The 72,089-nt window shown below is 44.0% G+C and overlaps 2 protein-coding genes across 3 annotated transcripts; both read left to right on the top strand.

Moving 5' to 3' along the window:
- Positions 1-31,963: 31,963 nt before the first annotated feature.
- Positions 31,964-39,866, top strand: STX16 (syntaxin 16; the record flags this gene model as incomplete). Of its 2 annotated transcripts, XM_079543566.1 has the most annotated exons (9): positions 31,964-32,098; positions 34,092-34,103; positions 34,936-35,043; positions 36,190-36,330; positions 36,833-36,995; positions 37,930-38,021; positions 38,251-38,394; positions 38,909-38,989; positions 39,762-39,866. In XM_079543566.1, the coding sequence occupies 9 exons, from the start codon at positions 31,964-31,966 to the stop codon at positions 39,864-39,866; spliced, it is 981 nt and encodes a 326-aa protein (XP_079399692.1). The 2 variants fall into 2 exon arrangements, with proteins under 2 accessions (XP_079399692.1, XP_079399693.1); XM_079543567.1 differs by lacking the exon at positions 34,092-34,103.
- Positions 39,867-44,207: 4,341 nt separating this feature from the next.
- Positions 44,208-57,114, top strand: NPEPL1 (aminopeptidase like 1; the record flags this gene model as incomplete). The annotated part of the gene is made up of 12 exons (XM_079543341.1): positions 44,208-44,357; positions 45,406-45,591; positions 46,708-46,878; positions 49,224-49,313; positions 49,953-50,034; positions 50,227-50,369; positions 50,903-50,980; positions 53,266-53,366; positions 53,713-53,836; positions 55,324-55,500; positions 56,072-56,182; positions 56,956-57,114. 12 exons carry the CDS (start codon positions 44,208-44,210, stop codon positions 57,112-57,114), a joined length of 1,572 nt encoding a protein of 523 aa, XP_079399467.1.
- Positions 57,115-72,089: the final 14,975 nt, after the last annotated feature.

Here is a 72,089-nt window from a genome sequence, read left to right as displayed (position 1 = left end):
GCGAGCCCCTGAGATGATGACGGCACAGAACTTGGGCCAGCCAGATCAGAGGGTGAGGAGAATGCTTCACATAGGAAACTTGGACCCGGGGGTTGGGTTTCTGTGCTTTTTCTTCCTTGCAAAGGTTTTATAGTTTGCTAGGGCTCTCAAGACAAGTTCAGCCACGGGTCAGTTGCAACCCAACGTTTCTGCTCTCTTAACACCATATTCCACAGTAATTTCAGTCCCACACACAGCCCTTGCTGTTTGAGGTCTGGGATAGTGGAGGACGTTTATTGGTTCACTGAAAAATCCTGCAGAACCAAACAGACTCAAACCAACAACCTTGAAAATCACTGGCTCTCCTGTTGGCTCCGGAAGGACAGAGCTGGCAGGGAGTGTCCAAAGGAATCTCCCTTCTTTCCTCTGCAGCCATTGAGCCCAGATTACTGCACTGAGGTCCTTCCTCACCGCTTGCCTGCCCTGCCCCCTCCCTCATCCCAGGCAGCAGCCTGCAGCTGTACCTCACCTCTGGGAAGCCTTCTCTGTTGTCTTGCCTCAAACTCTCTAGCTGTAGTTTAAGCCTTTGCTTTTTGCTCAATCCTCTCAGGCACAGAGGAAGGCTTTATATGAAAATAGTTCATAAATCGATAGAAGGCAAGATGGAGCCACTCTGCTTCCATAGTTACATATTTATGTTTAGCCAGAAATTTAGAGGATTTATTAGCTTCCTCAGTGTGGTTCGAATAAACCACACAGAAGAGCAATAACTTTCTACGGAGTGCTGTAGGGAAAAGCTGTTTCGTGCAATATGAAGTGGTGACTTCAGGACACCTGTTAAACCTGGTTGTTTTGCCATTGCATCCATCAGAGGCTGGATGTCATCCAGTGACTGGCAGCTTTCATCTTCTCATCTTTGTTAGCATCCATCACTCATCCATCCTGAGAGCATCTCAGTGTTTCCTAGATGGGTGCATGAAACAATTGTGAAGCCTCCAGTAGATCTTGCTGAGCTGTGGACTCTTCACCTCCCGTAGGGGAAAAGATCTCCTTAAAGCAAGGTTTGTGTCATGCTTGTTTGATGTCTGATCTTGACTTCAAGTAGAGAAGAAAGAGATGAGAGTGTAATTCTCTCACAATGTAAATACAACTTTGAAGGAAGAGAGAGAGAAATACAGACCCTGGAAGAGGTGGATACTCATGTAGAGCACTGACAGCCTCGGCCCCGTCCATCCATCACCCCAGGCACAGACCAAAAGTCAGTTCATCACAAAAGTTTATTCATGTCAAACAGTTCTAGCTCCCAGCAGGAATTATGGGACCCGCACTGAGCAGAGAAGAGTTGAATCATCTGAACTTATCTCACAGAGGTTTCAGAAAGTTCACATTTCAGAGCCCCGATGCATTTTACAGCTTACTTGAAGGGAAAGGGCTGAAACATCCAATATATTTCCCATAGGCTGACAATCTAGTAAACACTCCTGCGGGATAATGGTGATCCTTGGAACAATGGAAACATTTTAGTTAGAAACTGTAGAAGTTACAAGGCAAAGATTTATGTGCTGTGGGGTAAATAAATATTCAGTTCCCATTAATGTTAATGGGAGTTAAGTGGCTAATTCCCCACACATTATGCTGAAGATTTACTTCTCTGTGTTTTATAGAATAAATGAATTTATAGTCTTCCTGGAGGTTAGACCTGAGAAAAACAAAGAGCTCAGAGTTTACTCTGTTTTTATGAGGTCATTTTTTTTTTGAAGGGAGGTTTATTCCCTGAACAGAAGGAAAGGTTAGAAGAGCACTGAGTTAGAGTAATCCCCCCCACAGGATGCCAGGGAGATTTGTGGCAAGGCATTTCATCCAACTCACAGACAGGGAGGCACAAAAAGATCCACATAAAATGTCTTAATAACAGAAGCCGGAAATTTGTAACAATAATAAAGGGTGACATTTATACAGAGCCTTTCATCCACACATCTACAAGCTGGATTTTGCAGTCAGAGGCACTCACAAAATACTCGTGCTTGTGATTTCACATGAAAAGGGCAAAATGCATCAAGTAGTCTGACTTCAGACTTACCAAAACACAGCCAACGTGGGGGTAGCTGTTTAATGCCTCTGGAAGGTAGTGAAGCATGCTTCTGCTTAAAACTAGAGTATTCTCATTAACTTCAACAGATTTTTAGTGGATTATACTTTAAAAAAAAAAAAAAGCCTATGTACTTTAATGAAACTAATACTTTTGCCAGCACTTAGCAGTCATGTCCTGCATCTGTATGCAAAAATCCTACTCAATTTGCTCTTTTTCTCATGTTCCTGTTTCTAAGGTGATCCCATAAATTTTCACTGATGGATAAGAAAACATTTAAAATCAGTTTTATCACACAGAAGCCATAAGAATCCTTTGCACACGTGAACAGTATGCCACAGCTTCTGCATTTGGGAAAGACCAAACATTAGGTCTGAGCAATTCTCTTCCTCTGCTAAGGATTCATTTATGCTGAAACTGAGATTAGACATCATGTATGGGATAACGCTTTTTTTCACTCTGACTCCAGCTTTAAAGAGGGGGAGAAAATTTCTTAGCATTGTTTTCAGTGGGGCACAGCGATCTGCTACAGATAAGAAATAGTCTTTTTTTCTTTATTCAAATGTTAAGCTTTCCCAGGCAAATAATGTTTTCCCCAGCTGGTCGTTCATTCACCCATAGCTCCATGCAAGCAAGTTCTTTGCAAGAGCAAGGTCAATCTCACCATTTCATTGTGACCAGATATTGCTTTTGCAGTGCGTATATTGTTTCTCGTTTTGGGCAACAACACGTTCACTCAAAGCTTTTGATGGTACTGCATACTCATATTTCATTAGGACTGATCTCCCTTGGATCACTTAATGTTTGTCAGAGCCAGCAGCTGGGATGATACTGTAAGATCAAGTGAGCACCCACACCCCAACTCCTGCAGTTCCATGGTGCCAGCCCTGGGCCACAGCTCTTTTCTGCATTCCTTACTTCTTCCAGCCTCGGTTAAACCTTCTCAAAGCTGTGGTTACTTCTGGGTTTACCTGGAAGTTGCACAGTGAGGAGGCACACATAATGAAGCTGTGTTCCAGGCGTGTTTGGTTGGCCTGGCACAAACAGCACACATCCAGCCCCTGGAGAGTTCAGGGCTGAGGTGTGGAGAGGGGATGGCACATGGATGGAGGCAGGTGGCAGCAGGAAGCACTGATGGGTAACCTGGCTGATCACCAAACGTGGGCACAAGTTGTAAATTCACTTTCCCTTTTGGGCTACAAGTGCCCAGAAGGGGATAATGGCTGGAAGGGGACTGCAGCACAGTCATGCAAGAGGACCAACAGAATAAGAAAGGTGCTGATACCTCATGTGCAGCAGTGTAAACATACTCCACAGCCAGAACAGCTCGAGTCTGTGCTGGACTTCCCACAAGGAGAGCAGATCTGGAGGGATGAAGGCAGCAGAGAGAGGGAATGTGATTCCCTTGTATATTTGAAATGTTATTTACTATCTAGTAAACCCATTTTATAGCAAACCTGCAATTTATTTTCAAACACTTCTATTGACACCCAGTGTGTATCAGTCATTTTCTGATTATGGAAGCTTTCGCAGTGATTTCCAGGCAGTTTTAAGAAGCTGCCAAAGAATTCAGTGTGGCAATGGTTTGAGCTTTATTGCTGCTTTTCACAGAAAGGCTGAAAAACAAATAACAGAGAAGAAAAAATATGGGCTTCAACGACCTGAGGTGCATTAGGCCCCAGATCTTTAAAAAAAAATAAAAAATAAAAAATCCACCCAACTTTGTGGCATTATACAGTTCAGGTAATCTGCTCACAACCTTCTGCCAGTGGATCATAAGATTCCATTGCCTCTCTGGGGTTTTTATTGCCTCATGAAGAAGAGTAATAAATAAATGTCATGTCGTTATTGAAAGGCACCTACAGGATATAGAACAAATATTAATTGTGTTTCAAGTAATCTGGTCAAGTAGTATGCGAGCATCCTAGAGAGATGATGGACAGCTAGCAAAAGAAATCTCTCCATTGAAAAGAGATAACTGGCTCAACACACTTGTTTTTGCTGGCTCCACGTGAATAGAATTGTGCCTGCACAGATTACTTTCACATTCTCTTCTTCTCCATGGGGGGAATACCTTGTCTTTTAAGGCCATTCAGTTGTGTTGATAATTTTTATTCTTTACACTAGGCTGTTGGCCAAGGCAAATGTTTGTGTTGTTTTAAAAACTTGAAGTGTATCACTGTGGGAAATTTAAAATATACAGATAACTTCAGAAAGCATTTTTGGAAAAAAATTGTGATAATATCCCATGCTATTTCACTTTTCTTCTATTAGTTTTACATGGAGCAGTGTTCAGTGCCATCACAGATTGTTTTCCTGTCCTCCTCCCTTCTCATTCCAAATATATGAAAATACTGATATGATACTAATTGGACTCAACCACCAACATTTCTGTAGCAACAGAAGTTAGAAAGCAAGAAGCTAAAATAGAACGTTATCTTTGAAGGAATGTTTAAAATATGTAGCTGAAATAAGAAAAACACTTTTGATGTGAGTATATATTAAATATTAGCACTAAACAGGACTCAAAGTGGTAACAGAAGTACATGCAAAGTTTAATTGAAAATGACAAAATTAAATAAGACACAGCCCCTGTGTTCACATGGAGAACATTTGTCTCAGTCAAATGCTACCAGCGCTGCATACCAGCTCTGTGCTGTGTGCTGCAGAGCAGGGAGGGATTCAAATGAAGGAGATTGGAAGTTTGGCTGGGGAAGCCTGCCTCAGACTCTAAGTAAAACAAAGTCAGAGAGCTGAAAATAGGGCTGCTAGGCACCAACTGAGAGAGCTGGGGGAAGGAAGAGCAGGAAGGTGTCCATTAGCTCCTGCAGATCCTCACACCCTGCCTGCAGCACCCAACCCCAGGAAGAGCTGAGCAGGAACCACACTGTGGGTCCATTCATCAGGTGGCTGTCAAGACACCCGGATGCCCTCTTGGCGTATGCTGCATGGACCCAAATCTGTCTACCAGCTTGTTCTCATGAATCACCGTAACCTCAGAGCTGCCTTCCTTTTCCAAGACACACACGCACACGCAGGCACAAGTCCCCATAGGTTTGTTGTTTTAGGAGCAGATGACATTAAAGCAGCAGTGAGTTGTATAATGTATCTTTAATAAGCATGTGCTTTCTATTTGTCACTGCTTAAACTATACTTTTATACACAAAGCTCAGGAGTCTTGCTGAAATCTGCAAAATATTAACTGCAGAAAAGATGAAGGGAGTTCGAACGCTCCCTGGGCTGGAGAGAGCAGCTGGTGGGGTGGCTGGCTGGGAAGAAGTCATTTTGATGGAATTGAAGGAAATAGTAATCAGGATTGTAGTGAGAACGCTCTTCCTCTAGTTAATGTATTTTCTTAAACAAAGAGCAGGAAGTTGTAACAGAAGGTGCCTCTGTGCTCCTCTGAGGTCTTTGGGCAATCAGCTCAGCACAGATGGGGGCAAATGGGAAATGCCTGCCTTATGCACACAGCCACGGGCGTGCTCCCTGCAGTCCCTCCTTTTCCCACTCCAGGGATTCTTTTCCTCTTCCGTATGCCTCCTTAATGGATGGCCTGTGGGTGGAATAAAAAGAGAAATGTCAGCATTTCCCCTTCTCACCGGGCACCTTCCCCCAGCCCTCAGCTGGCTGCAGGAGCTCTGTAGCAGTAACCAGCACCAGCCAAGGTCACGCATGCTAAGTGCCAACGACCAGAAACTTTAAATAAAGTGCTGCTGAAGTAACTGTGCAAATATCTTTCTCACAATAATCTGCTTGCTGTCTTTCATGTGTTTGCTAATGAGCTTTACCTCCTGTGGAAATTCAATGGGCTCTAGCTGTACAATTTTCCAGCATTTGAAAAATCTTAGTTTTGCTGGAAGGGGAGCTGGTGTTTGTTTTTCTGTGGTGAGTTTTGTTTTTATTGCTCTAACTGCAGCTTCAGAAAATGAAATATCTGTCAAAACAAATCAGGAAGAGGAATGCTCAAAACTTACATTTTTGGCACCGTGCCTCAACATTAAGTGTTCATCTCATTTTTTTTTTGAATGCTGAACATGGTTAAAATGAACCTCAAGATTAAAAATTAGAAGATATCCCATTAATTATATCTCACTAGCAGTGAACCTCTGAAGGATTATTCTGATGTCAAAGCCCGAGGGCTTCTCTACTTTGGTATTGCTGCTCCAGCACTTCTGAACACATTCCATCCCCTCAGCTCACTAATGGTGGAGAGAAGGGTAATCCCAGTCTTGAAAACAAGTGCTATTGGTGATATGAATCACATCACTGGTGCCAATGCCAGCTGCGTTTACCATTGGGAAGGATAACACCAGTTCCCATGGGGATATGTAGGCAAGAAATAAAAGCATGAAAAATGTTTAAGGGTCCAGATCCCAACAGAGTTCCAACACATTTCTGAAAATGCTTATGATGGAAGTAGTTTCTCAGCAAGATCTGTGAATGTGAATAACAGCAATCACCAATCAAAGAAGAGTTGTGCAAAGAGAGGTGTGCTCTGGCTCGTGTGTCACCAGGCAGCGCACGCCAATGGCAGTGGGCGAATTCAGAGTCCAGGGCTGAACAGGTGGCTTCAGAGAAACGCGGATAAAAGCTTTTCTAAACAAAAAATAAATAGAAAGCACAGACAGGCTACCACATTTAATATTTTCCATATGCAGCTGCAGAATCACAAAATCCAGAGATTAATAAGGGGGAAATTATTCCATGTCAACACCAGTGAAAGTTTTAGAGCTCAAAATACTCTTGAGTCTGAGTTCAGCCATGAGGATATTCCCTCAGTGAAGAGCCATGATTCTCAGGTAATAAAATAATGGGAAGAATAATGCCTTGCACTTCCACAGTCCTGCACGGGAAGTGGCAAATAAGGACAGTGGTTGCATCTGTGTAGAAACAAACCCCAGGCCAGGCTCGAAGCCAGCTCTGCTGATCTTCTGTTGCTGCAGCAGCCTGAGCCAGCTCTGGGTTGAGCCACCTGGCACATCACGAAGGGGAGAACTTGGTGTGCTCGCTACACGTTTCAGCACTCCTACAGCATACGTGGGGCCCAGAGCTCTTTCTGCAAAACTCTGTCCTTCCTTCTGCCCCATCTGCCTGTGGGATGGTGCCGTGCAATTGATGCTGGCCAGACAAGATTAGCAGAGATCTTTTCTAGAGGGTGACAACATCATCTGCATCCCAGGGCAGATGGGATTTCTCTTTGTTTCAGGCTGAATTTAATCCGCATGCAACAAAATGAATGCAAGGTTTGGGGAGTTAGGAGACATCCCAACCTTCAAGAACAGCCCAGGACAAACACCTAAATTCTGTGGTAGCCACAGGGACCCCTTCTGTCTAGATTTATAGGGCAGGCCTCTACTCTGGACAGGTTCTGGCATTCAGCAGCACAAAGGAAGGGAGCAGTTGACACGAGGGGCTGCACGTCACTATTCTCAAGCTCATCATGCAGGCAAAAGGCTCTGCTGGGACACGCTGAGAAGAAGAGGTGGTCAGAGGGAGGCTCTACTGACCACGTCTTTCTTCTGGCTGAGCAGTGACACCCCTGAGGTGGCTCAGTCACCCTACAGGTCAAACAGTGATAAAAGCAAAGCAATGATAGCTGCTTAGTGCTTCCCCTCCTCCCTACACTGTGCTGAGCAAACGGTTGGACTGATAAAGAATGTTTGATCTAAGAAGAAGTGTCTTTAGTTTGTGGCATTTTTTGCTTTCAAGTCCCATTAATGAGATTTCACATGCCTTTAGATGGTGTTTCATTGTGATTTTTACATGTTTAATACCGTTGTTAATCAGTATATATGCATGGATCTGATATGATTAATTCCTATCTTTGCTTCTGTGGATTTTATTAATTTTAGCATAAAATTAGATTTTAAAAAGTCATCATTAAATTTCTGAAACAGTCCTCAGAGAGTCACCCTGTGAATGCAAGAAGCTTCGAGCCCTTTTATCCCTTTATAAGGAGTGCTGTAAGGTCTTTTGTTTTATTCATGAAACGTCACGTTGTCTAATATCGCAGCACTCCATCACGTAACACATTCAGTTCTGTAGTAGTAAATCCCTTTATGTTTCTACATTGTATTCCAATTTGCTATATTAACGCTGTAAGTAACATACTGTGACAACTGAAACTTCCAGAAGAACATACAAGTTCCATTCCAGACACCCACTGTCATTTCCAGTAATGGCTATCCAGTCTGCATGTATGTTTCTAGCAGACTATAACAGTATGACTGTTAAAGTACCAGTGGTACTTGTGAAACCACAAATACGCAGGTAATCTTCTGTGAACAGTAAAACATTCCCAAGAACTTTGACTTTTCCTCTTCAGATCTTAATTTCTTGCTATTCTCTAAAAAGGCATAACCATAACAACAATAATCTTAATGATATAATAATAAGCCCATGTCAGAGTAGCTGTTAAATGTCTTCCAATCATACAATGCTGCACGACTGGATTTCTGAACGTGGCAGAACAACTCATTGTGCCAGCACAGTCTGGAAAGACCCAAGAATTTGATGACTAAGCCATATCATCAACAGGCAACTTTGGGTACAGCTCTCAAAAATCTCAGAGCTCCTCACTTCTGGCAGCACACAGCTGCCACCAGGTCCACAGGGCTTCGCTACACCCCTGCCATGAGCCACTTCCATCAATTTCCTTTGGACATTGACGTTTCCAACATGTAATTATCTGTTCAGGTGTGTTGGGGCAGGTGGCAGGATGGTATGCAGGGCTCAGTTCTCAGCTGGCATTGCAGCAACGTATGGCGTGGTTGCAAGGCCACGAAGGTGCCCAAGGTAAATGATCAGGGGTTATGTCCCAGCGACTCAGGGTTTAACATTCCTTTTGTGTCAGAATGGTGTTCCTAGCAAGCCAACACTCACAGATGAAGAACAACCACCTCCACAGAACCCAGCTTAGCCCTCAGCTTCGCCATGCTGTACACTTGGCTTGTTTCCCTGAAGCTGAACAGAAGCTGGGCTGAAAGAGTTTCCAGCATGACTTAGGGCTGCCTTGAGGCTGGCACAGCAGAGTCCTGCTGCAACCAGTTGTTGGCCTGGCTGCTGATTGTGGCAGTGCCCATTTGTGACACCCAGGCCAGCACTGCTCCACTCTGCTTGCGCAGGACAGGACAATCCTCAGTGGCTCTGCCTCGGTTGCTTTCTGCTGCCTCAGCAGAGAAAGAAACCTACTAGCTGGACCAAAGTCCAAGGATTTAGCCTATAAATCTCAGGGCTTTGATTAATTCCTTTCCTTTTTCTTCTTTTTTTTTTTCTTTTCCTTTGCAGATGTTAACATTTTCCAAGCAGTTATATGCTATGTTGGTGAAGTGCAAAGAAAATAGAAACCACGTCTGAAATTATACAAAGGATAAAGTAGAATAGCATGCATTAGAGTAGTGCAGCAGCCAAGATTAGATAAGGGGCATATGCCTGGTGCTGGATCTGAGAAATGAGCAGGAATGCAAATGACATTTTTAGCATGCGTTTCTGACATTGCGTCTCTTTGACTCAGAGGGGAAATATGTTGTGCTTTAATACTAACATTTTATTCCTCGATCCATCAAGTGCAAACATATTGGAAGAGGCAGGATAATGCCATTTTACCAACTGTACAATTTTCTTCTTGCTGGAAACAGATTTATTGTGTTCTCCATCAAAACTGATAGCATCCAGTACACACCCACCTACCACTCACTGATTCTCTCATCTGACACCTCTGTATAAGCAGACAATGATTTGAGAAATGAAATCGCTTTGCATTATAGTGGATGCTAAGCTTTGAGGCTGTTCCTTGGGACACGTATAGCACAGAAATACACCAGGCATCTGAAACCTGCTTCTTTTCTTTTTAAAACTTAACAACTCAGGAATACAATGATAGTTGTGATGATGGAATGACATATTAAATGTGCTTAAGTTATTTGCTCAGAAAAGTTGTATTGTGGAGGTACTAAATACAGTTTGAGAACTCATTCATCAGAGGTTTTTCTTGTTTGTTAGCTGGAGTTGTCAGTACAGCTCAGAGAAAGGTGGAGTCCTTACTGAGACCTGGGATTCCCAGCCCCAATTGCATTTGAATGAGCCATTTCACTGTAAATGTTATGGACCTGTCCATCAAACTAAGAACATTAGTAAAGTCCTGAGACCACGGCAGCTGTGGGTACTCTTGAAGGCTCTTTAGGACTGGAGGAGGCACGCTGCAGGTGCCAGCTCCATCCCTTTGAGTCACCCCACAGAGGAGCCCATCCGTCTGTGGGAGTATGCGAGATAGACTGTCTATTTTAGGGACTCGTGTTAAAGCTCAGCAGAGAATCCTCCTATGCTTACAGGCGTTTCTTGTTCAAACAACAGCTGAACTGTCAATTTCTGCAATTATTTCTGCATCGTTTCCAGACATACAGCCTCGGTTGGTTTGAAAATTCAAATGAGATGTGCAGATAAACACATACAGATAGACATCTATCCCAGCTGTGCAATGACAGAATAACACTCTGTCAACCCTGTGGCGCCGTTCTTAGCCCATTCCACTCTAAATTCTCATTTTCACAGCTGTATTATTCATTCTGCAAGAGAAGAAATGACTGCCATGGCACAAGGAGTCCTTTAACCTCACCTGTGTGGTGCTCATCTGGTGCTGTTTTGATAGCAAAGTCCTTGGATTGGAGCACATGAGCTCCTCTATCTTCCCAGCAAAGGGAATCACAACACATTTTTACGAGGCTGCATGCTCCCACATACTGAGAGAAATCATGGTGCTGCTCTCATGTGTGTCTTATAAAAGAAATTCTTTTGTCAAATGAACTCCACAAATTATAGCCTGAGGCATACGAAAGATCCAGATCCCAACTCAGATTTCAATGCAAACACACTGTGTTCAAAGATCTTGGAACTAAAGATGATTATACCCTACTGCAGTGATCACTGCTTCTTTAAAAATACATCAAGCTGGTTAGAATCTTTTCACTGAAAAAAATTTCCAAAGCAAAAATGGAAGTTGGATCAAATGCAGCATTAGGAAGAAGTTATTTTTTAAATTATTAAAAAAAATATCAAACGTAGTTCTGATTTTTGTATTAAATATATTTCCAATGGAAGCAGAACTAACATTTACGTTTTGTTACCTTTAGAAATCTCCCAGCAAAAAGTTCAAGTGGAAAAAAATGTAAGCAAAAATGAAGCTTCTAAATTTGTGACAATAGGATTCGCTCCTACTTATCAAAGCACAAGTTTCAGACACCAGCCTAACCTTTAAAAGTACAGGCCCAAAATAATGCCACCTCTGTGTCATACTGCATGCATACTGCTGACACTGACTGGTGACACACACACTTAATGCCTGCACACACGAGTTACATAAATGACTGCTATCACAAACAGTGCATGTGTATGATAAATTAGGTGGATTAACCTCAAACCCACTTGTAAGCACAAAATTACCGGGATGCATTTTGAAGATAGTTTCAGGTTTTCATTATTCCTGTGGTATTAATCCCTCTCTGCTTCCCTCATTATTACCAAATTAAGTTAAAACAGACTCAGCTGGTAACTAATATAAATAATTTATTTCAATTCTGAGATGAATCAGTATATGACCTGAATTTTTGTAGCTCAATTTTCTTCAGTTAGAAGATGCACAGAAATTCAATGTCCATTTCCGAATCCCTTAAAAAATTGAACCCCAGAGATCACATTTTCCAAACCTGCCAGGCCTGTCTCTTCCAATTAGTGATGGGGTGCACCAAAACAGATTGCTGTCTATTTTACAAAGTGTTTCTTGAAGTTTGGCTTGTATGACTGCCATTGGCTTCCACAGCTGTTGCCACAAAAACTCCAAATCATCATAAAAGTCTAGATATCTGTACAACAGAACAAAGGCAGGAGCTGCAAATAACACGCTGAGAAATGAATATGCCTAAGCAGGCATGCCACCACTGCTATGTACCAAAGACTGCTCCTCCATCCTGAGCTCCATCCAAGAGAAATGGCAGTTGCAAGTTCCTGTGCCATTTAATCCTCAGCTTGGAGCTCAGCAGCGGAATTAGCAACAGTGCTTTTTGAATCTATTTAGCAGAGCTGAGTGCAATGAGTCATTTTGCAGGAGAAGTCAAAAGCTGATCGGCTGAGAACAGCTTTTGATCACATTCCCTTCTGTGAACTTCCACTGGCCGTGTTCCACCTGCACACCTTGGTGTCCCTGCAGGGTAGCGACCAATGGAAGCTGGTAACATCTACAAGAACAACACGCCATTGCAGATTCACTTGCTTGAATCTATTTGTAAATGAGTTTTGTTTAAAAATGTCCAGCTGCTGAAACTTGGCAAGAGGGCTGCTCCACAACACCAGCAGTAACTCAGCTGTCACTCTGGATACAGAGCTTTTACACAGTGTGACATTTCCACTGATGGATGATGTACCCAACCATGATGTCTATGTAATAAATGCATATGAGTGAGTAAGCACATATCATTCCCAAACAAAAATAATGCCTAGAGGACAAGAAATCAACAAACACGTTAGGGAAGTGAAAGGTCACCGGGGAGGAGTGGTTTTTTTCATTAACCCTTTAAGTACTGATAAGCTTAAAAATGTAGTCACATTGTCAGTGTATGGAGAGCTAAAGGTCTTCCACTGTCTTCTTTCTTTCCACCCAAAGCAGCATCTAACACCAGTGTAAGCCAGGATTTGTGATACTGCAAAATGTCATATGTCTTCTTCCAAGAATCTCAGAAAACACTGCCCACACTGGTCAAGATCTGAAAGATTCTTCCCATTGGTTTTCAGCATCAGTTTCTGTCACTGAGCCATCATGCACAGCAGGGATGTAGCAGTGTTACACCTCTGTTAGTTCCTGCACAATTTGATTCAGCTAGTGTCTACTGGCCTTATGGAAATAACCCACAAAAGGCAAGTATACGCTCTACTGGGCAAAACCTTGCTCAGTGCATGCATGGCATCACTCATGACCCTGGCCTGCCCAAGTCCCTTAGGGTTTGTTCTACCTTCACAGCACAGCTGCCTGTGTGCTATCTGCTAAGCCTTCATTTGGACGCTACTGCTGGGGAACTCTGATGTCCTTTTTAATTGGGTTACAAGGAAAAGTTTCACATATAGCCGGTGCCCATGTCTTCAGCTTCAATGCCCCAGGGCCTCAAATGGTGAATTATTTCTTTTTCTTCACAGATGCATATCTTTCTCACAATGTTTCTTCCTGAAGATCATGTAGTGAAGCCTGGCTTTCCTAAATTCCCAATCACTGCAGATCTCCTTTCCTTTCTGTTTATTCTGCATGCCATTTCAATGGTTTCTGAGTGAGTGGCAAGTTCTCTCCTTTCTCTCTGCCTTCCTCTTCCTCATCCTGCTCGGAGAGGCAGGAAGGGAGCAGCAGGACGACAGCAAGGTGAGCACAGAGCTCCTTAAGGCATAGGAGCAGTGCTTTCTGCAGTGTGCTAAGCCCCAGAAAGCTCTCTCCAGCCATCGGGTGGTCCAGGATCCAAAATCTGAGTCTCACTGAAAGGGAGAAACAGGCTTTCTCTGTTCTAGTTCAACACCATTTGGTATTTTCTCTTACAGGCTGTTCTCTCCACCTCACTGCACAGAGAAAACACCCCAGAGTATCCTGTTCAGAGCCACTTCCTTACCCTACATCCCAGTGGATGCAGCTTCTGAAAGGAAGCAGAGTCGGCAAGGATGGAGTGCTTTTGGGAATCATTCCCAGCATATGGAGACTGCAGTCTGCAGCAAGCAAGGGCAGCTCCCTCAGCTAGTGGAAAATGGGCTTCACCTCCATGCGGTCTCCCTGTGGTTTGCTTCCCTTGCGATATTATTTTTGAGTAGCAGGCAGGAGCTTGGTGTCTCTTGCTCTGTTTAGTACATCCAATAACCAAACCTGGCCCACTTCTGGGTGGTCCTCGCGCAATACCAGAAAACCACACAAGGCCATGTGATTTAATAGTCCTAGGAAACAGAGAAATTGCTTTGACAGATACCTCAAAATCAGTTTTTGAAGAAATGGGATGTTTCAACCAATATGTCCGTTCCACTTGTGTTTTTTCCCCTGTTTCTTTTTCTCTTTCTGTGCCCTTTGTTCTTCATTCTGATAAACCAGCCTGGAAAACGTAGATCACTGATGTGTTGATGCCTTGGTCTTAGGAGGGGGAATGTTACACAAAACGCCTTCCAGGTTAAAGAATTCAGATCCCAGTCTCTAGGCAGACTGGATCACTTCAGGATCAAGAAGAAGAAGGGATACAAAGAGCCAGCCATGAAAGCACAGATGTAAGCATGATTTCCTTGTAGTTTCCTGTGTACTTTGTGGCTAGAGCTAGCACTGACTCCAGTGCCTGCACGTTCCTGGGCAGCTCACCTGCCCTTTCTGCCAGCAGCTGCCCAGGCATCAACAGCTGCAATCCCAACTCGGAGCCCAGCCCTCACTTCCCCAGTACTGCTCACTGCTCTTCTGTCCCAGTTCCCACATCTTCCTGTCCTCCAGATCTGCTATTCAGATGTATCATCCATAGCAGCTGAGCTGGTGGAATGAGCGACACGAAAGAGAGGGAAATAACCCACGTTCTTCTGGACCAAGCACAACGTGGAACCAGGAGCAGAGGCTGCTTGCAAGTCAACTCTGCTGCTCTGTTCTTCAGTCCCTGGCAGAAGCGGGGCACCAGCAGCTCATTCCCAAACCACGCTGAAGTCAGAAGGAAAATAATTTTATCTCAATCCCCAACACAGTCCTTGCCAGCCATCAGTGATGTGAACTTAACTGACATTTCTCCATTCACAACTTTTTTCAATTGTATTGCAGATATACACAGTAATTTCTGGAGAGGATAGGAACCCAAGTCTCTTCAGAAGGAAAGAACAGGCTGGCCAGAGACTCTGTAGTAAATTCCTGTTCTGCTAGCAATCAAATTAATAACCATTTGGAGTTTAAAAGCTCTTCTTTCCTAAGGGTCTGATCCAAATCATGTTACATCAGATGGACTCTACTTTGTTCCAGTTGCTTGTAATTGAGCATCTTTGCTCTTATTTGTCACTCCTCTGATGTAATTAATTGCTGTCAGATTAAAAATATTCACGCTGACATTAATATTAATCATTCTTGTCTCTTTTCATAAACACAGGCCCTCACTCAGTTTTGCACAGCAAACACAGCCAAAAACGCGACAAAGGAGAATTTCATGATCAGAAGTTGGCTGATAAGGAACAAAGCATGGCAACACAACCAACGCAATGTGATTTTCCCCTTCCTTCGCTTCCAATCGCTGCAATTCAGGTGAAATCTGTCTTGAGACAATGGGATCCCATGAAGGGACAGGAAGGAGGCAGTGCTGAAGGGGATTGGCGTCCTCCTTTTCCTCCAGGCACGGGTACACATGTGGATGTTCTGCTCCCTGGATGCCATGCCATTTCCTTATGGTAGGGTAACCCACTTGCTAAGCTGCACTTTCAAAGGTGCTCAGGTTTAAACAAGCGCGCCCTGATCCTCCTGAAGCCTCCATCCCAGTGTGACCTGGCAGGTCGTGATCCTGCTGGCTTTCCTTTGCTATGTTACTTTCTCACAGATCTGCCGCTGCTCTCCCAGAAAGTAAATAACGTGAACAAGACTGCTCTCTTTGTATTCAACTAATGAGGGAAGTGGACCAGGTGGGGACTCAGGAGATCTGAGTTCTGTTCCCCGCACTGCCACAGGCTTCCTGTGTGACTGTAGCTTCCCACACAGCTTTTCAACATTCACCCGAACAGAAAGGAGAAAAGAGAGCAAGCATGATTTCAAACAGCAAGCCCATGGTGCCAGAACACTGGTCATCAAAGGAGCTGGCCCCCAGCTGCTGGATGAGAGCATCAGTGACACCACCAACACGCTGCTGCCTGCATGTGGCTATGTGCAATCGGGTCACAGCCTGACTCCGTCCCTACTTCCTTCCAGCTGGAAAACTCCACTGCAGTATTCCTTCAATGGTTTAATGTCTGTTTCCTCACGTTGCACAGGACACAGCCTGTCGGAGCACAGGGAAGCCAAGGACAAGCAGCAACTGAGGGGGCATCACCATGAACACAGAGAGAGGTTTGTGTAGCTGCAAAGGCAAAAGGTCAGATCCTTTATTTAAAAAGTCTGTAAACAATTTAAGTAGGCCACGAACACGGGAGGTATGAGCGCAGCCATTAATATTTAGAGGAGTGTAAGAAGGAAGACAGAGAGATGAAAGCTGAACACCTTTTTGAACCTCAGCCAAAGCTTTATCAACCATATAACTAGGAGAACATATCCTGCACAGCGAGACACGTATTCACCCTGTTTCGTTACATTCTGTTCTGTCCTCGGTCATGATGGATCCTGCTGAGAGTCATGTTTAACAGATCCTTCCTGGAGCGGCTCAAGCAACAACAAGAAAAAAAATATTGTGAAAGTCACACCCCATTGAAACTGCATCCTAAAGGGACCTGGCGAGTGCAGTAATTACCAGAATGCCTCTGAAAACCAGGGTCACACTTGGCTCAGAGAGGGCTGTGCATATTAAAATGTAAAAGGACTCTAAGCAGACACAAGAAAAGTGGAAATTAGGGACCAAAGTGTAGGCACAAGAGCTATTAATCATTCCTGATAAGGAGCCATTAGACTGCATTTAGATGGGAGCAGAACCCAGGGAAACCTGCCTTTCTAAGCTTACAAATGCGGTGTAATCCCCAACCATTCCAGATAATGGAAAACCGCATTAACTTGGTAACGCTTTCCTCCTGGCTCTCATATGCTGACACTATTCCAAGCCTCTCTGCTACTTTGTTTGCACCCTCTTGGGTCTCCAGATCCTGATTCCCATCCTCTGGAGCCCACGCAGAATGCCTCCGTACACAAAATCAGAATCCAGCCCCTTGTTATTTCAGCCAGAACAAGATTTCTGGCTTGTTTTAGCCATTTGGATGGCCTTGACGTGCTTTGACTTGCCTGCATCAAAAATGTAAACAGCAGTGCTGAGTATAACAATTAACATTGTGTCTCTGCAGATGTTTGTTTCCCTTGAAGGAACTTGGAATTTGAGTGGGGAAAAGCAGGGTAGGCAGCAAAGTGAGGCTAATGCAGTCTGGGGCAAACTTCCCAAGTGCAGTTTTATAAACAGCTCAAGCTGCTCCCCTTCCTATCAGTGATGTTACTCCTAACCCTACAGTGGACTGCGGCATTGCTATCCATCATCTGCCAGCTGCTATTCTTTCTCTGCTGCGTGGCAGGAGGCACATGGTGTGTGAAGGCGGCTGGAGTCTTCAAGTACTTCAGCTTCATGTGAATGGAAGCCAATAAGCTTCAGATTTCCTGGATTTTTCATACAAGTTATCTCACCCAAGCCTGCACATAATGCCATCCAACAGTTGTAGGTTATAATTTTCAAACAGTAAGATAACCTTCATCGTCAAGTAAAGGAAAAAATGCCATTAGCAGATAGAGAGGTGATTTAACTCAATCTAGCCATTTGCTCACAAGTCTGAATTTATGTCATCAGCTGTGATGAAATGAGTGTTTTCTTCGATAGATATGGACAACTAACACAGTGCAGAGCTCAGCAATCTTCAAAGGACTTTGAGTTCTAAATTCTCTGGCTAAAGTCAAACATTTGTCTTTCTTATCACTTGCACTCAAAGGATGTGTTTTTGCAGTACTACACAGGGTTCATTTGCCAGCAGAAGAGGCCAAAAGGTGAGGTCCGAGAGCTGAGTGCTGCTGCACTTACACGACAGTGACCCATCTGCTGCCCTGGAGTTCCTCTGGGTTTCCAGTGAAGGACTTGACAGCAGGCCATCACACCCTGCTAGCACATTTCTTGTATCACTATTGCAAGCACTCTGCAGATCTGGCACTTTCCAGCTGAGACATTTCAGAGAGCTCTAAGCTGAGGTAATCAAACAGCTCGCAAAGAGGCCACTGAGCAATGATTAGCAGTAGGATACTTACTCTGATTGTCCTGTCTAAAAATGTGTTAAGTTCAAGTAATACTGAATGCAGAGTTGTTCTGGGTCTGAACCTACTTTCTCTGCAAATTACACACCTTTGGAACAGGAGAGTAGTAGGCTTTGGGAACAAGATATGTTCTGTAACAGGTCATCTGCCTTTTCTCATTCTCTTCTCAAATGACAACACCTTGGGTGCTCTTGTATTCTCCTTTAAACTGTTTCTGGGCCAACTCTGCGTGATTCTTTAGAGTGCTGCTCTCATCTCTCAACAGGCCATGAAAATCAAAGAAAATTGCAATTGCTTTGGAAGCAGATGCCTTGTGAAAAATCCTCTGCCTGTTTAGCAGCATGGCAGATTCGTTCCTCCAGAAGTGAAAAGGTTTTAACTTAGTGGGGTCACACAGTCAGAAATTGTCTAATTGAATTCTCACCTAAGGGTCTCTGCGTAAGTCTGATGTGATTCTACAGAACAGAGAAGTACCTTCAGGCAGAATATGAGGGTATCTCTCATTATTTGAAGATAGTGGTTTCACTGCTGTTAAGATTACATACAGCAAATATTTCTGCATCAGTTTTCCATTCCTGCAGCCTCCCCTGGGACTCACAGAGAAAGCACAAGAAGAATGATTGTGGACACCAAGCTGTTTCAGGCACAGGAAAGGCTGAAGGTGACTGACTGATCTGTGCAATGCACAACTACAAATCCTAAGCTGGTGGTGTGCCACTTTTCTACAAAGATAAACAAAACATGCTTCTAGTCTGTAATTTTCCACAATGCCCTGAACTCTGCAGGTGACAGCCTGGTCAACAGAACAGAGCCAGCTCTGTGTACATGCACTGATGGGAATTTAATACCCAATTGTGACAGATGAGGAGATTTTTCAAAGCTGTGTACTGGAGCATTTGAAATGTTTCTTACCTGAGGCAACCTGATGATAATTACTCCTATTCTTCACAGCTGCAAACACCTTCAGAATGAAGGCAAAGTTCCAGCTGAGCCTGGTGTACAAACACCAGCTCCACCTCTAAGGAATGCAAAGAATTCAGTGAACCTACTCACGCGTCTTGTTGTACAAAAATGAGTTATTTGTCAAGTACACAGCTTTGGACAAGTGTGTCACATTTTTTTCAATACCTGGCCAAAGACACCACTTAAACCAGTAAGATTCACCAGGTTAGCATGGGTAGGTCATACCAGTGTCTGGGCAGCCTGACATTAAAAATAGCAGCACATTTTGTGTCACAAGCAACTTGGTGGCTCACGTGACTTGCGAGCTGGCTTGAAATGCACGGATCAGCTGAGAACACTCAAGCAAGGCTGGCTAGAAGGATTCAGCCCAGAAGAAGCTGAAGAAAAGCACCTCTAGCACAGCATGCTTAGCCATCAGTAACACTTGTGCACGATTTGAAAGAAAATTAAAAGTAGCTGTAATTCCAGTCTCTGCACTCCCTGTCTTCAAAGAGCTTCCAAAGGCAGCTTGAATTCTTTACCCTTTTGCTAGCATGCTCTGAGTGACATCAGACGCCATTTTTGGCACTGTATGTTATCATCACATCCTGGAACAGCAGCCCACACCCAGCCGCGTGTTGGAGGCAGCAGTGGAAGGCAGCTGCAGCACGATCTGACACACACCAGGGGAGTTTGCACAGCCCCAGTTGCAGCTCCACTGCACAGCGGATGTCAGCCCTACACACTAACTATAGACTTGCTGAAACATTATCATACATGAAGGACTAATTAGGTGTGCTGGGCCATTAGCCATCTCTGAACATTGACTGATGAAAAACATAATTAATGGCAGCTTTCATAAACAGAATACAGAATGTAGAATTAAATTAAAAGGAAAACAGCTGTTGCTAATGGAAATAAGGACCATTTCTTGATTAAAATATCTGCTTGTCTTTCTGTGGGAATTTTTCCAGAACGATGGGATGGAAGAGTGTAAGGAGATCTGGGAGCAGAGAATCTGCAAAGCTTCCTGCTGAACAAAACATGGCTTCTATAGCTGATGAGTCACTTTTTGGAGTTTTGGGTATGAAAAGGAGGTATACAATTGCTTTGTTCATCTCACTGCCAGTCTGAATAGCATTACAAACCTCGGAGATCAACCCCGACACAAAAGAATCCAGTTCAGCTTTAACGTGGGGTTGTATTTCATATTACATGAACCCACAGATCTAGGAGGGTCTCAATTTCAAAAGGCATTTGCTAGTACTGCTAAGTACCAGTGCTGAGCTCTGAGTCAGAACACAACACCTGCACAAATCTCACTTAGGCACACGTATTGATTCTGACACCAAGCTGCAGTAATGGATACACAGCTGAGAGCATCTATCAGAGGAGATTTCCACCCTGAGAGAGCCACTACAGACTCAGTAGAGGTTTTCTGACATAAATGAAAGGGGCTGAAGGATGTAAAAATGTCAGATTCAAGATTTTTCAGGTCATGAGACCATTCCTCGATGCTGGGCTGGCTCTGATTCTCCCTGACAATCAGTACAGCAGGACGAACCTACAGCGCAGAAGAGAACATCCAGATTTTAATATTTCTTAAGGACAGCAAGTCCTGTGACTGTGTGATTTGCTCTGTTCGGTATCTGACTCCTAACCATGGGTGAGCTATGAGATATACGAAAAGATTTCAGCCATTTCATTTCATAAAAGCTTGCTTTTCCCTTGTCCATCTGTTTCCCTCCCTGGTGACCCCCCAGCCCCTCGCTGGCAGGACAGTGGAAGAAGCTGAAATACTGAAACGTCCTTGGCTCTGTGCAGCACTGCTCAGCAACAACTAAAACATGGGTGTGTTATCAGTGCTGCTTTTCTCCTAAAGCCAAAACATAGCATCATACCCAACACTATGAAGAAAGTCATAGCCTGCTGACAAGGAAATGCGTGCTCCATGCCACCTGTGCCTTGAGGAAAGATGGCGTATGAAAGGCTACATTCAGGCTCTGTTATCAGATCCAAAGTGGAAACTAGAGAGGAAGGTCTGAAAGATGAGCCAGCCACGAATACCTGTTGCTTTCACCTTTGATCCATGTGGCACTTTGATGTGGTATTTCAATCCTTCAGACAAGGTAACTTCTCCAGCTCTGCAGCTCACAGTGAGGCGATGGATTTAAACGAGGTGCACAGCTCTCACTGTGGCACTGCCAGCCAGCAGCAGAACCCAGCCCCAGCTCCCTTCCGTCCCCGCAGAGTCTGGAGGGAAATTCCCTCAAACAAATACAAAAGCACTTGATGTACATTTAATGGCATTTCAGGGAAAGGAAGCATGAAACCACACAAGTTATCCATCTCCATAAAACTGTTGTATCAGTGGCCCAGAGTACAATTCCATAGCCTGAGGAGGTCTGATCTTCCTTGGGAGATATAAATGCATGACCTTATGTGCAGAATGGGTACTGTTTAAGAGCCTAGATAGAGAGAGAGCATTTGGGAAAGATCAGCATGAAATATTTATTTTTAATGATGTGCACACTGTTGCTCCTTTGAAGAAGGATAATATGTGCAACAAATGCTGCAGCACATTCTTCAGGTGATCTGGAGGCCTTGACCTACTGGTGAGGTGCAGGTTCAAGACTTTATGCCTATCACAGATTCGCCAAAGGCTTTTCTTATTTCTTCTTGGGATTGTCTCACCTCCTTGTGCCATGGTTTACCCACCTTCAAAATGGAAACTTAGTTAACGTCAGGGGGAATCATCTGGGCAATGGGCAGGGTTGGGGCCCTGGCTCTGAGCTCCCTCATGTTTGCCCCTTTCTACAGTAAACAGTAGTACAGGGTTTATTATTCTCCCATAAGAATTATCCCTACCTCTTCCTACACTCTTTTTGGCCATTTACACCCAGCCTATCGTCAGTGTGGCAGCATGCAGAAGTTCACGAAAAGCATCATTCTACTGAATCACAGCCTTCCCAAATGGCTGCTGTCAACACATGCTGATTGGGAAGCAACATGGAAACACAGCCTTTCTCTCGGGAACTCAGGTGAAGGGGCCCTGCAGAGTGGGAAAGGTGGTGGCACCAGGGCTGATCCCTGCTCCTCCCCGGGAGCTGCTGTCACAGCTCAGCAGCTATTGCAGAAATCACAACTCACAGGCATGCGGCTGCGTTCACCGCACTAAATTAAATCACCAGCACGAGGCATTATGGCCTGCTGGGAATTACAGAGGTCAAGGAACTGGCAGACATTTGTGCCTCCCTCCCTTTCTGCTATGAACATAGAGGCTTACACCTTCTCCACCCCAGAGAGATTTGGCAGTTTGTCCATCCGCATCCTAAACAGCTCACTCGAGGTCATGCAGGAGACATGTGCTGGAACAGACCGTCGTGCAGCTGCTGAGTTTGGCCAGGCAGATACTCTCCATGAAACCAACCATCCCCTCTGGGAAGGGGCTGGCCCTGAGCGTGAGCCACAGACCCCTCAGTGCCCCTTGAGGGCAGGCACCCATCAGGACACCATGCGAGCAGCTGCCACCTGCCTTACTAGAGCACTATTTTGTTGCTGCCTTTGTAAAACACCAATGAAAAATCTGTCAGAAAGAGTAGAAAGAAAGATATTAGTCTAAACAAGCACCACTTCAAGTGCCCATGAAGGAAATCCTGTACAAGAGGCAGAGCTGGAGCTATTCTTACTTGCTGTCTCACATGCAGGCTTTAATTGCACATTGTTCATTAATCCTCTCTTGGATTGCTCTTCAGAGCAAACAGATCTGTTTCTAAGTGCTTGTGTTACATAAACAAGCAGAAACCCTCCTAGGTGCATATGTGTGCACACCCACTCAATGGAATATTGTAGATTTGTCTGAAAATCTTATTTCCCTGTTCAAGTCCTGTGCTAGAACAGGCAGAAATGAGTATTAAATGTATGCTTTTGTTGGGCTTTTTTTTTTAATCTGTTTTTATAAAATCTATGTGGGAACCCAAAGAAAATTGCCTAATTCCTGGTGAGTTAGAGACACTCACATACATGGCACTAGAGAAGAAAGGATGCTTGCATAACTGCTCTGAGATGCATGAGGCATCATACCAAGGTGTTGGTCACCACAGTCCCTGCAGGAGGAACATTATTCCATCCACTCAGCAGTCATTTCAATGCTGTGCTACCCTACATGCTTGCTCAACTGTTGGGCCATGTGAAGGTTGGATATGTAATTATGGGTATAAAATTATTAATGCTCACTGCACTGATATGATTTCACAGTTTCTTTATAGGCAGCGTCATTCTAGCACTGGGGCCATGAAGTCGGGAAGAAACCATGAGCAGAGCTGCAGGAGAGGGCAAACCCTCATTGCCCTGGGTGTTGGACTTGGTAACACTGCTGTTGTCTGATTAATTAGAGAGAAATCATCTGGAAACAGAAATGAATCAAAGGAAGGCAGGTCCGTACAGAAAGGTTCACAGCTCCTGGGCCACATGGTCAGAAGAACACATGCCAGCTCCATCGCTGGTTCAACAGGAAAGCAGGCAGGCGATGATCCTGGGGGAGGAGGAAGGGATACAGGGCAGTCCCTGCTGCTGGGAGGCATTTCATGCTGGGTCTGGAGCCAGACTGACTATTGGCCAAAGTCGACACTGATACAGCATTGCCAAGAGCAGCTCAGCGTTCTTCACCTCCCTTGAGCTTCACCAGGGGCTGAGCTGGCCGTGCTGTGCCAAGCCCAGCTCTCCAGCTGCGATAGGGCCCGATGGCAGCAGACAGAACAGCCTCGAGGGCACTTGCCAACCTGACATGTTTGAGTTCAAGACCTGCAGATGGTTCTGGCCTGCATGCTACATTTTCCCATTTCCCTAAACCCAAGCAAAGCAAGTCAAGCGTGCCTCACCACAGAGCCTGGGAGACCGCGGGCAGGAAAGGATCAAATTTTCCAGCTTTGCTTCAAGCGTGTCACCACATCAGCAGACAACTCCTGTGCCTAATGCCAGTGTATTGGGTGTCACCTCATATTTCACGTGATACAATGCAGCTCAGTGATGTCAGTCCCCTCTCCTGCCGGCTGACCGGTATTTATGGAGATAGCAGTTACCAGGAAGTCAGGATTTGGGGCACACAAGGGCTGGTGGTGGCACAGAGCCCTCACTACTGGTGGGTGGGATTCCTTTATATTCTCCTGAACCCCTGCCAGGCCACTCAGCACATCTCCAGCCACAAGAAGTTTGCAGCTGTTTTGGTTCAAAGCACCAGAGGAGGGGAAGAGGTGGGGGAGACCCTATCAGCTCTTCCCAGAGAATGTAGTTCAGCTCCTCACACCTCATCTCTGGTCAGGAAACCGAGATGCGGATAGGCAAAGCTGCTGAGCCTTCTTAGACTGAATACCTCAAGAAAACACATGGAGCCAAATTACGTCCTGTTAACCTCACCCAGACCACCATCATCCACAGTTAGGCTGCAGGGAAAGCAGGTCAGCAGTTGGACCATCACCTCGGTTCTGTAACTGATGTTGAAATGTCTCTAACACGTTCCATCCACAGTGATGGGGAAAGGCAGTGCTGTTAGCTGGGAAACTGAAGCACTAAGGATTACCCAGATTCAGGCACCCTAAATCCTACTGCAGTCTTTGCTCTGTATTTCCTGGTGACTGAATCTTTCCAATGGGGATGCATGAAGGGGGATGGAAGGGGAATGGGGGGGTGGAGCAAGGCGATGGAGTGGACACCCCCACGTTAGGAAAAGGAGGTGGCTGTGTCAGGATAACCATCGGCTGGACTGGCACAGGCTGCATCCAGCCCTCTTAGATAGAACAATTCAGATATGGGTCTGTCTTTTCTCCACAGACTCTAGTACACAACAACAGATGTTCCTGAGGCTAGAGAAGATGTGGCCACCTCTGTAGAACACAGCCAAGAGGCACTGGACTGTCTTTCCAGAGATGAAATCAGGATAGCAGTTAGCAGAGCCAGGCCATGCAGCCTGCAGATCACAAAACCTCCCAACCCAGCCAGCACATGGCAGCACCAAGGAGGGAGATCAGAATAGCCCCCAGCCAAACTGACCACTGCTGTCACCATTCACAGTGTCTGGACGATCCTCTCCCAGCAATGGGGATGAGCGAGGAGCTCAGGGCACAGACAGTGCTCACTGCCTCTGCAGACCAGCTGGAGCCCACAAGCAGCAGCTGAAGGCTCCTGGCCTAAAACCAGTCACTGGGAATTGCTGGGAAGGACATCACTGAGAGACAAAGGAGCTGTCTGGGCTGAGTGAGTTATCCAAAGTCAGACATCCGTGTCTTCAGAGGGATCAGGCAAGGATGGCCTGGAGAAAAACTTAGTTTCAAAGGAGCATCACACTGCCTTGCCTCAGTTTCTTCATTTATAGACTCAAAACAGTACAAGATGCTTACCCATGAGGCCTCAACTCATGGAGTGGAAATGGACAGATTTGGAGGTATATGCATTTCTAGAGACACAGACACACTAATTCTTTTATGTGAGGAAGAAAAGAGAAACAAATTGAACCATTTTGTCATGGAGCTGCTGTTCTGCTGTTACTCGCAACCCATTTGTTTTGATTTCCGATGTATGGCTTGCCCTTCTTTTTTACTACAATGCTATTTAGGGCAGAAAGGGGATTTCATCATCTCCCCATAGCCATTCTCAGCTGCAGTTCTGACCTCCCCCCTGACCTTGCTCCACTTGGTCAAATAAACCTCGTTTTTTTCTTCTTTTGCTTGGTCTAGTTTCCTTCCTTGCACTCTTACATCATCTTGGTACTTATCTCAGATTCTAGCATTTCCCAGTTTTAAGTACCTCTGAGAATAGCAATAAACACCATGTAAGGCAGTATCTTGGCATAATACGTCAGCTGCAGGCAGCAATCCGAGGTCAGAAACCGGCGTGGAAATCTATGATTCCTTCGTTAGAGGATATCCATTTGCTCGCCAAAGGTATTTACAGTTCCTGATTCTACAGGAAGATGCAGGCCAAAAAAAAAAAAAAAAGTGAAGACTGGCTAAGTAGGAAACTGCTCTTATGTACCCTCTGCTGCTCCCAGATGGCATTGAAATTAGTAGGGTCATTCCTTCCCCTCTTGTTTCAGAATGATTTACGATTAAATGCTACCCATCACAAGCAGAGTCAGATTACTTCTGTGCAAGATAATACTCATTATACAGGCTTTCTGACTAGATTATTTTCTGATTATTTTTATATTTTAATGTGCAAAACCTATTCATGTCTTTATTAGCCTGACTTGTTTCCTACGTTTATGAAGAAGATCTTTCGTTGATAACTGTTGTTATTGCTGGAATGAAAGTCAGATCATGATCTACTGTAATATATCTTTCTGAATTGCCTTCTCTAATTTTATTAGTTGGGAAAAAAAATCACCCAACTTAAAGAGATAAAAACTTGTGGAAGTGGAACATTGCCACTAATTAGGATAACAAGAACATAGGTATGAGTTGCTGGCAATGCTGGAGTCTAAGCTGCTTTTTCTAACACAAACACAGATGTTCTTTTCTGGAACAGTCTCCCTTTTTCTGAAATTCTGCTGCTCATTGACACTTAGCTCCTTATCAGTGATTCCCTTGGGAAAACTGCTGACCAGGACACAGTAGCTCCAGATTCAGGTCCTGGGTTTCCTATAAATAATCTGTGAAGCTTTGTTCAAGCCAGCATTGCCCTCTGAGTTGGTGTTTCCATCTGTAAAATGGTAGTAGTGATAAATCCTGAGTTTTGTTGCCAGTTCTTACATTATAGCATGTCTGAGGGGACCTGCTCACTGTATCTCTTTATGGCTTGGTTCCTCACCTCTAAAATATGAATAGTAATACTTCCCTTGCTACTTATTATGAGTGTAACTTACTTGTGTGTGCACAAGTAATTTATTTTGAAGCACAATGGGCTTCTGCCACAACATGGAAATGTATTATTTCCCTCTTCTCTTACTGCAGACATGGCACTGCTAGAATCTCAAAGCTGGAGTTGCAGTCTGGCTCAAGCAAACCACCTTCAGCACTTTAGCACCTCTGCTTCTCAAGGCAAGCTGCTACAGCAGCAGGTAAAGCCACTGACTTGCACTAATGTCCATGGGGAGCACTGGCAGAGCGTATGTACCACCCAAATTTCTGTGGTCAAGCAAACAGCTAGGGGACAGAAGCTTCTTACCTCCATGCTGCTGTGTCTGCAGATGGACATCTCACCATATAACTGCTGTATGCCTGCTGTATATCCAACCCCAAAACTTTTGCTCAGCTAAGCCATTCTCCCAGGACATCTAGGAGCGCCACCTTGATCGAAAATGTTTGGATATATATCTTACAAGAAAGAGCCCAGTGGTAAATTTTGTCATTAGATACATCAGTTTAAGATGTTATCTTCACGTGACTCCTGGAGAGATGGTTAGGATAATCAAAAATACAGATGCCTATAAAGAGCAATCCTTTATCTTTGCTACAGAGCTGACCTGACACTGTAGTGACACTGAACATTTAATACAGTGCCCAACCAAGGAAAGGAATTTTGCACAATATTAGATGACAGAGTTGCTCCATTATATAAGTACCACAGCGTTATTGGCCTGTCACAAGGCTGGGGTGGCAGCTCGTAGGCTGTAACTCTCACACCTGCCTTTGAACAAGGTTCCCTCTATTATTACATATGGGATATTACTGCCTGCAAGCAGTAATTTTTGCTGCTGAATTTTGAATACAAATTTCCTCCCATCCCTCCAAACAGACACAGCAGTCTTCACTGACTGCCCAGATTGAAATAAGTCCTGACCCCACCTGGACCAATTACTTTTAGCAGCAGGGGTTTAGTTCTGGTACCTTTGCAGAATCCTTTCTACCATTTTTTCATGTGCAGATGAGGAAACTCAGTTCGAGGAACTTGAACTTGAGGAAACATTTCAGTGTATGGCAAAGGAGAGAGCTCATTTAGAGACATAAATTTCCTTCCCCTCATAATTAAATATTCATTCCTTCAGGTCTCTGAATGGCCCCCAAGTTCTCTTTTTCAGATCTTCTCCATTTCCTTATATCCTTCATTCTATTGTTAAATTTTCAAGTCAAGTTAGATCAAGGTGAAAAGACAGTTTGTTCAACTGTACATTTCCAGGAGGAGTACATAATGTGAACAGCCTGAATGCAGAGAAAATAGCAGTTCTCCTCTGTTGCATTTCTACAGGGTGCATTTAGATTATAGGACAGCAAAATAGAGAAATTATGGGAAACTACGTCTGATTTTCTTTAGGAAAGTTCAACTGGCAGGAGCTGGTAAGAAACCAAGGCACCGAAATTTAAAAATATCTTCCATCTCACTGCCTTGTAGCACCACCTACAGAGAGGCCGTCAGAATCACATCCTGTGCCAAAACTCAGGGGCTCCCAACTCACCGGCAAAACAAATCTTGTTGCTGTGACACTCTAGAAACTGCGAGTTTGACAGCTTTGAAACCTGCAAATATTCTGCTGCAGGATAAAGGCAATAACGTTGTCCATTTTGCCAGGAGTTCCTCAATTCCCGTGCAGAAAAAGCATCTCTAGCGATGACAGAGCTAACCCAGCTGCTTTGCCAATTTGTAATATAGAAACTTTCCTGTAGAAATTTTCTGGCAGCCAAGTGTCCCAGCTGTACAAGGACGGTGGGATTTGCCATGGCAAAATACATTTAATGGTCCATTAATCCTACCTTTGGCACAAGTCTATTGTTGGGGCTTCCAAGGACTGCAGTGTTTCACCTCCTCCATGTATCTACTCAATTACACAAGATAAAATGTCGTGGGGATTGACCTTCATCTGACCAATGAAGCACACGGCCTGTTTGCCCTTGATTTAGCCTCAGTAGCTGAAGAGGGGGAATACAGAGGTCCTTCTGCCGGGAACTGGATGGAGAGAAAGGAGTTTGTAATCATAGTTCAAAAGCTGGCTTTTGAAATATGGCTCTGATTATCTTCCCATTAAAAAGAAATGTTTAGCTATCCGCTCCAAAATAGAACTTTGAAATCTGGACTATTTCTGCCTCCCTTTGGAAGCGTGATCCAAATGCTACGGTAGCAAACAGAAAGTTCCCACCATTTTGGATTAGGCCCTGGATGTGGGAGGCAGTGGGTGCAGGAATGTGTGCATGCATGCAGCATTGCTATCTCATTGCTCATTAAGAACTGCAGAACAGAACAGGCATTAAAAAAGCAGTTCAGAGGTCAAAGAAAGAGGCAGCACTCTGGGCAGCAGTAAATATATGGCAGTGAATTCTAGCACTAAGAAGCAACAGCCGAAATATTAGTACTTTATGCTCAGAAAGATATATTTAGGGATAGGTGCTGTCTTAGGGAGAGAAAATATGATCAATTTTACGAATGGTTTGAGTGCAACTTTATAATGCAGTGGTTTGCCCTTGCCTTGAATGCAGGAAAGATGTAAAGTGACCTCAGTCCTCTGAAGGTTAAATATCTTCTGATTTCTGGTCTACATTTATTGATCACCAGAGAGGTCAGACCTACCAGCTTTTCTCTGTCTAGAAAACTAATTACAGAGCCAATCAGGTTGGTCTGACACTACCCACCTTCAGTAAATGCATGTCATATTTCAACTCTTTTCTATCTGTCATCATATCTTGTATTATTCTTTCCTGCTAACTTTATCCCAAAGTCCTGTACGTTAGTGGGATCAGGCTTGAATCATTTTTCCCCTATTTAAATTCTGGAACAATTTTTCCTGCTCTCACATTGTGTTCTGCTGCCCCTGCAGTGATGCTGTTATGTAGCCAGATACATTCTTGACAGGCGAGTCCTGTTAGGTGTCTGGGTCAGAAATTATCGTCCCATTATGATCTTTATGTTTTGTTCCACTTGCATGAGATAATTCCTATCTCCATGCATTCATTTCCTCTGTGTACATTTCCACTATATATTATGCATTCATCTGTGTCCTGCCTCTCCCTCTGTCATCACCTCTGTTTCTTCCCTACTTCAATTCCTGCTCTGTATGCCTGAAGAACATTTTGCTATTTGTTTTAATTTCCTTTGCGAGGTTTAACTCAGCTTTGCTTCTGGCAGATTTCCCTTTATGCCTACACTTCCTAGCTTCTAAGATGTAGTTTTCTTTGATTAATCCTTTTTTTCCATTCCTTCCAGTCCCTTTGCTTTTTCCTAATGTAACACTTTGAAGTGGTTATTCACTGAGTTAGCTCTGGACTGCTTCCTTACAGACTTTTATCCCACTGTATATCAGTCCCAAATGCTTTTTATATCCTTTGCTTCAATTCACAGCCCGCCCAACATTCAAAGCTTAGGAAACTGTCAGAAAACAACTAAAAGATGTAAATGACCACTGTGCCTCGACTTCCAGCCTATTAGGGGCAGAAGGCTTCTCATGGGGTTCACAATGCCATCCCTCCAAGTGACAGATCCCAACCAGCTTTCTCTCTGTACGCATCCAGAACTAAGAGATCTCTGGGTGCATGTGAAATTCCACTCCACTTACAGCCACAGCAGCAATGCCAAGAGAGGGCTGGAGGATCGTTAACTGAAACTGCTCTCAGAATAAAAAATCGTTACAGTAGATTAAAAATTAGCATGAAGAAATGAAGCGTATACATGTATTTTTAAAGCCTCTGTAAGGCAGCCAAAGTGAAAACACATTTCACCAGACCACGAAAAATGAAATGCGTGTGGTGATCCTCATAAGGCTGCAGCTCATTTCCTTGCTAAGTTCCAAGTTTTGGGTCTCTCCCACTGAGCAGAAGTCTGCTTGAGAAAACTCCCCAGACGCCTCATGGCAGCAAAGAGATCCCTCTTTCTGTTTCTCACTGCACAGGTCTGCCCAAGTGGCTCAATAAAATGGGGCAACATTGTCAAAAAATGGGGCTGTGATTACAGCCTCTGCTCCTTCCATACGTGGAAACAGTAATTCTTGTTTTATTTGGGTGAGAATTGAAGCTGTTGATCACCATCCCTGGAGATGTTCAAGTACTGCAGAGCTGAGGGACGTGGTCAGGGCATGGCAGGGTGTGCTGGTGGTTGAACACAATGTCCTTAGAGGTCTTTTCCAACCTTAACGATTCTATGATTCCAACATGCAGCAGTGGAGCTGATGGCACTGAAGAGCAAAAAGCAGTGGGGAAAAAAAAAACAAATAAAATAAATCATTTTGGTCAGCCTTGTCGAAAAGCTTCTTCAGGAAGTCAAACCCAAAGCTGTCCTTGAAAATGGGCCGTCCATCTGGAAGGATGTGCTGATTTTTCGATGGTCAGAGTTGACAGAAAGGCTTGTGTAAGATGGGATGTTTTGTAGTTGCTTTTTTAACAGAAAATTAACTGAAAGCAAAGCAAATTTTGAGCAGTGGTGGGAACTCAGAGGAGAAAAATGAGAGAAGCAGTGGAATCAAAATGGTCATTCTACAGTATTTTATTTTGAACCCAAACCGTGCCTGCTTAGGGTACTTGAAAGCAGCGAGAAGCAAAAGCACAGAATAAATTAACGGGGAAGCTCTTGGCGTTTCTATCAGTGCGGCCGTCGGGGCAGAAGGCAGGGCCAGGCAGGCTGGTGCCATGAGCCCGGCACGGGGCGCGCAGGCCGCCACGCCCGCCCTTGGCCACAGCAGGGCCACCGCGGAGCTCCGCTGCCGTCCCACAGCCCGCTCAGGGCCGGGAGCCGCGGGTCACTCCGCACTCCGGCAGCCGCCCGCGCCGCTCGCGGCGCTCTCCGCCGCCCCGCCCTCGGGCACGGGCCCGGCGGAAGGGCGGAACGTTTGTGCGCGGCTGCGGGCCCGGGCGGGGCGGCGGAAGGACGGAGCGATGCACCGCGCGGAAGTGAGCCGGGCCGCGGCCGGGGCCGCCGACGGATCCGGGGGGATGCAGGGGGCCGGGGGCCGGCCGGCGGCGGGGGGCTCTGTCCGCGCTCTCTGAGCGGGCCTCTGCCCGCAGGCCCCGGGCTCGGCCAGGGCCCCGCACCCGGCGGACTGGCGCTGAGCGGCCCCGGGGCGGGGGTCCCCGGGCGGGCGGGCGGCCATGGCCACCCGGCGTCTAACCGACGCGTTCTTGTTGTTGCGGAACAACGCGGTGCAGAGCCGGCAGCTGCTGGCCGAGCAAGTGAGTAGTTACGGCTCCTCCAGCCCTCTGAATTCACGTAGCATGGCTGCTGCGGTGAGTCTCCTCCCTTCATCCTATGTACCTTGCTGCGCCGAGGGCTGCCCGCGGCCGCGCCGTGCCCGCTGCTCCGCGCCCCCCCGCCCGCCTTCCCCGCGCGTAGGGCGAACAGAAGAGCTCCGTGCCGATCCCTGCGGGTCCCTCCGCGAGCGCTGCGCCCAAAGCGCCGTTGGCCTTCGCGGGAGGTCATTGCCCACTGATTTCTTTATGCTTCCCCGGTTACAAAAGCCAAACTTACTCCGTGGAGCGGAACTCTTCTATTCGCCTCCGTGTGGGCGCCGTTAAATGCAGTGCTGTGCGTTATTCGGTGTGTCCGTAGTGTCTCCTCACACCCGACACCTTTCCCCTCGATGTGAGGAAAGCTGTGAGGCCGTGTGTGCGGTGGCCAGGAGGTGCCGGTGTGATGCCTTCAAAAAGCCATCGCTCTGTGGCCTTTTCTGTGACTTTTTGTATGTTTTGCTGGTCGCACTGCGATGGGAAACTTAAACATGGAAGACCAGAATTTTCAGAATAACTTCCCAAAACAGGCATCTACCAAAGCAGTTTCCTGGGGGAAATTTGAACGATGCTTAAAACTTTTGATTATAGCATTGAAGCTGCTGGACAGCTCGGCTTTCTGGGGTCTTAAGCTGCTTCTTCAAATGTATCATTTGTTTGGAACAGCGTCCAGTAAATATCTGCCAGCAGTCTCATCTCCTTTACTTGCTTTGCATTCATGCGTTTTTGGTCAGGGGAAAAGCAATGCTTCATTCCACTACATTGATTTCAGCTGATGAGTTGGCATTCAGCGGTCTTTATTCATTGTCCATTTAGTACCTGTATCTATACAAGCTGTCTATTGAATTTACTTACAGACCAGGCAGCATCAATAACAATGTGTATTGCAGTGTTTAATTTGACACTGCATTTGATTCTTGTTAACGATTATTTTGCCGATATCGATAGCATTTTTGATCATTGGAATTTTATAAATGTTAATAGAAAACAAGAGCTGCATGCATGCAGGCTGCTGAGCTGTGGAACTGCAGTGAGCACAGTAACATGTAGCATTTGCATGAAATGTTAATTTCTCATGTTTGTTAACATGAACCAAAGCATTTTCTGATGCTCGTTCCAATGCTGCCAAAGCCAAGTGGCTGGGGATTGGTCCTGGCTTGAGCAGCTGGTGGGGTTGATCAGTGGCTCAACTGTGCACAGTCAACCACTCCTTAAGCTCAGCTAACTGAAGTAGCTTCCCTAACAGTACAGCTGTACTTGAGAAGCTGAGTGCAGGGTAGCAGAGGTCATTAACTGAAGCTCGCTGCTTTGGCAGACCACAAGTGTGCTGTCCTTGTCTTAGTTCTCACGTGCTAGCACACCCCAGCAGCACAAGGAGCGATGAGCTGCAGAGCTGCAGATGGGTTGCACACACATGTGTACTGATGGTTGCACACACATGTGTGTACTGATGCTACCTGGAACTGAAGTGTTTGCACGTGGGAGCATATGCCGCACTTGCTTTTGCTTTTTGCCATTTGCTGTCTGTTTTATCTTGTGGTAACTGAGGTGCTTATTGATAAATGTCTTACAAAGTTTGTATGGTTTGTAAACTTTGTTTGGAGAACTGTAATTCTCCGATCAGTGAAACCTTCAACTCACCCACAGATGTTAAACACTGCAGTAAAATTGCCCTCGTTGTCGTGTTTGAATATATTTCAGTGTTTTCACTCAGAAATTTTTGCAAACCAGTTTTTAACCTGAAAAGCTTGTGTTCCAGGCAAAAGGCTGTCTCAAATATATCATGATATTGTACTTGTTATTGAATAGTGTTGTTTTAAAAGTCCATTTGTTTCATTTGTTGTAAACAGTTATGTATTTAAAACAACAACACCAAGCTACTAGTATTTTCCCAACTGACCATACCCTGTGTGTGTCCTCTGTGTCTTTTTTCTCTTTTACCTTTCGCTGTCTCTAACTGGACGGGGCTGATGGGATCCACAAATCACTTCAGGAGCTGGATGAGGTATTGTTCATCACATCTTATTTTGTCACACTGCATCAGGCACACATCACTGAGCAAAAATGTTCCTTTCTTTACAGTGCTAGCTTATTCCATTTCATTATATAGGAGGAGATGTACTTCTGTACAGTCTGACAAGGCTGCCAAGAGGAGACAGGCATTTTGTGAAATTACAGTACCACATTTATATGTACATATGTATCATCTAGTTTGACTTTTTGTATCCGTGCAGGATACAGTGAAGCTATTCACAATACTTTATGCTTTGCATTAATTATATAAACTCTGGTCAGGAGACAATGCTGGGGACAAAGAACAGGCTTTCAGGAAACAATTGCTCAGGAAGGAGGAAGGACTGGTTTATAAAAGAGGTGGAGAGCCACAAAGATTTCTGGGGCTGATGGAGAAAAACAAGAAATCTGGAAGAATGGGCAGTGCAGTAATTAGATATGTTCTAAGCAGTATCACTTCTTTCTGTCTGCAGTAGATGAAGTTATCTCTGGAATTACAAAGCTGGCTTCAACTGACAACCTGAGAAAATTGATAATGTCTCCCAGTTTCATTTATAACCTTTTAGTACTTCAATCTACAAAATGGATTCTTATCTCCAAAATAGTCTCCAAGTATAGCATACCCTCTGCAACTGCTACAGTGCTGCTGTACAGCAGTGTCCTGTCTTCAATAATTTATATCTGCATCACATGCAAACACATGCTTGAAGTTCCTTTTTATGGGAGAAAAAGGCACACAAGCACTTTTCCTCAAGAACTGCCATCTAATTTGAGTCATGTTGATTTGCTATCTCTTTCTAAGAATATATTTCTATCTTCTGCAGCTTGCTGATGATCGTATGGCCCTGGTGTCAGGAATAAGTTTAGATCCCGAAGCAGCAATTGGTGTAACAAAGCGCTTACCTCCCAAATGGGTTGATGGAGCAGATGAAGTAAGTTGGATGGCAAACCCAATGCTGAGTTGTTTTCATGTAGAAATGTATTCCTGTTGTTAGTTATGTTGCCAACGCCGTAAGTTTTACAATAGAAGTATTAGAAGGTTTGTGTTTTTTCTAACTTCTGCCACTCCTGTTCAGAGAAAATATCAGGCAAGATGTCATTTATTTCCTGTATGTATTGCAATGAAATGAAGGTGATGGTCTTGGAGTAGAAATTCCTGAAAACTGAACTGATATCATCAGTGAGAGCCCAGTGCTGGTACTGCACTTGAACCAGCAGGACAGATAGTGCTATTGCTGAGCATTTCGACTTGAGGCTGCAGGAAGGGTCCTAAAGCTCTCAGCACAGCAGAATTCTTCTCAGATGGAGACTTTGAAGGGAGAGGACAAAAGATGGAATGCTTTCTATAGGCTTTGATTGAACACATTGAGGGATCCAATTGAATAGAATAGCAGCTTATTACTTGCAAAGAAGACTCTTTCGTGTCTTCTAACAAAGCTCTCCCGCTTGTGAGGTACAGATGAGCTGCAAGTTCTTGAACTATTTGGACAAATGTGAGGGAATTGTTCTGCAGACATCCAGTTAAGAATCTTCTCCAGTATTTGGAATGCGAGGCTCCTACTTTACTTACAGAAAAACCATTTAAATTGTCCTCTCAGAACATGATCTCATTGGTTTTTGTGTGCAGAAAGGTGATCAGTTTTACTAGGACAGTAATCATTCTTACAGATCTATTTTCATGGCTAGTTTGAGAGCACATCATTTAGCTTTAACTAAGTTCAGTCTGTGGCATGTTTGGCAGAGTTTGAAGGTGTGACCTGAATTTTTATTTACATTTTCAGAAGTTGGCTAAACTTTTCTTACCATATTATATAATGATAAGTGTCGTATTGCAACTCAGTAAAGCATATTTGAGAAGAGCAGTCTTGGCATCTTAACAAGCAGAGGTTTAAAAATGATGAATTCAGGTAAGTTTTCAGTTAGTAAGAGATGAACGTTTTGTGGGTTTTTGGTTTTTTCTAATGATTTTGGTCTGTTTTTTGTTAAGAGATTACTTTCTATATTTTGACATTCGTCAGAAGCTTTTCTCTGAAACATTACTCACTTTCCTTTCCCTGTTGTTGTGTTTGCTGTTTTAGATTCAGTATGATATTGCCAGGGTGAAACAGAAGATGAAAGAATTAGCCAGTCTTCATGATAAACATCTGAACAGACCAACACTAGATGACAGCAGTGAAGAAGAACGTGCAATAGAAATAACAACCCAAGAGATCACACAGGTACAGAGTACTTTCAATTCCGAACCTACAGACCAATGTATCTGTAACAGATATCATGGTGAGGCAGTGGTTTCCTTGGGGTAAAACATTTCTCCCAGTCAGTGAGCCAGAAGCCCTGGGCTCTTAGCTTGGTGCCGCGCTGACCATCTCAGTGAGCTCTGAGTGAGCGACTTAACACTCCTATCCCTGCAGCCCTATTTTTACTTGCCTGTTTTCTTTTCTATCTTGGAATGGATGGGAGATTTAATTAAATCATGTTTACAGCTACCTCACAGAAATACACAAAGACATTCTATGGCTTTCAGTCCAAGCAGTTTCAAGGAAGCAAATGTCTTTGATCAGAAGTACCTGTGTTACTGTGCTATCCTGTTAGATTTATGTTTCTCATCTATATTCTGTATTTCTGTGTCCTTTTAAACATTGCACTGGGCAACAGTAAATTCAGTGTGACATTTAAACGTGAGTTGCTGTATGTTTTTAACTAACTGAATGGTTTTCTCAGTTATTTCACAGATGTCAGAGAGCAGTCCAGGTCTTGCAGAGCAGGTCACGGACTTGCTCAGAACAAGAGGCACGTGTTCTCAGGAATGTAGTGTCTTCCTTAGCACAGTCCCTGCAGGAGCTCTCCACCAACTTCAGGCATGCACAGTCTGACTATCTCAAACGTAAGCATCAAAGACAAGTAACGCATGGGCACTGGTTGTGGAGGGCACTAATTAAGGCGTGCTTATTTTCTTGTTTAGGGAAGTATAGAGAAGTTAAGGGATATTCCCAGGACCACAAAAGGTACAATAGAGTGGAGATCAAATTCAGCAATTTCTGCTTCACAGCCTCTACCTCTCTATTTCATATTGCTAAAGCAAAAATACCAGTTAGATTTATCAATGAAAGCAGTGTGTTTCAGCCATTTACACTCTTAACATGTTATCACTTCTCAAACTGTGGTCTGCCCAGCTACTTCTGTTGTGCTGGTGGGGCAGCTGTTGTTTTTCAGAATGATACCTGCTGTTGATTAGTAGTTTGTGATAGATGAAACTTTAGAAGGGGTCTGGGATAAAGTTCTGCTACCTTAAACAGCTTGGAAATTGATTATTCTGATTCAAGTCTAATATTCAGTTGGTTTTTGGCGAAGTAATTTCAACTTCATATGTAATAACTGATCTTCAGATGTAGTACTGCAGTTTCTTCTTGTGGTCTAAATGGTAGAGGTGGAATGAGAGTCAGAAGGTTCTGTTCACACAGAATACAGTGTGATCGTACTCTAAGACTCTTAGCTTACTTAACTTTTTAGCTTCATGAAACATAATGACTTGAAATCACTGTGTTAATCTGTCTTGTAAGCGTGGTTGCATTTGTTATGCTCTAAGCAGTAAGCTTATGTGACAGTTACAATTTAGACACTGTCATTTATCAGGGATTTTCTTATGCTTTTCTACCTATTGCTTCAGACCTCATTCTTTCTCTCTCATATGTGTCACGTTTCCTCCAAAAGCTGTTGGAAAAATACTCTCCTACCTACAGCTTTTGAAGGGTGACAGAAAATCTGAGTGACTTCAGTGTGTGAGTCCATTGTGCTCCAACACAGTTTGTCTTTCACAGGAATGAAGAGTAGAGAAGAAAGATCCAAACACTTCTTTGACACCTCAGTCCCACTGATGGATGATGGGGAGGATGATACACTTTATGACAGAGTAAGTTAAGATATTAAGCAAATTCAATTTAAAGAAGCTTCTTACATTTCCAAGTTATTTTAGTGACCCTAAAACTCTGTAATGTACAGTAAGATTTTTCTTGAGTAGTTTTCTACTATTGAAATTCCAAAAGGAACCTTATGTTGTGAAATCTTATAATTGCTGTAATTATTGCTAACGTTTTCACTCTATAACACATAAACAGCAATTAAATCTTTTCTTTCAACAGGGTTTTACAGATGACCAACTAGCACTGGTGGAGCAAAACACACTGCTGGTGGAAGAGCGGGAACGAGAAATCCGTCAGATTGTTCAGTCAATCTCTGATCTCAATGAAATATTTAGGGACCTGGGAGCAATGATAGTAGAACAGGTACATCAGCACCAGTGTCAGTGAGATATGGGAGACCGCACGTAGCGTTACGTTGGTTCAGCTCCTTGTGTTGTAATACGATGTTTTCATGTTGTAATATCATGTTTTCACTTTCCTAAATTAATTGGTTCAGGCTAAAGTTTCCTCTGCCTGTAATCTGTAAGAAAATGAGCTAATGAAGAAAAAATAACCATTTATGGGTATTAAACTAGGAAAAAATGTAGAATTCCAGATTCTGTTGATTATTTTTCCCAGAAAGTTTAGGTTTAATATGTCAGCCAAAAGTACCTGACCTGGGTCATAGCAGTTACTAAAGGCTGTGAGATAAGGCCGTGCGTTGAGATAGTGACAGAGCTGCCAGTTAGGCAATAAGCCAAGAAGGTCATTTCAAGATAGTCCAACTAGATCTTCTAATGAGCTGTTTACTGTAAGCATTATTACTCTGCTGCTCATAACCACAATCTTTTCAAAGTTTATTTAGGTTCAGCTTGATCCTTCTCTCTGTTTCATTTAGGGAACAGTTCTAGATAGAATTGACTACAATGTTGAACAGTCGTGTATCAAAACTGAAGAGGGTTTAAAACAACTACATAAGGTAAGCTGGTAAAATATAGGCTGTTTGCATATCTAGTTATCTCAATGATAAAAAAATAATGATTATTCAGAGACTATAAAAGAGAAGAATTAATATTTTTTCCTTTTAAAAATTCAGTGCTTATGGATTTAAAAAGAACTAAATGCAAGTTTTTGTTTAGTTTAGTTTCTGTTAGCAGTTTCATTTGGCTTTTGGAGAGTTTTCTCTACATTTTTATTCCCTGGGCAAAAGAGGAGAGGGATGAGAAAAGGTGATTAGAAGAAAGAAGGAGTGAACCAAATCAAAGTGAAAGCTTTCAGTTCTAATTGAATGTAAAATGCACAGCTGAATCAGGTACAATAAAAATGCCAATTAAAAAATGACACTTTTAACAATGAGTTAAAAATATCTTACCAACTTTTTTTTCCATTTGGACTTCCACACATCCAGTGCCTTCATTTTATTATTTCCACTGTCCACGTAGCTCAGTTCCACTTTAGATCAATCATTCTGTGCAGCTCTTGTTCTGTGCAGGCATCGCGCCTTCTCAAGGACTACAGAAAAGTCTCAGTAAGGTTGCATAACCAATAGGAGGATGCATTATTTTCTGTAGTGTTTCATATTTAATGTGGATAACTATGACTTCAGTCTGCACTTTCCTTCACTGCGGTCTTTGGTGCAGGCTGGAGTTAGCAAAGAGAAATCAAGGTACATATCTTCAGTATGCTGAAGAGTCCATGCTTACATCTTTGCATAAATTGAGGCATTAACTCTTTCTTTTCTGTTTCTACAGGCAGAGCAATATCAAAAGAAGAATCGGAAGATGCTTGTTATTCTAATTTTGTTTGTTATAGTAATTGTCCTCATTGTTGTTCTTATTGGTGTAAAGTCACACTAGGTCTCACTTAATTTTCTTATTTTTGGAGTTTACGTGAACTTTTTTCCCCAATGTGAATGGATGGACCTGCACTCAAGAAAGCTGCCTTTGAATGTATTTGCCCTCGTGGTACAAAGTCTGTGCAATGCTTCTGTAGGATTCCTCAAAGTTCAAGTTTGGTGACTGGTGAGGTGTTGGTAAAGAGTAGATGGAGAACGTCAAGAAATCTGATGCTCTCAAATGAATCATTCGGTTCCTTGTCCAGAGGTATTTGGAAACACGTTGCTTAAATAACTACAGAACTGTAATTTATTAGTGAGTTCTGTAATTGGTTTGTTACAGTGAGAAAGAATATGTTGTCTTCTGAACTGCCACAGTTTTTAAGGCTTCAAATTTAAACCATGTTCCTGAGTCATGGGACTACAGCTGAGGCACAAGGCACGAAAATGTCTGACCTCATTTCTTCAGACTCGAAAACTCAGAGGAATTGGAGATAGCTTTTAACAGGCAGAGCCTAATTCCATCCCTGTGATCTTAATTTAGATATTGCATCATTACTAAGAATCAAAATAGTATATGATCCTGTAAATAACAAGATTTAATCACTGGTGTAATTTAACACATTTAGCTAATTAAATTTTTTTTGAGCTTGAGCAATCATGAGAACATTTTTTTTTTCTTTTTACCAGAAAGATCATGCATTTTTATGTGCATTAAAAAGAAAAGTACTGCCATTACGTCAAAGCGGTGATGAAGTTAAACCTGAAAAATAGAGATTTCCCTTTCGGCTTTCTACACAGTGTGACCTGCTCTGGGGGCTCTTGGCTCTTAGCTGTTTTCTAAGCTGTTTGTTTTACTTCTGTCCACATGTGGTCTTACATATGTAGCTTTACTGCGATATGTATTAGATCCATTTTCCCATAGCAGTTTTTTTTCAAATGCCTGCCTAGAAAAGGATGCATTTTGGGTCTCCTACTGACCATGATGCCATGCAAGTGATGTGTCCTAGGAGGCCTTCAGTGGAAAATTACCTGTTTATTTTATTGTTATTTTTTTTAATTTCTTGCAGTGGAAAACTTTGCTGTAGGCCATAAGAGATGAATTAGAGAAACATCTGTGTAACAGAGGATTCATATTTCAATCCAGGCCTGAAGTAGTGTGCAATTGTAGAGGCCTTGCCTTAATATTTTTAATATGGCTCTTCTGTATGGACTTTTCCCCCAAAGAAACTGTAACTTAATTTCCTCCATTTCTGACTGATGCAATGCTCCCCATAAACTTGCAGAGGTGTTCTGCTCAAATGCCCTGAAGTGCAGTTTCGTAATATGTGCTATGATTTTAATGTTGCACCTGCCCTGAACTTGTGTTTACAATGTACTGAGGAGGTCCTAAGATGTGGGTTTAAACAGACTCGATGCAGGAACAGGCCTGAAAGAAAAAGACTACAAAAACATGTAAGCTGTGGCTTATTGCGAAGAGATTTGTACCACTGTGTTACCTCCAGACAAAGGGGATGCTGAACTTCCAAAGCTGCCAGTTCAAGCCCTTGTTGAAATTCACACAGTAGATCAGTGGAAGAAGTATGCTTCTAGTTGGGTGTGCAGTCCCCCTGTTCTGGTAATAGATCTTTTCAATGATCGTGAGTAAAACTACTGTCTCCCTAGTGTGCTGGCTACATCAGTTGGTGTGAAGCAGCATATTGCTATAATTTAATATTCTGTATTTGCAACTTTCTAACATGAGAACGTGTTATTTATTTCTGTCTTGACTGGTGCTTTTGACATTTTATCACGGCTAAAGGATTCAAAGAAGTAATAAAACACTTCCAACCTAATTGGTCAGTTCCTTTTTCTTAAAATAGTGTAAGCTGAAGCAAATTCTTGTGATGTTAATGTCTCCATATATTCTTCAAAATTAAATAAAAGCAGCAGTGACATGGAAATATCTGATATTTTTTTTTTAACTTTCTGCAGCACAATTGCATTGTCAAGTGATTTTCATCCCATGTAGTCCCCATTGAAATGCCTTGAAATTGCTTAGCTGAAGTAAATGACTACTTATTTGCTATTTAAATTCTGTTAAAGGAAATACACTTTGTTAACATGCACTGCATAAGAGGTTGAATTCCAGTGTGAATTGTCCTGTGTGACTTAAGCTAGTTTGACTTGAAGCTGAATTTATTTAAAAAAACAAACAAACAAAAAACAACAACTAGGCTTCTGAATCACTTCAGATATCTGGTTTGCTGCAATTCAATCTAAATTATTTATAGCTAGAGCATAAACCCTTATGCAGTGCTTTGTAAGAATAATCTCAACTTGGAGTGGTATAGAATGGAAAGCATCGGTTTCCAAAGAAGCCACTGCACCTGAGAAGTAGCTTGGCTGTCTGCTACCTGCTCAGGTGTTACAGGAGCAACAGCTGCCTGAGCCTACTGACTGCTTCTGACCAGCCCTGTAACCATCTCTGCATGCTGCTGCAGAGAGATGGCGTACGGTTCTGCAAGTTGGGGCTTCTTCGTGGTTGCTGGATTCTCTTCCCACGTTGTACTGAACCTCTGACAGCTTACAAAACGCAATGGGAAACTGTGAGTCCAACAGAGCAGTGCTGCTAGAGCATCTCACAAGAACCCATGGCTCCCCACCTGGTGTGAATGACCTATAGAGCTGTTGGCTTGTACAGAATTGCTCCATTAAATTGCTTGCAAGCATACAAAAATAAACTCCTTGTTAACACAAGCAATTCTAGGGATATTTGGAAATGACAGTATTACAAACACTGTAACAGTGAATTAACCTCTACTGCAAAACTGTAGAAACAGAAAAGAAAATGGAACGATCGCTTTGTCATTTTTTCCAAATAAGTTAGATAATACTCATTGAAACAGGGAATGCATAATGCTTTTACATATTAACTATGGTGGAATATGCAAGGCTGCTTGAATGATGTAATTCTATAAATACCTGCAATTTCTGGAGGATTAATAACTGCTGTGCCTGGGGAAGGCTGGTCTGTGGCTCACAGGAGTCCAAATGTTTGCAGCTGCTCTTAGTAGAAAGCAAGTCAAACTTCTGCACTACAGATAGAATGATGGGGAAAGTCAGTTCTATTTTTTGATTAGGACTCTGCTGCCCTTAATGAGGGAAGGGTCACTGTTTAGATGGCAACTGCCTACCGCTTTGTTTCTTCAAGGTACTACACATTCGAGGACAGAAGTGTACTATTAACCTCGCAGCAGTAGGAATAGCAGAACGTATTGCATGACAAAGGCTTTACTTGGTAGAATTCTTTGAATGTCTCAATCCTGAAATAATTCTGTTATTTTATTTCATATTTCCCACACTGTCCATATGAACTGAGATAATAACCCCAAACAGCTCATGTTCTTCGGCCCAGCAAAGAGACTTGTGAAAGTTGGCTTACATATCTCTATATGGAGTGTTACTTAGTGCTGGAGTTTGGACTTGTTTATGGGGTTATCCCATCCACAATTGACCTCTGCAACTGATCTTGTTAGACCCTTAATTCAGGCTACTTTAAAATATATTGGGCAATAAAAGTTTCCAAAATGTCCCTTCGGGGGCCCAGTAAAACTAAGTCTTTTTTCCTTTTTTTTTCTTTTTGTTGTTCTGGAACCCAGCCTAATACATTCTTTCTTCTTAGATGTGCTCCCATTATTTGCATCTCCATTTACTTCTGCGGTGTAAATGAAGCACACTCAGTCCCTTTGTGAAGCCCAGGCTTTCCACACAGCTGCAGACCCTTGACTGGGATTCCCTGCTGACACGGCGTTAATGGGAGGCGCTCGACAAGCGTGACAACGTGAGGATAAATACCACACTGAACACATACACGCACAGCATTAACGCTGGAGCCTGGAAAGCACTGCTTCCCTTGTGTGACTCCCCAAGCTACAGCTCTGAGTGCGCTTTGGCCGTTTCCTCTGCTCTCGCCATGACTGTAGAAGCACGTTCCGTCTGACGTTTAGCTTTTCCATTGGGATCCCTCTATAGTTTTACACCATTTCCATCCCTGAGCGGAACGATTAAAGGGAAACAGAGGTTTCCTGTGCATCCCGGTGGTCTGGGAGCTGCGTGGCACGGTGAGAGGCAGCGGAACGGCGGCGCCCAGCAGCGCTCCTCACAGCGCGCCCGTTCCCGCCACGTTCCCCCCCGTTCCCGCCCCCCGCTGCTCGGCGCTGCCCTACGCCGTGAGGCGCCGCGCACATCCGGGCCCCGCAGCGCCGCCCGCCTGCCGTGCCCGGTGCGACCGCCGGGGGGCCGCCGTGCCGCCCCGCCCCTCGCAGCCGGCGCTGGGCGGCGGGGCGGAGCCGTGCGGGCGGGCCGGGCCGCGGGCAGGAAGATGGCGAACGTGCAGCTGGAGTTCCAGGCGAACGCCGGCGAGGCGGACCCGCAGAGCCGCCCGCTGCTCGTCCTGGGCCAGCTCCACAACCTGCACCGCCTGCCCTGGGCCCAGCTGCGGGGCAAGCTGCAGCCGCGGGTCAGCGAGGAGGTGAGGCCGGAACGCCGGAACCCCCGGGCCGCGGTTCCTCCCGGGGCCGCGGATCGCCCGGCCCGGCGCCGCGCGGCCTCGGGGTGCGCCCAGAGTCGGGCCCGGAGGGTTCGGGCCGCCCGGGGCCGGGAGCGGCCGGGGGAGGGAAGGGGCTGCACGGGAAACCCGCCCTGGGCAGCGGGAAGGGCCGCAGCGTTACGTCTCGAGCTTCTGAAAAATCCGAACCGAAACACGCGGTGTCCGCTGGAGCAGCGGGGCCGCCGGAGCCTGCTGTGGGCCGGCAGTCGCAGGCGGAGCGCTGCGCCTCAAACCCGGCGCTCCGCTGCCCCTTCAGCCGCTCTGACGGCGGAAAGTGCTGCTCCGCGGTGACAGCACGGTGGCTGCGATTAACGTAATGGTGAAACGCAGGTTCTGTGGCGAGCTGGAGGCTGAGTCTCGCTGCCTGCAAGGGCTGAGAGATGCGTCGTCTCTTTCCCCCTCCCAGCCTTCAGCTCTTGCTCTGGAAATTGGGGACCTGTTTGTATGTAGAGGGTGTTGATGGATTGCTGTGAAACGAGAAATATTTTGTGTCACATCTCTTAGGATGCTCGAGGCTTGGAGGTTTCATTTGTTGGGCTCCTGGGCGTCTTATGACAATTTTTAGCCTTCTTTTGTTGTTGTTGTTTTTAATTAAGTTTCTGTCTGAAAGAATGACTTGGGATTAGTAAATCAGTCCCTCCATTTATCGCTGGTGAGATGGCCTCAACTTAAAAGCCTCTGGAGCAGCCTTTGCTCTTACTGCTGTGTTTTTAAATTGTAGTTCGTGTGGCTTAAAAGAGATCCGTGTAATGGAAAGCACATATTTGCTTTCTAATTAATAAAGGTCCACCATATTTCCCATCTCTTCGCTCTAGAGGTTGTTGCATTTAAAAGGGCTTGCCTAAAATCTTTGTTTCCAACACCTGAAATCTTACCATTCGAGATTGCCTAAATGGAGTCAGAATGAGACTGTAGTCAGAAAGAAAATTCTGTTACAGTTCTTGGTTTCAATTTCTTCTTTTCTCCTCAGCTCTGGCAGTCTGCATTAGGCACCCTGAACCCAAACCCCACTGACAGCTGCCCGCTCTACCTGAACTACGCCACCGTGGCCGCGCTGCCATCCCGGGTCAGCCGGCACAACAGCCCGTCTGCAGCTCAGTTCATCACCCGCCTGGTTAGGAACTGCCTCCCAGGAGGTGTCAACAGATGCATTGTGGTAAGTGGCAGCTTGCAGGTGCTGCTGGTGACGTGTCTGGTAAACTTTGTCGGCTTGTCAGGATTTTAGCTGTATCTGAGGAGACTGGAGGTGGGCGAGTTTTATCTCTGTAATTATAGCAGCATTTATAAATGGTTTTGTGCTGGGACATAAATGGGACCTAAGTGTACTAGCTTCTGCATGCTCACACAGTTGAAAGGAATTAAAGCTGAAAATGTGTGGAATGTCTACAACCAGTAATGTTCATGCAAAAGGAAGCAGTAGTAGATCTTTCCAAACTAGGATTTAAGACATTAGCGCGTGGTGTGTGTTGTGCTTCAGAAGGTTAACATGAGCTCTGGATCGAGTGCAGAGTGTCTGCATCACATAACCCATTTAAGGGGCTGAGGTTTAAAAGTCTCAATGCGTACTAATGCTCCAGCACAAGTCGTGTGCAGGAAAAGTTCTTGCACTGTTCTGGTCCAATGAATTTGTTACTTTTTTCTAATTCTTCCAGATCCAGAGTTCCAGCTTAATGCAGAAAGCTCATGTAGTCAGTATCAGTAACAAATCTAATTTTAAACTCCATTTATTTTCAGGAATTATAACTCTGCCTTTATTTTTCCCTTATGGCTAAATTCAGAGATACTTAACTAAAGCTGCTTTCCACTGGTAATCTCTGTAATAAACTTCAGAAAAACATTCTGCGTGTTAGAAAGCTTTGGGTTAATATTAACTGCATTTTCATACAATCACTCACTTTGTTTCAAACACACATTGATAGTTCCCTTGTTTTTTTTTTTATAGGCTGACCTGTGTTAATTAGACAAGTATAATTAAGACAGTCCAGATCCATTAGAAGAACTGCTAATTCCTGCACAGTCATGTCCAGTATTGTAATTCTTTTCCATGTAGGAAATGAACTGAACCAGTTATTTCAGTGTGCTGCTGTTTGCAGTGCTGCCCATCCATGCAGGGTGTGATGTATGAGCATGTCTCTGTTGGTACATCAGTTCTGCTTTTTGCCAATACTATATTATGCTATACTACAATACTAAGGGTAGTGAATCCTTTTAAATGCAGTCTCCCAATGGCGCTGCTGTTACCTGACTTGTTTTTCTTCTGGCTGATTTTCAGATGGTCTGTGAGCGGTCTGAAGTTTTTGCTTCTGCTTGTGCACTGGCCAGGGCCTTCCCGTTGTTCACACATCGCTCCAGCGCATCGAGACGCACAGAGAAGAAAACTGTAACAGTAGAATTTTTCTTGGTTGGACAAAACAATGGACCTATAGAAGTGACAACGCTTAAAGTAAGCTTTTGTGTTGTGGGTTTTTCTCCCCATTATCAGGGTTTTTTTTGTTATTCTCTGAAGTTTTGATTTTCCTTTGATTAGCTGCATGCAGAAGAAAGTGTGCCTTGGGCTATATATGGAATAGGTGTTGTATCTGAAGTAAGACATGATCTTAGATCAAAGTTACCTGTTCAGTTCAAAGCACATGTGAGTAGAAGTATTGAATATATTAATGTAGCAAGGGCTGAAGATGTTATTGCAGAACTTAGATTTCAGGGGTGGAAAAATACCAAACAAGTAGCACAAGATTCTCTTTTCTCATGTTTTTCTTAGAAGCAAAAATTAAGTTTTTAACATTTAATACTACTTTACCTTCAGTATGTGGATATCCCTCTTTTATTTAGGCAAAATCTGTATGCAGGTGTCCATCACACTGAGATAATTAAATGCTTTTTATTCTGGGATTGTGTATGGCTTCTGATATTTATGCATGATGTACTTCTTTGGCTGAGTTTTGTAGCAAAACCCCTAAGAAGTGGTTCAGCCTGGAAATAAGCTGTACATAGCACTTCAATATTTGTTTAAGTCATCTTTCCATAGTAGATAATCAAAGATTGTTTCCCAGACACCTGACTGTTAAAGAGAGCAAACTCCATATCAGGTAACCTATAGGTTCTAGGCCATTTGTCTTCAAGAAATAGGTTAAATAAATAAATAAAGTACCTGTTGTCCAAAAGTAGTTTGTTCAGATGTGCTGCTTCCAAATCTCCTGGGCTATTCATAACTAAAATCCAAAATGATTTCTTCCTCCCATTCTTCCCTTGAAGTCAGTGCCAAAACTACTGCCGGCTTCTTCCATGCTAAGCTTTCAATCCTTAAATTCAGCCAGCATCTGAGACAGCTAATGTAGATGGAAGATGCATGTGATAGCATTTTTTCCTCTCCCGTTTTAAACCTCTCCTAGGCACGTTGCCATATTCTGCGCCTACTGCATTGTCGGTGGTATTATGTGGTAAGGACTGGAAGGGATTGTCACAGTTTCATAGGACAGTTACTGAAGATTGCTGTTATTCAGGTTCTCTTGAGTCCCTGGGATGCTGAACCCAGGCACAGCGTGTTTCTGAGTAAGCAGTAGTGATTTCCTCAGACCTGGAATTGGAGTTAAAGTGCCTCTTTTTATGGTGATGAATCCGAGTGATGAATCACCCCAAACCTAGCCTGGCTCCTGAGGAGGTTCTTCTTCTTTAGAGGAAGTAAAGCAATCAAAACTAATAGTAGGGAATGAGGCACCGCTTCAGAACAAGCCGCAGTTTATAAGAGTGCTGGGGTATAGAGCAGAGTCCTTAGTCCAGCCTGGCCAAGCCAAACTTCAGATTCCTCAGCACAAGCTAGCCAGCAGGTCGGATTCCTTTGAAATCGCTCTTGACTCTCGCTTCTGTTGTGTCATCTTCAGTGTAGTGTGGCTACTGCAAAACTTAGAGTTTCCTTCCATCTGGTCTTTTTTTCTTCAAGTTCCTGATTCTCAGAATCACAGAATCACCCGGGTTGGAAGGGACCTCAAGGATCATGTAGTTCCAACCCCCCTGCCTAGCAGGGCCACCAAACATACACATTTAGATCAGATTGCCCAGGACCCCGTCCAACCTGGCCTTGAACACAGGAGTTAAAAGCCTCTGGTGCCTCCATTGTCCTTTTGAACAGGAGGATGCTCAGCCTCAGGGTGCTCGCTGTGGGCCGTTTTGATTCAATCCACTCCTGCTTAGATATGTTTTCACTCAGTCTGGGTAAAGGGCAGTCAGTTATGTAGTCAGGGCAGTGTGTGCATGCTTTGCACAGATATGTCACGTTTCAGATTTCCTATGAATTCACCATATTGCCATATAGAATGCTTTATGATACTTAACCATTCTGGCTGCTATACATTAAGTGTATCATCCCATGTTGTACTCTGTCTATGTTATCTATTGGGCAGATTTTCCAGCCCAAGTATCCTGCAAGTTCATTGTGACTTTCTGAATTTGTTTCATCTGATCTTTGCTGCTCTCTGCCTTGTGCTGCATTCTTGATCTTGCTGTGGCAGTGGAGAGGGTTACGAATTTTGCAGTATCAGTTCACTGTGGGAAGGAATGCCTAGAAGTTTGCATAGAGGAGAAAATGTCTTCTGCATAACACTTAGGAAAAGTAGCAATTAGTTTGGTTAACGTTAATTAGTATTGTACAGCTACTTGTAATCAGTTGCAGTCAGGCATAGACTCTAGAGGAACCTAATATCCAGTGTAATCTGTGTAGGACTAGATAAGAAGTTATGTGGAGAGCAAGCTGAACCAAGGCCAGCTCTCATGTGTTCTCACTTCTTTTCATAGTGTCTGGCAAGTGCTGCAGAAGGAATCAGGCTGGCTGCTCGAATTGTGGACACCCCGTGCAATGAGATGAATACAGATAACTTCCTTGAGGTGAGTAATAGACATGATGAGTAAGAGTTACTTACTGGAAGTCCTGATTACAGTAATCAAGAACAAGTGCTTCCATCTCTTATCAAAACCTTTTAGTCATTGGTAGGGGACATGTGAAGGAACATGTCCAGGGATGTTTAAGCTATTTCTTTAGTCATTAATACTTGGTAGAACTTAACAAAGTGGGAAGGAGGTGCAGGGTAAGGTGAGAAGAGGCAAATTCTTGATTTGGTCACAGTGCTGGCTCCTTTGGTAGTGATTTCTTAAACCCTGTCCTGATAAGTTTCTTCAGAAAGAAATTGAACAGAAGCTGACACACTGGTGAATGAATTTATTGGAAAGATCTGAAAAGTTGTTGAGAGTGAAAATACTCCTGCCTTATTTCATCATAGTCCAACAGAACAACTGGCATTTACCTCTGACCTGGTAGAGCTGAAGGGTCAGATTTGCATTTCTTGCAGTAGTAAATAATCAAGGATGTCTCAGTGAAGTTAGGTGATAGGAAACCAGTGCCATTCCCAAAATAGTGAATGTTTGTATGTGTACACTTGGAAAAACCACGTAAAACCCATAGAGGAGTGCATCTCTGCTGTGTCCTTCTGATCACTTACTGATGTCCTTTTTCTTTTAATGATGAAGGAAATAAAAAAAGTTGGCAAGGATCTTGGGATTACTCCTACCATTATTCGAGACGAGGAGCTGAAAGAGAGAGGCTTTGGAGGTATGTCTTGCTTAAAATCCATCTTTTTGGTAGTGGTTAATTGTAATATCATGTCATCTCCATTTTGAAGTTTAATTCATGCATTTTTGAAAGAGTTTTATTGCTCATAATATTCCAATATGCTTCACAAAAAATAGATTACTTTCCACAGTCTTTCTTGCCCACAAGTGACTTAATTCTCTTGTGTCCCAGGTATCTATGGAGTTGGCAAGGCTGCTCTGCATCCTCCAGCCCTAGCAGTTCTCAGTCACACTCCGGATGGTGCTACACAGACCATTGCATGGGTGGGGAAAGGTATTGTGTATGACACTGGAGGACTCAGCATTAAGGGAAAGGTACATCAGTGCTTCTCTTGTTTTTGCTTAGTATGTAATTTCCTAATGGAAATAATTTGATTAATGTTGATGGAAACCAAAGCATGTTTGTCTGAGTAAATGCTTGATCTGCCATCATCCATGCAGACACAAACTGCCATCTAGAATTTAAGGAACATTTTGTTTGCCTTTAAGTATTGCTCACTGCTAGTAGAAATTTAGGAACAAAGATGTTTCCTTTTTGATTCTGGAGACAGATCCAAAGCCCATCTGAGTTGACCCCAGTGCCTATCTTATAATCAGCTTTTCTGGTTTTTCTTTTTAAACAAATGAGCAGCAGAATTCTGGTGCTTTCATTGTTTTAAGGCAAGGCATTGTTTTAAGGCAAAAAGCAGATATGTCTGTGTGCTGTGTGTTTGTAATGGCTAAGCACTGTCAGGACCAGAGGTAGAGAGGCAGCAGCAATGTTGGCTTTATCAGGCAGTGCAGCAAAACTTTTTTTTTGGGTTTTGGTTTTTTTTTTGCTTTAAAAGTGTCTGTTTCTGTTTAAATAGACTACTATGCCAGGAATGAAGCGAGACTGTGGTGGAGCAGCTGCTATTTTGGGTGCCTTCAAAGCCACTGTAAAGCAAGTAAGTAAAATGTGTTAATTGATCTCATGTAGCCTACCAGTGCCAGGCTGACTTTTGGATGTACTCGCAGATTTGAGGGCCAGCCTGATCCTCGGGTTCTGACCTGCCTTTGCCATTACAGTTCTTGGGCTGCTCTGCTCTTTCTGCTGTTTCACAAAAGTATTTCAAGTCTTTGCTAGGATCTTGGGAACGGTGAGAAATTGCTTGAGGGCTGCCCTTATTCTAAGAGTCTTTGTTGAGCTTCACGTCTGTTTTGAGGACTGAGTTGATTGTGGTTCCTTGAATTCAGTGCTGATCTTGTTGAAGCTTTGGGATTTGAGGCAGCTGTTGTCCCCTTAGCAATGAAGGGGATGTACAGCTCTGCAGTATGAAGTCCATCTATGTTCCAAATCATTCTCCAGTTCTAATATTAACCTGCTGGGGAAATGACAATTCAAGTCTCATCAGGAGCTGCTTGTTGGCTTGTTCCTGAGGTCAGAAAGCAGTCACAGAGCTGAGAAGAAGCCAAGTGTTGAAATTTGGAGAATTCTTAAGAATTATTATTCTTAGGAATTGTGCTTTAACAGTATGAACTGGGGAAACAGAGTGGCTGCTGCCAATTCAGTTCTGCCCTCCTCACAAGTTCAGTCACTGAGTCTCGCTGACAGAGCAGTTCCTGCCTCCAAGTAGTATCCAAAGTTCAAAGGCCTCGTGCTGCTGCAGATGGACACGTAGATCTGATGGAAGCTTTGTCCAGGAGATGATCATTGCCAAATTCCCATTTCTCAACAGTTTAACTCTGTGCCTTGGCGTTAGCAGCATGTTTGATGTGAAAGGAATTGTAAACTTCGCAGTTATCTGCAGAGACTTAAAATTGAAACCACATTTCTGAGCAGCATTGTAGGGAGCCACTGCCTTCCCATAGCAGAGTCCTGCAGAAAGTTGGATCACTCGTTTGCAAGGGATGAAAGCTAGAACTTTGCTTTGGGGGAGTCTGGGATACGTGTGGTGTGTTGTTTCAGTGATTCAGTCACTCCTCATGTTAGAACTGTGTGCGGGCAGTTATCTGCACTGACAGACTGCACTCACAGTCATAGTAGGTGTGAATGTAAGATATCAGTTACTTCATATGCAATTACTGTAACTACAAAGTAACTGGTAGTAATACGTTTGGACTGAGCCTGAAGCAATGGTCAGACCTCGTGAGAAATCTGTGCCATCGTATATAAAAGCAAAAGAATGACATCACTGCTTAATATTACTGCATGACATCACTGCTTAATATTGCAACTCCGTGCAAGACTTGTTGAATTAACATCCCTGCAAAAATGCATTCAGATAGGCACAGAAGTCATTTGTCCTTGTTACTGTATCAAGGCTTTATTTTCAATGTTTAAACAAATGTTGAATAGAAAGCTCAGTGGGAAGAGAGGCAGAGGTTATTTTCCACTTTCAGAAAGCATCAGCTGCCTGCGTGCTGTTGGACAATTTCACAATGGGATTTTAACAGTTGGTGGACAGCAAACTGAAGCAGTTGATGTATTTTTTTTTTCCTTCAAATGTGTCTTTCATCCATTGTGAGCTTTCCAACACAAAAAAGAGAAAAATACTTAAATTTTGTGATTCCTCTCATCTTCTGCATGTTAACACAGGGAGTCCTGCAGTTACAGAAGGGATGAATTTCAATGAAAGCTTATAGTGGGAGCAGCTTTCCTCTTTTTGACTGTAAATTAACCACGTCTTCCACTTGGTGAATTTCATCAAATCTTCCTTCTCCAAGAGATTCTTAATGGAGTTTTTTGTAGCATAGACCATTTTGAAGGAGGAAAGCATCACAGTTGGAAGTGTAGCTCTTCTGTTTTCCCATTGGCTGGAGTAGCAGCTGCAGAGTTCCTTTATGGCTTCTAGAGGCTGCCCGTTATTTTGGAAAGGTTTTAAGTGATGCATTTGCCCTTTGGACTTCAGAATGTGATCAGATTCAACAAGTCTAGATTTCTTCAGCTACACAGCTTTCATTCACCCTAAAGCTAAGTCTGTTTTCACTAGGAAAGTGATGTCAAATAAATAAGGCTATTCCAGCTGAGAAGGAACGATGCTTTTATTCATTAATTGCTGCTTATCTGTGTTTCTGTTTGTAGAATCTCCCCACACGGTGTAGTAATTGTACAAACAAAATCACCATTCATTTATCAGATTTCTCATGTAATTAGTGGCATTTCTGCCAAAGAAATCATAATTTCACATCGATTTCAGTCTGAATAAATGAATTTGGTGTTAATTAAAACCGATTCCTGTTGTTATTACAGGGTTTTAAAGACAATCTTCATGCTGTGTTTTGTTTGGCCGAGAATGCAGTTGGACCACGTGCAACAAGACCTGATGACATTCACGTTCTTTACTCTGGAAAGTAAGATTGTACCTACCTCTTTCCCAGAAACATTGAGAGGAAACAATCTTTGATTCTATACAGATTGTGAACACCATCAGCTTCCCTGAATATTGCTAATAGGATTTCAGACAGCTGTAGCAGTGAGTTTTCTGTGTGCTTAGAGAGTCCTGGTGTGTAAGTGCACGCCAAAGTACTTATCACGACCTGAAGTTTGCTTAAAGTTTCCATGCAGCTGTGGAATAAGCAGCAGTACAGACTTGCAGAGTCAAGTTTGAAAGCAGATTCAGCGTGCTTTTCTAACTCAGGGTAGATGAGTCTTGCAGGCTGAAACAGGGTTGTATTAAATGCCTTCTCTTCTTCCTAGAACTGTGGAAATCAATAATACTGATGCAGAAGGTCGGCTGATACTGGCTGATGGAGTTGCTTATGCATGCAAAGATCTTGGAGCTGATATCATTCTTGATATGGCCACTCTTACTGGAGCTCAGGTACTGATTCAGACCAGCTACTGAACAGGGGGTGAATAGAATCATTTGAGTTGGCAGGGACCTTTAAAGGCCATCTAGTCCAACTCTCCTGCAATGAACTGGGTCATCTATAGCTAGATCAGGGCACTCTGAGCCCCGACCAGCCTCACCTTGAATGTCTCCAGGGGTGGGGCATCCACTCCCTCTCTGGGCAACCTGTTCCTGTGCTTTACCACTTTAATTGGGAGAAAAAAAAAAAAAAAAAAAAGGCACCAAATAACCCACCTTTTTCCTTATATGCAGTCTAACCTTCTCTTTTAGCTTGAAACCATTTCCCCTTGTCCTATCACAACACGCTCTGCCAAAGAACCTGTTCCCCTCCTTACAGCCCCGTTAGACACTGAAAGGCCACTCTCAGGTCTTCCTAGAGCTTAACTGCTCCAGCTTTCTCAGCCTGCCCTCACAGGGGAGGTGTTCAGCTCTTGGGTCACTTTTGTAGCCCTCCTCTGGATGCACTCCAGCAGCTTCGTGTCTCTCTCATACTGATGGCTCCACATCTGGACGTGGTGCTCCAGGTGGGGTGTTATCAGCACAGAGCTGAGGGGCAGGACCAGGTTGGGTGGGCCCTGGGTGGCCTGATTTAGTGCATGGCAGCTTTGCCCATGGCAAGGGTTTGGAAATAGATGATCTATAAGGTGCTTCCAACCCATTCTATGATTCTACACATGTAAAGAAAAAAATGGTATTATTTTAATGACATTAGCAGCTGATGCAAGTGATCCAATACTCAGTGCTTGCAATTCAGTAGCCTTACAGTTAGCAGAACTGTTTCAGTGATTAGTGATCAGCAATTTTCTTGTCCATAAGCAGTAGCTTTTGTAGTTTAATTTTCTAGGGAATGAATTAGTCTTCATATAAGGAGGATAAATGGTGGCAAATTTTAGAAGCGTGAGTGTTGCATGCATTGGAGCAAACATTAATCTTCAGAAAGCTTCCTGTCATTGTCCTGCTAAAATGCTGATGTGATGATGGCCTCTGGGGTTTGTGGACCTGAAAGGAAATGTAACCATATAACCATTCTGATGAATGAGTATGTTACATTCCAAATATTTGTGTGGTTGATACAGATTGCCAGGGTACTGCGCGTGTGTGTGTGTGTGTGTGTGTTAGATGTTTGTAATGTAATCAATTGCTGATAAATAGGACAAAAAACTGACAAACGACAAAGTTTGCTTCCTCAATCACTGTGAATAAATACATGGGACATTGATTTGAGTGGTCCAGGTAAACATATGAGAATGGATTTTGAGAAATTTTAAAAGATTCTTCAGTAGCTACAGTGCCTCTGTCTGCATTTTTAACTCTGCTTTCTTTTCAAGTACTTCTGAGATGTTTTGTCTTGGTTCTGTTAGTAGGAAAGCAGCTGGAAGGAAGTAGTACAGAATGGTTCTGTGCAGTGCTGTAGCACTGAGATGGATCGTTCCTGATTTTGTCGTGTATCTCACCAGGGAATTGCTACAGGAAAGTACCATGCTGCTGTCCTTACCAATAATGAAGAGTGGGAAAAGGCTTGTGTTAAGGCTGGCAGGAACTGTGGAGACTTGGTCCATCCTCTTGTGTACTGCCCTGAGCTCCACTTCAGTGAATTTACCTCTGCTGTAGCTGATATGAAGAACTCTGTGGCAGTAAGATTTTTTCCTTTGCATTTCATTACATAAAAATGTGTTCCTGTATGCATTCTCACTGTGTTGGCCTGTAGCTGTACGGCAGTTCTTCCTGTGGGCTGTAATCTTCTAGAAATGGAAGATATAAGGAACTCAAACTGCAAAGTTATCTGTGTCTGTTTGCCTTTTAAACATAACTCTAAGATGGATTCTGAATTCCTGGATGGAGACCTTCTAAGAAGTAAATTCAGGTGTTTCTCAGATGTACATAACCACCAGATACAGTCACTGGGAATGCAGAAGCCAGGAAATTGAGGACAGTTTTCTGCAGCCGCTTTTGCAGCATTTGAGAGTTGCAATGTGCAGTAAGTTCCAAGAACGCTGCAGAAAGGAGTTTGGACCAGGGAATAAAAGAGCAGGGCCAGATTCCTACCAAGGATCAACTCTGTGCTTATGGTGCACTTGACTAGCAAGACTGGGTTTTAAAGCCACTCATCAGCCATCGCGTTAAAGTTGCACAACTTTTCTGTAGTTAAGAATATTATTGTTCTCTTTTCTTGCAAGACCAACCGTATTCTTATTGCTCCTGCAGGACCGAGACAATACTCCGAGCTCCTGTGCTGGGCTCTTCATTGCTTCTCACATTGGCTTTGACTGGCCTGGGGTCTGGGTTCACATCGACATTGCCGCCCCTGTTCACGCGGTACGTGTGTGTGCTTGGGTTGTTTTGCCCTGCTTGCAAAGGAAGGGAAGTGCAGGTGCTGTGGATTCTTCTCCATCTAATTCTTTTGGAAAGCTCTTCATCTCTGCTGGGAGCTGCTTTGTTTTGGTAGCTTCATCTGTTCATATTCTTTTTTTAGATTTTAAAGTATTCTAAAGATCATTTTAATCTGCTACATCTTTATCACTGTAGATTTTGACAACTTGCCTGCTTTCTCTTTAAAGGAGTAATCCTAGCCTTTGTTTTCACCCATAGTGTTTTAAGGTGGTTGACTAGAGCTGATTTTCCTGCTGACCTTCAGTAGGGAAAACACTTATTTGCTTGTGGGATTCCTCCTCTATTGAATGGAATGTATGTACTTCTTTTTCCCTTGAAAAGCAAGGCAATTTACTCCTCACCCCCTCTTTTTTTTTTCTTTTTTTTTTCTTTTTTTTCATAAACCCAACTGAATCAAATCCTGCTCCAAAATCTGTGTTCATGTTGGATAGAAAGCTCTCTGCCCTGAGGAATGGTAGCGTAAGGCCATCCTGCATTCAGCATGAGCTCTGTTGCTGTGAGTCAAAGGATGTGTTGGTTTAATCAGGGAAAGATTACAGTAGCAATAAGAATAAAGAAGAGTAAGCTGAGGAGGCTTGGCAGGGGCACTGAGTGTTTGCTGTGGCCGTGCCGTGTCACTGCTCCAGCTGAGTGGGTTTGTCAATTAAAACTAGCCCAGACAACACAATCTGCAACGCGAATCGTTCTTTTTTTTGCAGGGTGAACGAGCTACTGGCTACGGCGTGGCTTTGTTGCTGTCCCTGTTTGGAGGGGCATCTGAAGACCCTTTGCTAAACATGGTGTCCCCCCTAGGCTGCAATGGAGACTTTCCCCCTGATGATATGGAGAGGGATTCCAAAAGGCGGCGCCTGGTTTGATGCGCCCGGCCCTCTGTGACGGGGTGCATGTGTTACCTCACTTTGCACTGATTCATTCTCAAGCAATGAAAATGTCACACATAGAAATGGCCATTTTATTTTATTTTTTTTACTATCATGGTAAGATTTATTACTTATTTCTGATAAAAACAGCCTGATTTTTTTTTTTTTTTTTTTTTAAATTATTGGTGCAAACAGTTGCTGAATTATATCAGTGGTGCAGACTTCAGACTCAGCTGGCTGTACCAGGAGGGCACGTCCTCCTCTGAGCACCTCACAGAACAGTTACTAAGTGCATTAATGCATGAGAAGCTCTCCCTATTCTGAAGCAGCAACCGCAGTTTTTGCTTACAAAGCCTTCTGAATTACTCTGAATTATTTTACGTGAGGTTTTATCAGACGTTTCTGCAAGCTCCACTGCATCTCCAAACACAGGACGAGGAAAAACAACCTCTAGGCTTGGCGTCTTCAATGACAATTTAGCTTAGTAGCGAAGGAGATGTCATGAGAAAAGGCCTTTAGTTTTAATAAGGTGCTGTTTCCGCATGTTTAGTGTTTTTCTGACCAGTGAAGTCAATGAACTGTTCAGGACCTATCTCTACTTAAATCTTTCATGTTCAAATTACAGAATGTATTCATGTTAAATAAGGAAAAGAATAAAACGGGGGGATTGTGATTGAGTAAAATCGGTTTACAAAGCAGAGTGGCTTCCTGCCACTTGATAAATTTATTATTATTATTAAAGCAGCTTACATATCCCATGTGGTGTTTTGTAGTGTTATTTACATTTCTGAGAACACAGTGCTCCAGACATTGTGTGCGACTTGGTTACTCTGTTTGGGTTCCCTTTCCTGGCAGTTACACATCTGAAAACAGGCCTTCACACAATAACAGCACATACTGATTAGTGCAGTTCTGAAGAATTTCCACTTCATTTGTTTGATTCAACAGCGATCAGGAATGAATACTACTAGTTTTTGTAGAAGCTCATCGCAAGGAGCTCAGAAGCAATGGTTTGGGCACCCAATGGAAATGATGCATCCCAGTTTGTATGGCAGCAGTGCTGCAGTTTGTGCCTTAGGAATCCTGCTGCCCCCTAGGAGCTACTCTGTCCCCTGGGAATCCCTCTGTCCCCCAGGAGCCCAGCTGTGCAGCAGCTTCAGGCACTGAACAGTTCTTACAAACTGCAGTGTGGGGACTTATTTTCTCTCTCATGTTTTCTTTCAAACACTTCTCTGACACAAAACCCACAGAGAGAGTTCCGGGCAGTGTCTGCCCATACGAAAACAGACATTTTTCCATATCTTTTTATAGATTTGGTAATATTTAACTCAACGTGTACTAAAAAATGTATGGAATACATAAAATTCACTATAAATGTCACCAAATGGGCCAATGGCTTTTTAACATCACTGCCACAAGGCTGCATTTTAACCTATTTCCTGTCTGGATCCATTCCAGTGGCAATTCCAGGAGGGGAATATATTTAGTCTATATTTACTCAGCCTGTTTAACTTTCTGTTAGTGTCTTTGGCTCATCCCATGGCCGTGCTATTTTGGGATGATTTATACAATATTTACATTAAATTCTGCTAATATTTCCTTGCCTCTTGAAGTCGGATTACACTATTTACATCTCAAAGGCCTGAGCTGGAGGAATAGGCAGCTGTTTCAGCACCAGAGAGAACTGAGCATAGGGGAGGCTGCCAGCAACCAGCCCGTGTGTCTGAGATCCTTATGGAGGGGTTATTTAGAATGGAAGAAGTCCTTTCCAAAGGAAGGAGAGGCAGCAAGGTTGGTGCAGAGGGGTCAGACAACCACATTCACTGAGTTCTCATTTCCTGCAAATAATTTCTGGTGTGCTTTTCATAAATGGCAGCATCCTGATCTATACCATGGCAGGGCTGTGCTGCTGGCAGTCTTCACACTGCTGTCGGAGCTGCCACAGCCACACGTAGCAGTGAGGTAAAGAAGGTCAGTGCAACCACAGCTATGTGTGATCATGGCCCAGGTGCTTGCTCTGATGGTCTGACAGACCCAATGCAGTTTGAAGTGAAGCTGACCTCCTTACTCTGGCAACCAAATCCTGAAAGATCACCTCTCCCATCGTGGAGGTGCCCTGCGTGAGCCATGATCGTGATGGAATTAGGATGGCTCCTTTCTTAAGGACCCATCCAGGGCTCTCTAATTCATTTCTATTTCCCACATTTTATCTCCACATTGAGGAGATCTGCTTTTGTCCTGTGCAGGACTCCTCTACTATTTGCCTAGAAAAGGAAAATAGTTTGGGAAAACCTCAATGCACAAGGTTTGCTTTTCTTGGGAAGTACTGACACCTCATTTTCATGGTCTTCTCTGCTGTCTTACCTTTTCCTGCCATAATAATTAGATGCTGTGATACTCATCTGAGCTGTCACATTTCAATGGCATTAAGGCTGGATGAAAAGGTAGCAAAGAAAGAAAGAATGGCTGTAGATCACATCCTTTATAGAACAGCAGAAGAGGCAGCTAAAGGGAATAAAATGAACATCGCATTCAAGCTGCTGAATATAGACTGCCTGCCTCCTTGGTTGCCCCAGGCCACCCAAAGTTCTCTTCATCCCTGTCTTCACAAGCCAGGCCTCAGCGAGGCTGTTGCGAGTATGTTGTGGCTCTCAAGAATCAAATAATTTTTGTCTCCAGCCTGTGGAATAAAATTAACTCTGTGGATCTGGGCATCTGGGATGAGCGAAGTTAATGATAATGAAGTTGACCAATCAGAGCACAAACATCACACAGGAGGCCTCATGGAAGAACCGTGTGATGCGCTGGGAGACTCAGAGGGCTCCAGGGGCTAAAACCAGTTCATAAATTCACCTTCAAACCAAAGTTCGGTTTCTGAGGAAAAAACAAAAAGGTCAATCTTGGATTTATAGCAAAACAAAGACAATATCCAGTGGCACTTGGCTCAGCTGCAAAAAGGCATCAGAGTTATAAAACAAAACAACACAACGACTCCTATTCTCTCCTTATATAGGAGCATTTACCTTTAGGAGCGGCCTGGGAGGAAGGAGATGAGCAGCTGGATGGGGCCGAGGCACAGCCTGCCTTCCTCTCGGATTCTGCAATGTCTGGCAGAACTAATGGTTCTTCTGCACTGATGGCACAATACAATGTAATGGTCCAGGGAAATAATCCAAACTGTGAAAACATTTGACAGCTGCTATTACCTAGAAAGTGAGAAAAAAGAAAAAGCCCTGATTAGCTGCAAGGCTCCAACTCTTGGAGTGTGAGTATTCCCAGGGATCCTGCAGGTCTTCATGCAGAGGGGGTGGTTCCAACAGGAGATCTTCCTGGTTTGAAACTCTGGAGGAAAAAAGCACTGCCCTGAAAGACAGCAAAACTTATGGTGGATAAATGTATTTTCCTTTTACTCAATTCAGTTCATGCTTTAAGTCAAGGAATTGTCTACAGTTCGTGAAGAAAAGCTTTTTAAGTCTTGCAGCCTTACTAACCCAGACAGGTAGTGGTCTGGATTCATTGTACTTTAAAAGCATCTTGTTTGCAGAGTTGCTCACCTCAATACTCAGAAAACCTTTAGCAGTAGTAAGAAAAGTGAACCTGGGTATAAATAATAGCTGTCATCCAGTGGGATTGCGTTGGCCTTGGGACAGATAACATAACCCAGAAGAAAAAAATGTGAAAATGAACAGAACCCAAGTGAGGGCTGGAGCAGAAGCTGTGGTTCTGGATGACCACAAAGTAGCACAGCACCTCCTGACTTGGCCATGAGCACAGCAGTAAGCAGCGCACAGCTCAGAGCACAGCACTGGCACTGATAGAACACCCCTGGCCCCTCCTCATTGCTGTGAAATACCCAAAAGCACAGTAAAAAAACAAATCAGCAAATGAATCAATTTTGTTTTCTAAGAAACAGGGTGTGGGGCTGCTCTGACATGTTTCTAACCCGGACAGTTAAATAAATCAGTCTGGAGGATGGCATAATGGAACCTCTGAAGAACTGCAGGTGTGAGGCTGTATCAGCTCATCAGCAGGTCCCACACCACAGCCTGTGCTGGCTGGGACACTGATGATCCCACCCCAGGACCCTAGGGCTGATTTTGAGGTACTGAAAGGATACAAATTAAACTATCTCATTTGCACCTGCTTTGTAATCCCTCCTAAATTACAAGGGTGTGTTTATGCTTACATCAAACAAGGCACTAAACTGCTGCCAAATAACTCTGTCAAATGTTCTTTTTTTTTTTTTTTTTTAAAGGCCATAAACACAATGCAGAGTGTGAACACAAGCATCAGTTCCTGCATGTGGTGCTGCTGATAACGGTGGCAGAGGCTGTGATCCCAGGGCAGGCACGCGCCTCTGGAAACTATTCAGAGCAGTTATATTTTTTATAAGCTTTTTTTTTTCGTTTTGTTTTTGTTTCCAGCACATATAAGTATGGTAACAGGTGGGTTTGTTTTGAGGTTTCTCTTACCTGCTCACTGACAGCTCCCTGCCTTCCTTTGCTCCCGTGCCAGGCTCCAAGAGCACCTATGCAGGAGTGCAAGCAGCAGAGAGTTGGGATTTTGATACGTGGTACGTAAGAGCAGGACCATGCCATTTTTCCTCCCATCTGATCCACCAAAACAAGTTAAAAAGAGATTGAGTTCAGGGATATGTATGGGATTGAGAGACATAGTTATCCCTCAGCATCCAAAGGAACTGTGCCTGTGAGCCACGTGTGGCCACTGGAAATTCTGGTGCAAGTGTTTAAATAGTAAGAAAACTCAGATTTGATTTGGAAATTACTTAAGTGAGAAATGTTCAGTTTTTAGCCTGAAACATTGGGTTTTCATTTTTTTTACAGCTACTCAAACACTTTTATTTTCTCTATTTTATTTTACAACACTTTTAATCTCCCATCAAGCTAGCTGCAATGAATAAACCTGGATCACAAACCTGGAAGTACTTTTTCCCAAAGAGGAAAAGTAAAGCCAAGGAGACACTAATTACAGGTTTTGTGCCTAAAATACCACTCACTGGTATATTATGGGTATTCCCATTCACACATGTGGCTTTCTTCCCCATCCATCCAGCACGCTCCTTACACACAGCTGTGTCCCACCAGCGTGCTTCTCTCTGAATGTCACTCCATGAGCAGTTCCATTATGTGAGCCCCTTCGTGTCCCCATCTGAGTGAGTGCCAGGGGCAGCAAAGGAGCATCCTATTTGTCTTCAGCAGGCTTAGCAGTGGACAAGCTCACAAGCCTAACCCAGAGCCCACTGTGTGTGTATGAGAAGGGATGGGTCTTAAATGCTTATTTTTTTTAATATTGCTTTACACGTAAAATGCAAGATCCATGAGAGTAACAGAGATCTTCACATCTGTAGCCAGCAGTGTGTTAGTGTATATCTTTTAAAACTGCCCCCCTTCTATGAGCACATGTAAGCTTGCAAGCCAGGAAATAATAAAGAAGCAATTATTCATCTGAATATTTATACTTCTTCTGATATTATTCTCTGTATTTTTACTGAACACAGCTGACTTTGGCCTGCCCAGTATTTGGAAGCTCTCCATCCTGAGATCTAATATCCAAAACAGGAAGCAGCTTTGACGGGCATAAGCAATAGTATAGGCAAACACAAAACATTGTAAACGTTTGGCTTTGGACCAGCTTTGTATGTGGTGGTGAAACATTTGGTATTCTGCTTAAGATGTCTGCAAGGAAACATCTGTGAGATTCTGCCGCAGATAACACAAAGTGTTTGATCCATCTGTGTACATCCAGAAAGCTTCATTCACCCAGGCCTGGCTGTGCACTGGAAAAGAACGTCATTGTTCCGGCATGAGAAGCCCAAGTGCTGCTTCTGTGTGCTCTGCCAAGAGGCAGTGACGCAGCACCAGGCTGACAAACCAGGACATGGGCAGTCTGTGCCATCCCTGCAGGTCATCGTCTGCACATCTCCATCCAACACTCCTCATCCCCATCTTCCAGGGCAACGCTGGTACTTTGTCTTCTCTTCTGCAAGGAGGCAGGTGGGTTGGTGAGCTGATGGTTGGACTAGATGATCTCAGTGGTCTTTTCCAACCTTAATGATTCTGTGAGACTTCTTCAGGAAAGAGCTCCGACCAGCTCTGTTTCTTGTAAGGCTTTCGCAGTGGTGCATCTACACAGCGCAATGTCTGTGCCTGGTTTGCACGCTTCTGCTCACTGTTTGCACCAGTCCAATTGCACTGTGAACTAAAGCCTTATTGCACAGATGCCCCCCACCCCCCTGTGCCCAGGTCTGATCACAGAGCCCTTCAGCCCATACTGGACAACTATGAGAGGCCACATCCCATCAGATGGCATGGGAGGTGTCTCACGGCTGAACATCCCATGCTGAGCACAGACAGCAGCTGCAAGGTATATTCTGGTTATTTCCAAACGGTATAAGGCACTGTACCCTAATGGATTTCTATTGCACTCTTAATATTTGGATTGCTGTCTGCTGGAAAAGTTTGACAGCGCTGGGTTCCTTTATAATTCAAAGCAAATTAGATGTTAGAGCAAACTGTCAGGAGAAATGGGAGAGTCTGCTGATTTCTTCAATGACTTCATGTTGAAGATACAGTTTTATGAGGCATAAGGTAATGGCTCAAGTAAACTGCAGTCAGTTCTTCAATTTTCTATACAGTGAGAAAGCCAGGAGAAACACTTGAGTGGAGCAGGCATTGCCAAGCTAATAATGCTGCTTTCAGTGTTGGTTAGTTGTGCCAAAAAAAAGCAGCGTTCACCAATTAGGTCACATATTCCTGTTTCCCAATTGTTTCATATGGGAAATTGTACTGTTACTTGCAACGTTTACTAGATGACTGTATTCCCTAAGCGTAAAGAATAACCAAGGGTCTGTTATGCAGTGTATTCTTCAAAACAAATTTCTGAAGATAACAAATACAGGAAATCAAATTCATATCAGGTAATTAAGAACAGTGATTAGAATTCCAGCTAAGTTTGTGAAATGTGTGACAACTGAGCAATGGAAAAATTGTCCGTTCCAGGAGAGCTTCACCTGCTGCATTCCTTCCACACACACGAGTGGTTATCGTTCTGTTAGGATAAATGAAGTCGTGTGTGATAGATGAACACTGAAAGTGTGTTCATTTTATGAGTAAAACTGTGAGAAGAAATCCTTCATGAATAAAGAAATCCATGCACTGGTGAAGGTGAGGTAAAATAAGTGTCCCTGTGCCAAACCATGACATTTTTATGGCAATTTTGCCTTTCCAAGCATCGTTCTCTCCCACCCTCTCTCTCTTTCTCTGAAGTTATTACCTACAAAAAAAACATTTCTGAGGAAAAAACAGCTTCCAAATTTCTGACAAATAAATATATGTCGGAGTTGAGGAGCTCCTTGTCCCTGCAAATCTGCCTGGATCTTCCATCACACCATGCCTCGTCCTTCTGCACTCTGGGATTGTCTTAGGCAGATGGAGCTCCTAAAAATCATATCACTAAATTTCATTTTGTGAAATCCTTGTCTCTGATCACATTTAGTTACTTCTTAAAGACATGCTGCAATTTAAACCCCGCTTCCTCTTCGCTGAGCTTTGGCCGATCCCTCTAGGAACAATGTTAGCCCACCCTCCCCATCCCCTTGCCATTAGAAATGTATACATTTCTAATCATCAACCCAAATGCTGCGATTTGTTTTCTGTCCAACCACCCTCATTTTCTCTGAAATGGGAACTATTGATCTCTTATGTTTCACTTTAATCCAGGCACTTTATTGCTGAATACATATTCCTACATGCAGCGGTCAGGTCCTTCTCTCCGAAGTATCTTTGCTTGCTTTCTAGATACAAATTAACAAAAGAGTTCTTCACATTTGAAATAAGATTTTGTTCTTTCTTTTTTTTTCCTTCGTGTTCAGAAGTCTGATCTTTGAGTTCGACGTGAATGCAGGCAGTGCACAACACACCAGCAGGGCTTTACCTGAGCTGGTATTCCCAGTAATGCTCAGAGCAGGATTAATTAGCAAGGCTGAACACCGTGAAGGTGATACAGCAATAGGAGTGCTGTTGCCTCACACAGCACATCCTCTTCCTGTCATATGAATTATTCACTAAAGCCATTTACTACTTAGACTGTAAGCTTTCTTTGTCATCTTTCACTAATGATTTTGTAGAGGTTGGCCCAACGGAGGATATAGGGTGGGGCTGGGAATTCTGCTGCCAAATTTATTTGTGTGGCTCCAAAAGCACATCTTTAAACATAACAGAAAACAAATCCTGTTGTGTTAAGTAAACAAAGGGATGACTAAAGCCATAGGAATATGTTTTAACTCAAAACACAAATATTTGCCCTTTCCTATATAGCATTTTTAATAAGGTAGCAGAAATGAATGGGTCGTCCTGCCCCGCTGTCACTGCAGCACATGGCAGCCTGTGTTTTTTGCACATAAGGTTTGTGACAGAGGGGGTGCTCTGCCAGCCCTGCTGGGGTGAAGGGAAGAAGGAGCACAGGAGTTATCTTGAGCCCTCCCAGTGTCGTGACACAGAGTTTTCCATCTCTGGAAACAGATTCAAGGTCTCAAGCAAAGGCTGCAGTAATGGATGGGTTGATTTTTATGGCTACGTGGAAGTGGAAAACAGGAAACTGGAAAGAAGGTGCAACCTCTGAACAAGTTGCATAAAGTCTCGGCGAGGCGTTGTCTCTGTGCATCGTGGGCATGTTCTGTGCCACTGATTGCTGCAGTGACATTTGGAACAAACTGGCTAAGAAACACATGAACTCCTGTAGCAAATTTGAGGGTATTGTTTCTCTCTGACAAAATCTGACTGGAGAAAATGGCACGCTGTAACAATCTCATTTTGGAGTTTCCTGACTAACTCCACAAGAAGTGGCCCAACTCCTACCACAGGCGCAGGCTTGGCAATAATAACCTCCTTGGCACTGAACACTGAGATTCTGGCTTGCAGCTCAGAGCGAGGATCTGTTGGCAGTACGTGCTTCCACATCCAGAGAATGACAGGGCTTGGACGCTCTCCTCTTGCAGCCTCTGCACCCACTGCTCACGCCGTGGTGCAGTTCAGCCCTTGAAGTGTTGGTTCGACAAATGAAACTGCTTCTTGACATGGAAAGAGCTAAAGATTTCACTGTCTTCATTATCCCATTCACTTTTTTTTTATTATTATTTTCTCCAATAGCGATAACAAGGAGGAGAAGCAGGAATGCCTCACAGCTGTGGAAAGGCTTTGTGCTGGAGGCTGGAAGCCTTCCTCCTCCTCTGCTGCCTTCCCTCGGGGCTCAGCAGCAGTGCCCCAGCAAACACACAGCTCCTGCCCAGCAGGCTTCAGCTCCAGCCCAGCACACAGTTAATGGATTCTTTCTCTGTGAAAGCCAGAGGGAAGTTGAAAAATAGAATGGTGACTAAGATAGCAGCAAAATACATCTTGAGATGGAGCGTGGTATTTTTCCAATTTGTTGACTGTTGCTCTAGAGCACGGAAGGTTGTGTGTGATGAGCATCCTCCTCTTGCACCCGCAGCCCAAGCGCAGCAGCATTCAGGCAGCGGGCAGCACGCAGTCTGACTGAGGCACCCGAGGTGGGAAAGCGAGATGGGAAGTGCCAGCCAGAAACAAACGAAGCGCTTTTGTTCTTTAATTTAAAACAAAATAAAAATAAAAACAAAACAAAACAAAACAAACAAATAAACAAATAAAAACCTTGTAACGAGGCTGACGTTCACACCGAGGCCTCAGCAACAACCCGAGGAGGCCCGCAGGCTGCCCACCGCCGCGGGCACGGCGCTGCGGGCTGAGCGTGGCGCTGGGGACACCTAGAGGACGGGCCGTGCCTCGCCGTGCACGGCGCACAGGGCTGCAGCTGCCAGCTCCGCCGTTTTCTCAGTGATGAAACGGCAGGGAGCACTGAAAAACACCGAGAACTCTCCCCTGAGGCAACTCGGGGCTCTCATTATCCTACAGCCCTCGCTGCAGTTTCAGACGTCGTTAACTAATAGCACAAGCTATACTGATGTCGTTAACTAATAGCATAAGCTATACTGCTGCAAGCAGAGGGTTAAAGAGTGAAATCTGCTACTTAGTACTGTGATGGACTTACCAGAAGGCTGCATCTGGGGAACCTGACCCTGTTCCCAGAGTGCCAGGTGCAACGCAGAGCATACTCTGCTGCTGTGCTGTGGGAGCATTCCCTGCCCTCCCTCTGGCCGCTGGCAGCACCAGGCCCTGGAAGCAGTGCGCAATCAGAATTACGACTACAGCTGCAGCTATGGTGAATGGATGCCTGCTGTCTGCAGCCCTACTGAGAGGCGAGATGCAGGCGTTAAGGAGAGCACACAGAGAAGGTGTGAGGAGAAGCTCAGAGCCCTGCTTCGCTCAGCCTTGTGGTTCCTGGCAGCTCTGGCTCCTCAGGTTGGCTCCTGCATGTCTTGGCAGGAACCAAATGCTCAGAGGCAGAGCTGCCCTCGGGCTTTTCCAACGTGTTACTCCCCACTGTGCCATGTGGCCCTGAGTGCTTTCACGTTCATTGCTTTTTTTCCCCCCTGAGAAAGTAGATCCGTTGTTTCTCTGTGATTTTCCCCTTTGAAATGGCAAGACAGCAACAAAGTCTAGCAGGCAGAGTCAGCCTGGCGCAATGCTTCCATGGGAAATAGTAAACTGCAGAGCTCAGAGAAATTATGAAATCTTTACTGGTAGGATTAACAGCCTACTTACTCTGGAGCCAACCAGCAGAGATTTATAATGCTGTAAAATAACCTAATTATATTTTAAATGACTTTGAAACCTAAATGCCATGAACTGTCTTTAAACCCAAAGGGCTGATCTGACTTTTTAAGAAGAGATTATACTTTGTAAGGCCAAAATTAAATGCTGTTGACTCAAGCATTTAACAAATATTTGTGAAGAATAGCAAGGAGAAGGATTCCTGGAATTGTTTCCACTGGAAAGAGAAATTGATGATAGTCTCCATCTCCTCGCTGCAGCCTGGGTTGGTACAAGGGATGTGCATACAACAGGTACAAATAGCTGTCGGGCATCTTCTGCAGCAACCCAAGTGCTTCTCCCCTCCGTGCCCCAGTACCTCTGTGCTATTTGTTGTCTCTTTCTTTCACTCAAAGAGCGCTGAGGCCAAATCAACACCTGGACCAGAAGTGCTCCCAGTGGGCTTCCCAGCAAAACTCAGTGCTTGCTGCACTTCTGGCTGCAGTCATTAAAAAGAGGCTGGTAATTTCTCCATCACCGAGCCTGACAGAAGTGGGTAGCACTGCTACTTTGACGAAGCTTTCTATAAATTCTGTGAATAAGAATTCTGACATTTAAATACAGTATTTGCAGGATGGAACTTTTAACCAAACATGCTGGCTGAACTGCAGAACATCCAGTTGTTCTCTGCTTATTGCACTGAACAACTAAAGTTGGATTATCAAAGTCGGGCGTCTGAGTAAGACTGCACTGGTTCAAGTGAAACATTTGCTCAGTTCTTACTTGTTCTGTTTGAAAGGACGTGTGATCTTTTCAAACGCTGATTCAGAAATGAGTGTGTGTGTCCTCTGGTTTAATTAGTCACATGGACTGATCAGCTCACCGGGGGAACACAGCTGCAGGCGGGCTGCAGCCTCAGCCCAGAGCTCTGGGGTTGAGGATGAGCTGTAAGAGCAGCACAAAACTGGAGGGACGGTCATTGGGAATGAGGTGCTTCATGAAGTGTGGGACACATTGCCAGCTGGATGGGAGGCCCTCAGCTTCCAAACCTGTATAGCCAGCCCACTGGCCAGCTCTGTCTATGGACTGCTCACTGCTCCTGGATACAAGGCAGCGTTATCTCAAGGTTACTCACCCAGCTATTTGTTTCTGCCTGTGGGCGCTATCTCAGCCTATGGAACCGAGTGGCTTTGTTTCTTTCCTACCCCTGTTGATAAGAGCCAACAGATGTCAGTGCAGCCCGACTAACAAGGGCTTCTGCTGCTGGGGCTGCACTGTGCAGGAGCATCCCTGTGTGCGGGGGGGAGGGGGAGGGTGGGGGGAGAGCATCGCTGAGAACAGTGTTGGTGTGTTAGGGGAGGCTGGAGAGGCTCTCACTGCTAAAAATATCCAGCCGAGTATTTTTAAAAACACATTCGAGGGCTCTTATAAACACACGGGCTTTTGTTGACAGAACAAGGCTGCTCATTTATGTTGTGTATTATCCTTGAAAACCCGCACTGTTTGTGTAGGGAGTCCCAAGACAACCCTTGCTCTCTGGAGGTGTCACAATGATCCCAACAACAAATGGGACAGAGGGGAACCAGGGCATGTCAGTAAGATTGCCGGTGAAGAAATGGAAACAAACTGCTTAATCAGAATATTGATTTGCTGTTTTCATGTGGCTTTGTAGCCCAGCTCAGGGCACCCCACACACAACAGGTGACCCCAGAGGTGTGAATGAAGCCAGTGAGAGCAGCGCAGGGGGGTAATTCATCAGGTGTTTGTAAATGGAAGGAATTTTACAACGTGCCCTATTCTTTTGAAATCAGAAAAAAAATTTCAGGTGACATCTCTAAGACCCAAAAAACCACTTATAGGGAACAGCACACATGGTAAAAAAAAAGGGGGGGGGGAGGGGGGGGGGGGAAATATGCTTTGGTGTGCCTGAAGCAAACGCAAAGCACGATGCTGAAAACAACTAAACATCCAAAAACACAAACAAGAGGAAAGGTAGCAAGTTTTATTGTATTCAGTGGAGTGAAAAGCTTGTACTTTGGAGTTTGGATGGTGACACTGGCTGGTTCTGTGCCCAGTGAACCCTACCTGTTGGTGAGCATTCCACCCCCCCAGCACAGGCTGTTGCCACTGCAGAAGGACAGCTGAATGAGAGCCTCCCGAAGCCTGGCAAGGGGAATGGAGCCAGGAGCAAAGAGTCACACTTTAATTTATACCCACTATGTCAGTTTGAGCTCATAGTGCAGTACTCTCAGATACACATAGCCATGTCCCACTGCCATCCCTGAATACCATTCTTTGAGCCACAACCTGTCTTCTGTCCTGACTGTGGAGAAGGCTAATGATGAATGAGGTGAAGGATGAAGGATCTCATGGCAATTGCTTTGGAATAGCTAACATCCGCACAAAGTTAGACAGGATATTAATAAGCTGGCAGCTCACCAACTCAGCTGCACTAAAACTGTGCACAGCCCAGGACTTCGCCCTGTGTGTTCAGGGAGGTGAACTGGAGGGTGTCAAGGCTGGCATTGAGAGCGGGCATCACAGCCCATAGCCATACCTGTATGCTCTGGGCTCTGTGTAGAGACTTTGCATTCATCACACATGGAATGGACTTGAATACCTTCCTAGATGAAGGGGGTTTTGCTCATCCAATGTTCTCATGAGCCCAGGAAGCTGGAAGCCTGCTGTGCTGCAACATCAATATAGCATTTGCTGTCCACGTCTTGAGAACACTGCCCTCTGACTGAAAGCTCAACATGACATTTGCCATTTTATGTTAGAAATACAACTAAATGTAACTAATTCTAACCTTCATCCCTTATCTGAAAGTCATAATTCTTAATTTGCAGATAAACTGGCTTTTAAATTAACAGATATGGCAAAGCCAATGATGGCAACTTTGTGGTTACGGATATTAGGAAATCTTGGCTCTCAGAGTTTCTGGAAGAAGACAAGAAGTTAACAGTTCAACTCAATATATAAACAGATATATGGAATCCAAGACAGAAATAAGGTGCTTGCTCACTTTTAAATCTTTAGTCCAGCATCTACTTATCGACCTGAAGCGAAAGACCAAAAGAAGAGACCAGACAGAGCTTCAGCTAAAATTAATGTCAAATGCTCACAGTTTGTAGTGGTCAGACAGACCTTGTGCAAACTTCACAAACCTCACTTCATCCAGTTATGCCTTACGGGCCTTGTTTGGCCATTGGGTGCTAAGAGGCATTGTTGGGGGTGCTCAGCAGCCCCTGTTGCTGCAGCTGCAGTGCGCAGCTCACTGCTCTGCTTGAGATGCCTTCTGCAAACGTGCCAGGCCACAGCCTCCTGCTGAGTGCAAACCAGTGCACTGGAGAGAGGATGAGCTGTGGGAGAGGAGCAGCAGGATGCTCATGAGCAGCTCTGACACACCAGTGTTTTGCAACAAGAAATGAAAACTGCATGTTTAGGCCACTTACAGTAATGGGAGTGGGAGTTCTGTGAGGATATCTTGAGTTCAATCAATTAGTTTCCCTCCCAAGGCACAAATAAATGCAAATTTTACTCATTTACATTTCTCCTGCTGACATATTTCCTGGTGGTAATCCAAGTTCTTTTGCTTAGGCGCCCATGTTTCTTCTTTTAATGTCGCAGTCCTGTAGTTACTGTCTCTCCTTCTCTCTTCCCCTGTATTTTTTGCACTCCCAGATGGCCTGGTTTGCTTTTTCACCTCTCCACTTTTTCCACCCCCTGTTGCAGACAGTAAAAGCAACAGAATAAAAAATTAAAAGGATCCATAGCCCTTGGGGAAAGCAAATCTCTGTCCCTTGAGGCTGACAGAAGCTGAACACACTGACAGTAGCTATGCAGGCTACCTTGCATAGCTGGGGTGGGATAAATACACAGTGTGTGTCCACGGCCTTTAGAAACGTATTCTTTAAATGCATTTTGTGCAACAAACTTAAGCTGTGCTTTTTAAGCCTGACTCTGTCCCAGTATAATGCTACGTGGATGAACAGGGTACATAAATGACAGAAGATGCTTTGACCTTAGAGGTGATTTCCTCTGCTACCTCTGAGACCGTGTGATTTCAGAAAACTGTCAATGTGTCACCCACTCCATCAAGATGAAATAAATGGCCTTACCCTTGCTGTCACTGAAGTCACATACAACTTCTGATTCCCTGAAAGGAGCAAACCACAAGTTTTATGAGTTATTCTAAGGATTCTGCAATGCAATAGGAAGAGGGGAAGCCTGTCTTCCACTTCGGCTCTACTTCCAACTCAGATTTCTCCTTTAGATCACCCTAAG

Source organism: Tetrao urogallus (assembly GCF_951394365.1).
Source record: "Tetrao urogallus genome assembly, chromosome: 16".
Classification (NCBI taxonomy): domain Eukaryota; kingdom Metazoa; phylum Chordata; class Aves; order Galliformes; family Phasianidae; genus Tetrao; species Tetrao urogallus.
This window is presented reverse-complemented; position numbering and strand designations above follow the sequence as displayed.